The following is a 72,089-nucleotide window of genomic DNA, read 5'->3' as shown; positions in this document are numbered from 1 at the left end:
TCTGCGTGGTTTCCCATTTACTCATCAGACAAATGGGGACTGTACCTTAATTAAGGCCACGGCCGCTTCCTTTCCACTCCTAGCTCTTTCCTGCCCCATCGTCGCCATAAGACCTGACTGTGTCGGTGCGACGTAAAGCCAATTGTGAAAAAAAAAAAAAAGGGCGATACTAGTAATGCCATTACCGAGCTCGATAGCTGCAGTCGCTTAATTGCAGCCAGTATCCAGTATTCGGGTGATAGTGGGTTCGAACCCCACTGTCGGCAGGCCTGAAGATGGTTTTCCGTGGTTTCCCATTTTCACACCAGGCAAATGCTGGGGCTGTACCTTAATTAAGGCCACGGCCGCTTCCTTCCCACGCCTAGGCCTTTTCTGTCCCATCGTCGCCATAAGACCTGACTGTGTCGGTGCGACGTAAAACAACTTGTAAAAAAATAGTAATGCCATTCCTTACGAAGCCAGTCCCTGCTAGCATTGTTCATTGGGTCGGTTGGTGCATGCAGACTGATATGTAATAGCAACTTCTGGCTCAGTGAAGAAAGCAACGGGGAAACTACCTCACCCCTGATTTTCTTAGTACACACCTCTTCAATGATGCCTACGCCATCTATGACAGCTAATGGTGGAGCTGTTGATAATCCAACCAACCTTCGGGCTGAGGACTGAACATACTTTATTGTTTTTATTGTTGTTGTGTAACACAGTTTGTACTTGTTGCGTTATGTGAGAGATGAGTTCAGTATGTTAGCCAGAGATATCAGTCGCTGTTTATCTTAATTTCAGGAAGATAGATACAAATCTTAAATTATTGAGCACGCCTGCTGTAAGAATTGTTTCCGTCATCATTTCTATAGATTACTTGTTTCTTAAGGCGTGGTTTTCCAACATCCATGCAATGCACTTCATGCGAGTCGCAGTAGATAAAAACGTGTTATATCCAAGATTTTGTATCCCAGTGTACTTTCTTGGAACAATTATGGTTATACAACTTTAACCCCTCTACAGTCAATATTTGAACATGTTAAAGTGGTATCATGAAACTAGTTTTGCGTTACATTCACTTCATAGTGTATCCCTGCAAAGGGTGCGGAGCATACTTGTTCACAGAAGTCGAGGCTACCACCACTTCGTCTTGGGGGCTGAAGAAGGGTGTGGAGGAATAAGGCACTGGGACGGGAAGGAAGGAAGGAAGGAAGGAAGGAAGGAAGGAAGGAAGGAAGGAAGGAAGGAAGGAAAGAACTAGCGTATTTTCTGTAGAAAAAGAAATGGAGATACTCCACCTTGTAAGAGACTGTACTGAAGCTTGATTAATCACCAGAGTTGGGAAGTAATTGAGTAAAGGTAATCGAATTAGTTGTAACAATTGCATTCTTAGTAATTTTTTGCTTGTAATCCTTACTTTTAACAAAATTGTAACTTTACTCGTGTCTGCATCTGTGGTGTAATGGTTAGCACGATTAGCTGCCACCCCCGAAGGCCCGGGTTCGATTCCCGCCTCTACCACGAAATTTGAAAAGTGGTACGAGGGCTGGAACGGGGTCCACTCAGCCTGGGGAGTTCAACTGAGTAGATGAGGGTTCGTTTCCTACCTCAGCCAACCTCGAAGTGGTTTTCCGTGGTTTCCCACTTCTCCTCCAGGCAAATGCCGGGACGGGACCTAACTTACGGCCACGGCTGCTTCCTTGTCTCTTACATGTCTATCCCTTCCCATCCCTCCACAATGCCCCACAACATAGCATGTGAGGTGATAGAGGCGGTAGAGGTAGGATCCTTCACCGAGTCCGAGGGAGGGTAAACAGATTAAGAAAGAAAGAAAGAAAGAAAGAAAGAAGGAAGGAACTTTACTTGTAACTTACTTCTTCAAATAAAATTGTAATCGTTACATTCTAATAACCGTTACTTTTTTAAAAAAGTAACTTTATTTGTAATTTCTTCTCTTTCTTTCTTTCTTTCTTTCTTTCTTTCTTTCTTTCTTTCTTTCTTAATCCTGCCTCAAGGGCAGTGTGCTGGAGCGTGAGACTTTGGGTCGAGGAGGTGAACCTGTGGAAGAGGACCAGTACCTCGCCCAGGCGGTCTCACCTGCTATGCTGAACAGGGGCTTTGTGGGGGGATAGACAAGGAAGAGGGAAGGAAGCGGCCGTGGCCTTAAGTTAGGTACCATCCCGGCATTTGCCTGGAGGAGAAATGGGAAACCACGGAAAACCACTTCGAGGATGGCTGAGGAAGGAATCGAATCCCCATCCCCCTCTATTCAGTTGATCCCCCGAGGCTGAGTGGACCCCGTTCAAGCCCTCGTATTACTTTTCAAATTTCGTAGCAGAGCCGGGAATCGAACCCGAGCCTCCGGGGATGGCACCTAATCACACTAACCACTACACCACACAGGCGGACTACTTATAATTTACTTCTTGAAACAGCATTGTAATCGTTACATTCTAGTAATGGGATGGCGTATGGCTTTTAGTGCCGGGAGTGTCCGAGGACATGTTCGGCTCGTCAGGTGCAGGTCTTTTGATTTAACGCCCGTAGGCGATCTGCGCGTCGTGATGAGGATGAAATGATGATGAAGACGACACATACACCGAGCCCCCGTGCCAGCAAAATTAACCAAAGCTGGTTAAAATTCCCGACCCTGCTGGGAATCGAACCCGGGACCCCTGTGACAAAGGCCAGCACGCAAACCAATTAGCCATGGAGCCGGATAATTGATATACATCCCACGGAAGCAGAAATGTGATAAATAAATTATGATGGAGATAACTTTTTCAGTTTTAATACAGCAGAAACAGTAACTTCTCCAGTTCTGGATGAGGTACTTTTTTACCTCTCCAGTACTTTCAAAGACATTCCAATGATATTATCAAAATTAAACACAGGTATTTCTTCATGTGCCGCTATAGGTACGGCGTCTTTTCAGTAAATGCAAAGATGTGCTTTCCCCGTAAGACGTCGGTGATTATCGATGAAAATTTTAAGATCGAATTAATTTGTTTATAAAGTAAATGTAAAATCATTTTAAACGCTAAAAGTCATTAACTAAAATAAAAATGACTAGGGGACCCGTGCGAGAAATCTCGCATATTCGTAAAGTATGTGGTAGTGTAACCCCCTGGTGAACTAAGGGATACACAAATCAGTACAATATTAGGCAGTCCTACTTACCACTTAATGTAATCTTTTGATTTTTTAATTATTTATTTATGGTATCTACTTGAACGGAAGCAAATGCAAGTGCATTATTGTACTGATGAATGTTCCGGAAGTAAATTTTGGTTTTACTATCATTCTTTTCTTAACTGATAATTACAGCATATTATAGTGACATAAAACTGGCGTCCCAGCGGCCAAAATGCGAAGTGGACAGCAATAATGGCGCGTATTTTCCTACAGCAACAGTATTTGCAAATCGCACACTTCGTATAATTTTTTAAAACTAATTTTTTAAAGAAATCATTATCCATATTTTTGAAATGAGAGTGCAATTCGTCACTGCCAATGTCTAATTCTCTTTCTTTCGCACGCTCATTTGTCACAATCGATTACTTGTGAGCGCCGCAAAAGGGGTCTGTACTACTGGAATAATGTATATGATGACTCGTTGGCTGAACGGTCAGCATACTGGCCTTCGGTTCAGAGGGTTCCGGGTTCGATTCCCGGCCGGGTCGGGGATTTTAACCTTAATTGGTTAATTCCAATGACACGGGGCTGGTGTGTGTGTTGTCATCATCATTTCATCCTCATCACGACGCGCAGGTCGCCTTCGGGTGTCAAATAGAAAGACCTGCACCTGGCGAGCCGAACTCGTCCTGGGATATCCCGGCACTAAAAGCCATACGACATTTCATTTCAATGTATATGATAGGAAAAATCATCATTTCAAAAATTCGAAGGTATCACGCTATGCTAGAAAAACACACACAAAATGTAAAAAAAATAATAATCAGTAATTCCCTTAAGACTGTCATTCTGTAAAGTCATTGTAATTTTACTGGTTACTTTAAAAACTAATTTATAATCGTAATTGAGTAAAATATTTCTCAGGTAACTTGTACTCTTCCCGTCACCGTTAATAGCGGCCCCAGTTAGAAAGCCAAGAATAACGGCCGAGAGGATTCGTCGTGCTGACCACACGGCACCTCGTAATCTGCAGGCTTTTGGGTTGTGCAGTGGTCGCTTGGTAGACCACAGCCTCGCGCTCGTGGAAATTTCGCTGTACGCCTGAACCACTGTACGCATCGAGCACGGTGCCCACAAGGCAGCACTAGTCTGGCAATTTACGTAAGCAGGCTGTGTTCACTTGTCTATGCCGAGTACAATGCAGTGAATTACATTACGTTTGTAGAGTGCAAAATTTAATTAAAACTTAAAATTAAATAACTCACTGAATTGGGCAATTGCCTTTAGGAAATAAAGGAAAGAATACTGGTAGCAAAACATGCCTTCCGAAATAAGAAAAGCTCAATTGCTAAACAACCATCTCAGTTTGGAGACCAGAAAATCATTTCTCAAGAACTTTGTTTGAAGTGTGCTACTGTGTGGATGCGAAATCTGGACATTAGGGAAACAGGAAGAAACAAAAACTCGAGGCTGCAGTAATGTGATTTTGGAGAAGAATGGATAGAAAAACAAATGACTTTGTTTTAAAGAAGGTAAAAAGAGGATCGATGTTTATTAAATACGATAAAGAAGAGGAAAATAAAGTTCGTTGGACACGTACTGAGACATGACTCTCTTCTCCAGACCATCACTGAAGGTAAAGTACTGGGAAAGGGACGCGGGGGACGACCAAGGATGAAGGTAAAGTACTGGGAAAGAGACGCGGGGGACGACCAAGGATGAAGGTAAAGTACTGGGAAAGAGACGCGAGGGACGACCAAGGATGAAGGTAAAGTACTGGGAAAGAGACGCGGGGGACGACCAAGGATGAAGGTAAAATACTGGGAAAGGGACGCGGGGGACGACCAAGGATGAAGGTAAAGTACTGGGAAAGAGACGCGGGGGACGACCAAGGATGAAGGTAAAGTACTGGGAAAGAGACGCGGGGGACGACCAAGGATGAAGGTAAAGTACTGGGAAAGAGACGCGAGGGACGACCAAGGATGAAGGTAAAGTACTGGGAAAGAGACGCGGGGGACGACCAAGGATGAAGGTAAAATACTGGGAAAGGGACGCGGGGGACGACCAAGGATGAAGGTAAAGTACTGGGAAAGAGACGCGGGGGACGACCAAGGATGAAGGTAAAGTACTGGGAAAGAGACGCGAGGGACGACCAAGGATGAAGGTAAAGTACTGGGAAAGGGACGCGGGGGACGACCAAGGATGAAGGTAAAGTACTGGGAAAGAGACGCGGGGGACGACCAAGGATGAAGGTAAAGTACTGGGAAAGAGACGCGGGGGACGACCAAGGATGAAGGTAAAGTACTGGGAAAGAGACGCGGGGGACGACCAAGGATGAAGGTAAAGTACTGGGAAAGAGACGCGGGGGACGACCAAGGATGAAGGTAAAGTACTGGGAAAGAGACGCGGGGGACGACCAAGGATGAAGGTAAAGTACTGGGAAAGAGACGCGGGGGACGACCAAGGATGAAGGTAAAGTACTGGGAAAGGGACGCGGGGGACGACCAAGGATGAAGGTAAAGTACTGGGAAAGAGACGCGGGGGACGACCAAGGATGAAGGTAAAGTACTGGGAAAGAGACGCGAGGGACGACCAAGGATGAAGGTAAAGTACTGGGAAAGAGACGCGGGGGACGACCAAGGATGAAGGTAAAGTACTGGGAAAGAGACGCGGGGGACGACCAAGGATGAAGGTAAAGTACTGGGAAAGAGACGCGAGGGACGACCAAGGACGAAGGTAAAGTACTGGGAAAGAGACGCGGGGGACGACCAAGGACGAAGGTAAAATACTGGGAAAGGGACGCGGGGGACGACCAAGGATGAAGGTAAAGTACTGGGAAAGAGACGCGGGGGACGACCAAGGATGAAGGTAAAGTACTGGGAAAGAGACGCGAGGGACGACCAAGGATGAAGGTAAAGTACTGGGAAAGGGACGCGGGGGACGACCAAGGATGAAGGTAAAGTACTGGGAAAGAGACGCGGGGGACGACCAAGGATGAAGGTAAAGTACTGGGAAAGAGACGCGAGGGACGACCAAGGATGAAGGTAAAGTACTGGGAAAGAGACGCGAGGGACGACCAAGGATGTCATACATCAGAAAATCCGTCGGTGAACTGGCATGTGGTTCATATAGCAACATGAAGAGGCCAGCAGAAGATCGTCAGGTGTGGCTACAGCGACAAGGCATTGCCTTCATGATGATGATAATGACACGTGTAAAACGTAAGAGCCCGGGCAAGTTGGCTGTGCGGTTAGGGGCGAGCAGCTGTGAGCTTGCATCCGGGAGATAGTGGGTTCGAACCCCACTATCAGCAGCCCAGAAGATGGTTTTCCGTGGTTTCCCAATTTCACAGCAGGCAAATGCTGGGGCTGTACCTTAATTAAGGCCACGGCCGCTTCCTTCCAACTCCTAGGCCTTTCCTATCCCATCGTCGCCATAAAGGGGCGCATAGACGTGCAATATTATTGCGCAACATCGGGGTTTGTGCAATAAAATTGATAGTGTGCATTTAATATTGAAGGGTTGTGCAATATATTGTACGAAATCAAGAAAGTTTGAAATATATTGCGCAAATCGCAAAATACTGTGCTGTGTGTTGGCAATATTGTGCAATATCCCGTCCTCCCGCCAGTTGGTATCAACAAGCGTTGGAGAAAGTATCGTGATGGCAGGCAAAAAGGAGGAGAAAAAGTTTATTTTGGAGTTTATCAAAGTGTACCATGGCCTTCCGGCTCTGTGGGACGTTAAGAGCAAAGCGAGGAGTTCATCATACAATTTAGCTGCATCTGTGGATGCGTGGTAGAGTGTCGGCCTCCGGATCCCAAGATAGTGGGTTCAAACCCGGCAGAGGTAGTCGGATTTTTGAAGGGCGGAAAAAAATCCATTCGACACTCCATGTCGTACGATGTCGGCATGTAAAAGATCTCTGGTGATACATTTGGTATTTACCCGACAAAATGAATTAAAAATCTCAGCCATAGACGCCCAAGAGAGATCCGGTTTACTCTGTCTGCCATCTAGTGGGCCTAGAGTAAAAACGGAACGTCGAAATTGACGAGCAGACAGCCAGATGGCGTCAAATCGAAATGTCTGCAAACGGTAGCTGAGGCCATACGATTATTATTATTATTATTATTATTATTATCATACAATTCACCATTCATGCGCAGAAAGTTTCGAAAGTCATTTGGTTCCCATTTTCTCAGTTCATACAGTAAATTTTCATGAGTGTACTTTTCTCTGTCTAGAAATCACTGTTTGGCCCTTGTGCTTCTTTTCCGTTTCTGCTTCTTTTTGGCACTTACGCCCATGGCGATCAAAACGCAGCAAAGATCAGTGTCACTCAATATAATCACCAAATAAAATACCGGCATGGACTGACTAGATATTGCAACGCATATTGTACGTCTATGACCGCTTTGCAGAATATATTGAACAACTATCAATATTATCTCCACATGATTTTATTTATTGCACAAACTCGATTTTTGTGCAATAATATTGCACGTCTATGGGCCCCTTAAGACCTATCTGTGTCGGTGCGACGTAAAGCCACTAGCAAAAGTTTAATGGACCACTTAAATGCCAAGCAAAAAATTCCCGCTAGAACGAAGAGTTTTTATGTATGACACATATGTAAAGACCGAGTCATCTAGAGAGGTGTGTAGACAATTTCAAGACTCATTTCCTAACATTCCAGAAGATGAATACCATCAACTCTTCTACCCTGTCGGTCAACATTCTGATGGTGAATTATTTTTTCTAACCGACGGGACTCAAACCGGCTAATCACGGTGTCAGACAGTATAGACTTGATGCCTTAACGGTCATGCTGGTGGTGGTGATTATTGGTTTAAGAGAAAGTACGACTGGGTAACCATCCTCTATTAACACCAATAGAAGGGGAAATTGGAAAAGGTCCGACACTTCGAAAAATGAAGATATCGGTAAAAGAAAGGTAAGGAGCACAAACGGCATGAACATGAGACTAATACCGTCGGGGTACTAAAAGAACAAGAGTTGACCAAGGAAGGCCGGATGGAAAAGATGAAATCGAGGAGCCTGACACAAGTAAATGGAAGCAATGCCAGATTCAGCTAGATGATCCGTAGTCACCAACCTATATTCCCAATATGAAAGCCCCTGGGTCCCCTTTTAGTCGCCTCTTACAACAAGCAGGGAATACCGTGGATGTTATTCTACCACCCCCACCCACAGAGGGACTTAACGATCATGTGAAGTGATTACATGACTTATTATATGAAAACTATAAGGTAGTATTTTTACTTTCAAATGAGCGCGCTGTATTTGCATGAAGAATCCAATGGCTCAAGTCAACGAACAACGAGGCATAGCTTATTACAAGAACACGGGATGACGCGTGCTGACGCTGCACTCGAAAATGCAAAGATAAGAGCTCTGGCTGCGAGGCGCATTCTGTTCTGTTCTTATCTACACCTCAAAAATGTACTTTTCTCTGAAAGGTCGTATTAGGCCCTGGGAATATTTCTTAAAGCAAAGTTGTTTCCCACACACACATATTTGTCTCGCCTCCGCGAACTGAGTGACTAAAATACGAAGGAAGTTGTCTTACTGACGCAATGATGGTGTTCATGGTAATTCTGGAGGTCTTAGATTCTATTATTCTTTAATATAACATAAGTTTAATACAGTATACATTTCACCAATAAACCTCTCGAAAAGTCATAACGAAGGTTACCTTTAAACTTGATCTATAGAAGTTCACCCTTTTATTGGTAATGTGTAGATAAATCACCGCGTATTAACCCAGACCGGCGGTCGGCAACCTACGGATCAGTGTTGCCAACTCAAATTTGGCGGGTTTTTTAATAAAACAGCGGATAAATTTTCCATTTAGCGGACAGCGGATTTTTTGACGGATTTTCAAACTTCTTTTAGCGATTTTTAGCGGTGTCGATATCACCTTTCATCACCAGGAGGAAAACATAATATAGAAATTACTACGGCGTAATAGTCTTACTTATTCCCGTTGTGTATTGAACTTATGCTGCGTACTACGACTCGTTTTCTAGACCAGCTCTGGTCCACAGCCTCAGTTAGAATTTGTTACAATCGTTACTGTACTCTTGATGAGTAGCGTGTTTGATAAGGTGTTTCTTTTGACATCATGTTCTTTTTGGTACGCCAGTATGTCGAAAGAATAGGTTAAAAAGTAGTCAGATATTTCGTAAAGAGTGGTTAAATAATTAAACTTTAAAAGATTAGTTGGTTGAGCTTCCTAGTGATCTCAAATACGGACAGTGCGTCTTTTTTTTTTTTTTTTTTTTTTTTTTTTTGCTAGGGGCTTTACATCGCACCGACACAGATAGGTCTTATGGCGACGATGGGACAGGGAAGGGCTAGGAGTTGAAAGGAAGCGGCCGTGGCCTTAATTAAGGTACAGCCCCAGCATTTGCCTGGTGTGAAGATGGGAAACCACGGAAAACCATCTTCAGGGCTGCCGATAGTGGGATTCGAACCTACTATCTCCCGGATGCAAGCTCACAGCCGCGCGCCTCTACGCGCACGGCCAACTCGCCCGGTGACATTGCGTCTATTGGCAGTGCAATATAAATGCGAAACTGTTTGACATTATTTCTTTCCGCACTTATAAAAAAAACCAATGAAAACAGTAATGAAAGTGAAAATAACTGTCGAAATAGATTAGAAAATTTCCGTATGTGCTTTGATGCTGTGAACTGCCAGCATATACTTCGAAAAAGAATGGTACCATGTGGCTTCAACCCAGCACATCTGCTTCAGAGTATTTAGTGCTGGGAGAAGATGAACTCCTGTTCTGCAACTGGTGAGTGTTGAGTTAATCTCTTTAATTAAAACAGCTGGCATATGCTATTTTGTTTCAGTTCGAAATTCAGCGGAATTTAGCGGATTTTCAACTAAAATTTGGCGGAGAAGAAATTTATGGGTTGGCAACAGTGCTACAGATATATGTGAGCTACTTAATAAAACGGAATATTTACTGCGATATACAAAGCACTAATAAAGGATCTCTCCTGGCACAGGCCAGAGCAAAGTGTAGCTTCCACCGAAGTCTCAGTCTCATCCATGACTGTGACAATATGGAAGGTATTGGGGTATGGGTGTTCTTGAGTAATGACATTCAGAGCACGACCAGTACGTCTGATTGCTATTAAAGGTTCAGTCGTACTGCAATAGCACTTTCTGGCCCAGTGAGGAAAGCAATGACAAACTACCTCACTCCTCATCTTGCCTAGTGCGTCTCATTTTGGCACTACTATTGTTTTTTGCGGGTTTCCTATAACAACATAACTTCTACTGGTGCCATTTGAGTATCCAACCAGCCTCTGAGCTGATGACCTAACAGACAGACAATAACGGATCATTATTTACAAACTTAATTAATACATGAAACTTTTTTAAAAATTAGGACAAACAATATGCTTGTGTTTGAACAGTTTTCTTTTCACAATAAGAACATATTATCATAAGGTCGAACACATTTAAAATACACAGTTCTCTCGCAGTGCACTTTAGGAACCAAACCACAATCGTTTTAATATGAAGTTTGGCAGTCCATATCGTCACTCAGGTTCTTGACGTCTGGTTCATAGTTGGTAACACCAAGCCGGATGTTCATCTGTTAGCCTATTTCTATATTTATTGCCCGGCTCCATAGCTAAATGGTTAGCGTGCTGGCCTTTGGTGACAGGAGTCCCGGGTTCGATTGCAGGCAGGGTCGGGAATTTTAACCATAATTGGTTAATTTCGCTGGCACGGTGACTGGGTGTATGTGTCATCTTCATCATCATTCATCCTCATCACGACAAGCAGGTCGCCTACGGGCGTCATATCGAAAGACCTGCATTTGGCGAGCCAAAATGTCCTAGTTTGTATCTAAGCATTTCTAAAAAAAAAGTCGGGCATGGGGGAGGGAATTGTGTGATTCATAAGATTAAACACGAAAAAATGCCCCTATGAACTAGGGGCGTAAACAAGGGTTTTTTAAAATGCTATTTATTCGGGGTGTCGACCTAGAGAGATCTTTTGTCCCTACTTTGCAACATATATTATGAACTAGCGTGTATGTGCAAGTTGCGGAAGTGTAAAGTGTTGAATGTAAGGAAAGGAACATACAGGATGACACAAACACCTAGTCCCCAGACCAGGGATATTAATCATTTACAATTAAAAACCCCTGACCCGGCCGGGAATCGAACCCGGGGCCGCCGGATGCGTTGCCCCCTACACCGCGGGGCCGGACTAGCCAAGGGTTACTGGGGGTTAGAACCCCCAACCCCATGGAATTTTTACAAAATAAAACGAACAGAAACTGACAATAAGTAAGTGAAAGTCGACCCAATGTTTTGGCTCTTTTGAACATTCAAGGAGACATAATTGTAAAACCAACAGAACTCTTGGATCTATTTTTTTAAGAAGCCTCGAAAGTTGGATTCTAGATTGTAATCTGAGCATACGATTCGCTGTAAAACTGTTGACTTTGATCGTATTGTTCTTGTTCTGTATTTTAATGTAAGATTTCGTATAGTGTAGGCCTACTGCAATCTGAATATGAACATAATTCAGCACAATTCCCTTGTATCAGTATCCTTATAATAGCACTTACTCATGCGCGCACCACACGCACAAGCAACTTCATTATGTTCTGTCATAATTTTGTAAATATAACCTCCCTCCCCATCGCTCGATCCTGGCTATGCTACTGCTATGAACACATCCTACAGTGCGTTATTTCTCAGCTACGTGCGGTGGAGGACGCACAGGACCTACATTAGCCATTTAACATGAGATGCTCAAAGTCTCCTACATGAACACCCTCAACATGGAACAGCTCGAAGACACCTGGGTCCTGTCGAACAACTCCACAGGCGTTATTGACACGCTGTTCAAAGTCGTTCATATAATTTAACAGAGTAGCGTACACCACACTTTTCATTTGTCCCCAAACATAGGAGTTCAGTGGATTAAGGTCAGAAGACCGGGTAGGCCAATGCACTGGACTTCGACGCCCGATCCATCGTCGTGGGAAGGTGGTAATGGCGGTGATGATTATTGTTTTGCGAGGAAATACAATTGGACAACCACACTCTATTAACACTAATTAAAGGGAAAAAATGGAAGGGGTCCGACACTTCAGCCAAAGAAAGACAAGGGCTAAAAAGGGCGTAAAAATGAAAGACGCCCTAGGCCTCGTAAACCTAGTACTGTCAGGGTCGGAAAAGAACAAGAACTGATCAAGGGAGGTCCGATGTATTGTTCTTGTTGTTGTTTGATTTATCAGTCTATATACTGGTTTGAAGCAGCTCTCCATGCCTCCCTATTTGTGCTAACCTTTTCATTTCTACGTAGCTACTACATCCTACATCTGCTCTAATCTGCTGGTCATGTTCATACCTTTGATCTACCTCTACCATTCTTACCGCCTACACTTCTCTCAAAAACTAACTGAACAAGTCCTGGGTGTCTTAAGATGTTTCCCATCATTCTATCTCTTCTTCTCGCCAAATTTAGCCAAATCGATCTCCTCTCACCAATTCGACCCAGTATCTCTTCATTCGTGATTCGACCCATCCATCTCACCTTCATCATTGTGCGACTCGTTGGCTAAATGGTCAGCGTACTGCCCTTCGGTTCAGAGGATCCTGGGTTCGATTCCCGGACGGGTCGGGGATTTTAACTTTAATTCGTTAATTCCAATGGCTCGGGGGCTAGGTGTGTGTGGCGTATTCAACATAAGAAATCATCCTAGGTAGGGCCCTCATCTTCATCTTCACAGACATGCAGATCGCCTAATAGGCCGTCTACTAGAAAAAGACCTGCAGCAAGCCTCTCCGGAGGCCATACGCCATTATTATTATTACCTTCAGCATTCTTCTTTAACACCATATATTAAAAGCTTCTATTCTCTTTCTCTCTGAGCTAGTTATCGTCCATGTTTCACTTCCATACAATGCCACGCTCCAGACGAAAGTCTTCAGGAACATCTTTCTTATTCCTATACCAATGTTCGAAGTGAGCAAATTGCTTGTGCTAGTCAGCATTTTATGTCCTCCTTGCTTCTGCCATCGTTAGTTATTTTACTACCCAAGTAACAATATTTATGTACTTCCTTTAAGGCTTCATTTCCTAATCTAATATTACCTACATCACCTGCCTTCGTTCGGCTGCACTCCATCGGATATGATAGATGAAAGTGAGGATCCTGGAAAAAGTAAGTGGAAGCAATGCCAATACTCAGCTAAGGTCCCCGCGGATGCCAACCCACACTTCCAAGTTAAGAGTCCTTGGGGTAAGGGATACCTTGGATGTCATCTACCCCTCCCACCCACAGATGTCCAAAAATCGACATAGGACTACATAAAACTGAAGTGCCCTAGAGCCCTATTATGTATCAACTACTGCTAGGAGCACATATTTCGGTAGACAGCTTGTGTCTTAGGAAGATGAGATACGCTGGTCCATTCAGTTTTCGTAGCTCTCAAATCACATCTCAACACACCCGCACAGCCTACATGCAAACCAAATAAGCCAAAAGCAAACCTATCAAAAACCAAACAAAAGGAAATTCAAATCGACACCAACATTATCCATCCCACAATCTTACAACTCATCCAAACTGAAATTCCATCGCCCGAAACACAGCAATAAGCAACATCACCCACGCAACCACATATATCTCCTCCCCCACCTCCAAATCTGCAACCACCGAGAATCGAACCCGCACCAACCTTAAGAAACCTCGCCCACGACCTTCACAGATTTTCATGTGCTACACAGATAGGTCCTACGACGACGATAGAATAGGAAAAGCCTAGGAGAGGGAAGGAAGCGGCCGTGGCCTTAATTAAGGTACAGCCCCAGCATTTGCATGGTGTGAAAATATGGAAACCACGGAAAATCATCTTCAGGACTGCCGACAGTGGGGTTCGAACCCACTATCTCTCGGATGCAAGCTCACTGCTGCGCGCCCCTAACCGCACGGCCAACTCGCCCGGTAAGATGAAAGTTCAATGCTCGTTGAAGTTTCATAGTCTGTTCACGAGTCGCATCAACGAGGACAATGTCGCAGTAGTCAAGTATTGGTAGTATCAAAGTTTGGAGAAGTTTTATCTTTACGTCTTTTGGTAAAATGTCCTTGTATCGTTTCAGAGTGTTTCATTCGACCAGGTCAGGAACTGAATGAATGAATGAATGAATGAATGAATGAATGAATGAATGAATGAAGCCGCTCATCTAGCGGCGAGAATAGCAAATGTGCCGGCTGCGGAAGCCTGTCGCACCCCTTTGGAGCAGGGCCCCTCAGCGTGCATGCGCTGGTGCATTGCGCAGTGCACGGCGCATAAGACGACTTCGCTAGGTTGACCAGAGTGCAGACTCCCACTCCTCGAGTTTGAACAATAGCGCTGTCTCTCTCTTTCCCTACGCCTGTCTCGCTCGCTCCGCCTGTTTCCCCCCTTCCTCACTCGCCCTGCAGGGCTCAGCATCCGAGCCGAGTTGAGCCGAGCTTAGCCGCGTCGCCCCGAGGTAACGCTGGTCCGAACTAACCCGAGTCGGACCGATGCACGGTGCACAGAACCTCTGCACCTCGTTTTGCACGTGTGAGATTTTGGACGCTTGAGAGGCCCTGCTCTGGAGCAATGATTAACGACTGACAGATGAAATGAAATGATATTGGAAAGTGTTGCTGGAATGAAAGATGACAGGCAAAACCGGAGCACCCGGAGAAAAGCCTGTCTCTCCTCTGCTTTGTCCAGCACAAATCTCACATGGAGTGACCGGCCTGCCGCCTGAGCCACGGAGGCCACGGAGACTCTCTATATATCAGATACCTATTATCATCTTTACCCAGCGTTGATGGAGACTTCCTACAATAATAACACCTGTAGAGTAAAGTAAACATATCGAGATATATATAAATAACGATACAGTTATTCAATGGAAGAGTACAATAAAATCAGTTTTCTGTATTTGCCTTATCGGAACAGCCGTTTCAAAGTTATGTTGACGTTGCTTCGTATCAGACCTCTGCGGTAGCGGTGTGGCATGAGGATAGGTTTCGTTATCGGACAATGAACAGCTGTTTCTTGAACAATCCTTTCCTTGACAGGTGCACACCGTTAAAGTAAATACGTCAGTGCAAATAGAAAATGTTGAAGGTATTTATCGGAAGAAATTCCTGGGTTGAATGCTAAATATGCAGCTATTTGTGAATGTAATCTGGAGGAATATTCTTGGAAGTTCCGTTGTTGTGCTATGCAATACACCTTTAAGCTTGATAAGCGTATTACAGTGGCGAATCTATTGAAAATAATACATAGGGCATTAAACTTTTGAGTTCAAGGTTAAAAGCAGTCCGTTATCATTATCTTAAGGGCACGAAAATGTCCAAAAATCCTAGTTAATCCCTTCACAAAATTGTTAATAATAATTTCGTGTGGCTATTCCTAGCCGAGTGCAGCCCTTGTAAGGCAGACCCTTCGATGAGGGTGGGCGGCATCTGCCATGTGTAGGGAACTGCGTGTTTATGTGGTGGAGGATAGTGTTATGTGTGGTGTGTGAGTTTCAGGGATGTTGGGTACAGCACAAACACCCTGTCCCCAAGCCACTGAAATTAACCAATGAAGGTTAAAATCCCCTACCCGGCCGGGAATCGAACCCGGGACCCTCTGAACCGAAGGCCAGTACGCTGACCAACCAGCCAACGAGTCGGACACAGAATCGTTAAAGGACTTATTTACCTCTTTATTGGGTAAATATTATTGTAGGTCTTCTCCAAGACCTCTTCATTCCGATGCTAGCTGAAGGGGTATTAGATAATAATAATAATAATAATAATAATAATAATAATAATAATAATAATAATAATAATAATAATAATAATAATAATAATAATAATTGTAGTATTAGATAATAATAACAACTGTAACATGAGGTACAACTCTGCACATTCAAAATAAGTGCTTAATGAACTCCTCTACTGACCAAAATGTGAAATTGCTACCGCATAAAGTTGAGACTTTAATCAGATGTCACCACTGAAGTATTAAGTAACTGTGTTATTCCGAAGTTGCTTAAACTGACTGGTTTTATTTGCTTTGCTCCAATACGGCTGATGATGACCCCTAGATGGGTCGAAACTAGTACCCTGTAATTTATAATTTTGTGAATATATTTTAGTATTGAAAAGGTGGAAACGTTTACGTTGTTATTATTATTACTTATATATTACATCAAGAAGTTTGGACGTTTTTCTACAGATGTCACTACCAGAAAACTATAGTCATGCACTCTGGTGCAAGGTAAAGGAAGTGTTATTGAAAGAAATTTTGTGTTTATAGGTTTTCTCAACTTTCATTTGTTTTTTTATGTAATTCTAGGTTTGCAACATTTCTGTCTCATTCCGCCAGTTTCGAATCTGGCCAAAGTAAATTTTCAGTAATTAATTTCCAGCCTATCACAGGCTTCTTGTTCAGTTTTGAGTGTAACTTTTGGGTTCAACCAATAAAAATGAGAGGGTGTGTACGAATTAGCCCAGAATCCTCTCGAACGTTCCCTGAGGGTATATAAGTTGCGGCTTTTCAAGTTTCCTTGCCTATTGATCGTCGTCTTTCTGTGTGTGTGTTAAGGCAGGAGGCGGGGCGCCTCTTTCTTCGACCGGTAGAACATCTACCAGGTAATGGCCACGTAAATGCAATATTTCTTGCTGTTTCCACATACTTATCCCAGAGGAAGGTCCGAATTTCTAACTGTGTAACCGTTTTAATGTAAACTTCTTCCCTTTCATGTAAAATTTCATAAAGTTTTTAATTGTAAATCGGGGATAGAGAGTGAGTTACTCTCTCGAGCTCCCCTTCATCTTGGTTTGAGATGACTACGACTTCGTACCTGTTTTCTTCCTGTAATGTATTAAAGTTATTTCCATGCGAGCTACCTCAGTAGTTTGGGACTAGCCCCAGTTTCATCGGCCGAGAGCCCTCTAGGATTTTAATATTTCATTGTCTGGGAGCGCAGTGTACGCCTCCATTGAGTTTTGGTTCGGGCCATTTATTTAACCTGTTCTTTTCCGCAAAGGCCCGATAGGTTGGGTACTAGATACACCTGTGTAAAACTAGTTCCATTTGTAATTCGTGCCTTTTGAGGCCAGAGAGTATAATATTTTGATGTAATGTTGCCTTGGTTGGGCTGTAAGGAATCGAGAGCAGGTAAGCTCTTTTCAAAGTTTTGTTATAGTGTGAGGTGCCTATGGAAGGTTAGAAATTGTAAATTTTGGAGCAAGTGCTCTTCAGTTGGGGGATTTCTGCCCTTGACTAAATTATTCCTCATTTTGAATTGTAAATTTTGTAAACTTGATCTTCTAGCTCGGATCTTGTAAATCGAGGGCTTGAAGCCCAAAATTGTTAAATGCCCTATTCTGGGATTCTCTATTTTAATCCACAAATTTGTTATTGTTAACTCAGCGAAGAAAATTGTTAAGCTGGAAATTCTAAAAGAAATATAACATTTAGTTAAACTTTTAATTCAATTTTGATATTGTAGTTAGACCCATTCAAGCCCACACCTTCTTCCACCGTTCTGCGTTCCACAGATACCCCGGAATAATAATAATAATAATAATAATAATAATAATAATAATAATAATAATAATAATAATAATGAAGTTAAATGGCGTATGGCTTTTAGTGCCGGGAGTGTCCGAGGACAAGTTCGGCTTGCCAGGCGCAGGTATTTTGATCTGATTCCCGTAGGCGACCTGCGCGTCGTGATGAGGATGAACTAATGATGAAGACGACACATAAACCCAGCCCCAGTGCCAGCGAAATTAACCAATGATGGTTAAAATTCCCGACCCTATCGGGAATCGAACCCGGGACCCCTGTGACCAAAGGCCAGCACGCTAACCATTTAGCCATGGAGCCGAAAATAATAATAATAATAATAATAATAATAATAATAATAATAATAATAATAATAATAATAATAATAATAATAATAATAATAATAATAATAATAATAACTGTAAATCGGGGATAGAGAGTGAGTTACCCTCTCGAGCTCCCCTTCATCTTGGTTTGAGGTGACTACGACTTCGTAATATTTAGCTGAAACTCGTCAAGACATGACGGTCAATGGGGTAAATATTTATTGAAGGGTTTCCTTAAATGCGACATTCCTTGTATTTTATTTTTTTACAATTTTCTTTACATCGCACTGACACAGGTAGGTCTTACGGCGAAGATGGGATAGGAAATGGCTAGAAGTGGGACGGAAGTGACCGTGGCCTTAACTAAGGTACAGCCTGGTGTGACAATGGGAAACCACGGAAAACCATCTTCAGGGCTGCTAACAGTGGGGTTCAAACCCACCATCTCCCGAATGCAAGCTGATAGCTACGTGACCCAAACAACGCAGCCACCTGCTTGGTGCATTCCTTGTACAATTACCTTTTGGCACCGTTGTAACTTGAAAACCTCGCTCTCTTGACATTGCAACATTTAACTGGCCATGTCTGAAAACTGGCTGAGGTAAATACAGACCTTCACGTCCCTTGAGGTTAATTTATTGATCGTGATACAAAATGCCAAGCGAATTAGAAATGAATGCATCTTGAAAGAAAATGGAAGTGTTTTTTATTTTTTATTTTTTTATCGGATGTTGCTAAGTCTATTCGAGAGCTCTCTGTCCAGCTTTATCTCCACTTATAGTATAACCAAATCCCATTACCGATTTCTTGCAAAAAAATCAGCGAATTCCATTTTATTTATTTCTTTTTCTTTTTTGTTTTAATCGCATATTTCAATGTAAGCAACGTGTTTTGAAGAAGGGTCAAAGAGGAGAATATTTAATACAATTAGGCCTATAAATAAATAATTGTTTCACGATAAGCATTATGGCAAAACAGGCAAAACCTTCATGAAATCTTCCCTAAGAACAATAATGCTCCCACCACGAGGAATGGAATGTTGTTATTTATGATGTAGCCTATTTTAGAAGACGATGAGCCGTGCTAATCGAACATCGTCAGCTGCTTTGAATTTTAATTTTAACCAAGACACCGAACACTCATTCAAATTTCGAGGAAAGACGTCTGACCGTGCATTCGCGCCTACCCCCATCCACCTCCCATATCGTGCCACCTGCTCAGCGCTCTTATGGTTCCGGCGGCCTTGAAGTCCTGACTTTAGCGAACTAGAATGCTACATTTTCTTTAATATTTCAAAAATATACGGCAAGAAATGTTTATGCATTTATAAAAGCTCTGCAAATTACAGAATGCTTTACGATGTCAATCGATTCAACCGTTCTCTCAAAATCGCGGTTACAAAAATCAGCCTAGTGTTTTAAATGTATGAATATAACTACATGTAGCCTTTGAAAGTAGAGATAATGAAGGAAATTCAGGAAAGTAGGCAATCAATTTTTTCCTGCAACTTACATAGACTGCACGAGGCTAGCAATAGCCATACGAAATTAGGAATATTATAATTATCTGACATTGTGATAATGAAACAAGAGCGAGGGAATAAAGTCGCAGACCAGCAACTGATGGAAACATTCAAATCTTCCATAATGATTAACATTGCCTACTTTGCAGAAAGGGAACAACAATATAAGAGATACACTGTGTGGCCAAATGTCACGGGAAGGGATGTTCCATTAGAAAATGTGCAGTTTATGACTCCTGAGCGTTGCGGCTAGCTGCGGCGTAGCTGAGCAGTCTATCACAGACACCAGTGTCGTGAAGATGGCAACACGTTGCGAGTTAACCGACTTTGAACGTGGGATGATCATCGGCACACGGCGCATGGGTCATAGCATTGCGGAGATTACAAGCGAATTCGGATTTCCATGGTCAACAGTGTCGAGGATGATCTTCAATATCGCAGAGAGAATGTTACCACGCGCGTAAACCACCGCACGGGAAGACCACAAGTGTTTAACGAACGAACATTACGTCGCCTCCGCAGAACCATACTGGGCGCTCGACGGGCTACTGTAAGTCAGATCGTTGCCTACGAGATATATAAGGCCGGGACATAGCTACTAATTTGTCGCTGAAAAAGCGGCCCGACCGAGTTCACGGTTTGGCCGCTAGATGTCAGGTTTCCGTTCTGTTCTTGGCAGACTTTAACATTGTGATATGCGGAGTAATTGTGATGCTGTGTTGATTTTGTGCAATTTATTGTGAATATTGTTTCTGTCGGTGAGTGTCTGTGAGGTTGAGAAGAACGTGCACTGTTGTGTACCTCTCTGTATTTCGGATGACACTAAAAAAGCATGAAAATTGACGTTCCATAGTTTCCCTTCCGAGTGCGGTTTAAGGGAGAAATAGAAGCAAACTATTTCTAGGCAAGGTGATATAGTAGGATCTCTTTAGGTACCTAGCAATTCTCATAAAACAGATTTCAGTGTAAGGCGTAAGCACATCAATCAAACTTCCTTCTGTTTTCATTGTGTATCCTGTTCACAAACAGGAAAATGTCAAACGCAGGAAGCGTCCAGCTCCCAAAAATGATGTATTGCCATCAAAATTGTTTTTTGCTAGTGGCTTTGCGTCGCACCGACACAGATAGGTCTTATGGCGACGATGGGATAGGAAAAGCCCAGGAGTGGGAAGGAAGCGGCCGTGGCCGCACGGCCAACTCGCCCGGTCCTTCAACATTTAGTAAAAGTTCCGATTCAGATAACGATGAACATATCATATCTTAATACGTCAGCCACAAACGAAAAAGGAGTAAAAGTCTCCGTTCTATATCAAATAAAGTCTACGAGTATCTCTGTTAAATCTTAAAAAATAAAAAAAATAGAAAAACGGGTGAGAAAATTAAATACCAGATTACAGAAAAGCAATCTGCAAATTGAGAAGTAGGATACGGGTAATGAAATCAGAAAAAAGAGTTTTACGGTATCTGCACTTGACCACAAAAAAAAGAATTTAATTTTCTCCTGTCTTCATCCGTTTACCCTTCAGGGTAGGTTTTTCCGTCGGACTCAGCGAGAGATCCCACCTCTACCGCCTCAAGGGCAGTGTCCTGGAGCCAGACTTCGGGTCGGGGGATACAGCTGGGGAGGATGACCAGTACCTCGCCCAGGCAGCCTCACCTTCTATGCTGAACAGGGGCCTTGTAGAGGGATGGGAAGATTGGAAAGGACAGACAGGGAAGAGGGAAGGAAGCGGCCGTGGCCTTAAGTTAGGCACTATCCCGGTATTTGCCTGGAGGAGAAGTGGGAAACCATGGAAAAACACTTCCAGGATGGCTGAGCTGGGAATCGAACCCACCGCTACTCAGTTGACCTCCCGAGGCTGAGTGGACCCGTTCCAGCCCTCGTACCACTTTTCAAATTTCGTGGCAGGGCCGGGAATCGAACCCGGACCTCCGGGAGTGACAGCTAATCATACTAACCACTACACCACAGAAACGAACACAAATTTAATTTTACGGGAAGAAAAAATAGAAATACGGTGAAACGCCGCTAAATATTTGCGTAACGGGCATAACATCGCTCACCAAACAGCGGCTTCAATACGAATATTAAAATATCAGATGTGCGGAGGAAAAGATAGTCGATGTGCATAGCGCAATATTGGCCTTCACCTCTTACAACAGCAGAGCCTTGGTGAAAGGGCGATTAAACCCAAAATTATTTATGACCGCAATCTCGATCCCCTTGTCGGATACTCTGAGGCACAATTAAAGGAATCGGTAAGAAGTGACAAACTCGCTATCAGATTTCTCTGCTTCTTTCGTGAATTACTTATTTCGTTTAAGCATATTGTAAGAAATACGTTGTGGAAAATAAGTCAAACAATTCCTCTTGGTCTATCTTTGATCTCATATCTGTTTGCTGCCTTCTGAAATTACTAGTTTTAATGAATTTTTATAGTTTTTCGTATATGAACGTGTTGCAATGAGCGGTCGAGACAGAATAGTAAAGAGAACTCTAGCGGCGGTTGTCGGAAGTATCTCGAGGACAAGTTTAGTGTGCTGTATTTCCCGGCCTTGTGTATCTCGTAGGCAACGGTCAGATCACCGCCCAGTTGAATGTTGTGAGTCAGGAATCCATTTCTACCAGGACTGTAAGGAGGCAACTGCATCGCACAGGCTTAAACCAGTCAACGACGTGCATGGGCCCGCGAACATCGACAATGGACCATGGAACAATGGCGGCGTGTGGTATGGTCGATAAATCCCGGTTCCAGTTGTATCGAGCTGATGGACGCGTGAGAGTGTGGCGTATGGGCCATGAAACTATGGATCCTGCGTTTCAACAAGGTTGTGCTCAGGAGGAAGGTGGCTCAGTTCTGGCCTGGGCGGCGTCCTCATGGTCGCAATTAGGCCCCATTGTCTAGTTGCAGGGAGCGCTGACAGGTGCATATTATATGGATATTTTTTTCAGACCATCTGAATCCTTTTCTGGCCCTAGAGTACTCTGATGCCATGTTTCAAGAGGACAATGCTCCATGTTACTACTTTGTGTTTCCCCGCAGGTGGTTGGAGGAGTACTCCAGTAAAGTTACGACCGTGGATTGGCCCTCCAGATCTCGAGATGTTAATCCAATCGAGCATTTATGAGATGCTGTCGATGCTGGCATACGCACCAATTACACAAGACCAATTGTGGGTAGCAGTGCAAGATGCGTGGGTCCAGTTCCCTCCAAAACGATTCCGACACCTTGCAGAGTTGATGCCTCGTCCATATTGGTACCGTTTTGAAGGCTCGCGGAGGAGCAACTCGTTAATAACTTCACATTCAGAGTCTTCTCAGACTTCTGACCGCTCCGTGTATGCCCATTCTGCAATTTTCAAGAACTTCAGCAGGCAAAGTAACCATATTAGAATGACACGATGTGTATCCTTTCTGCGCAGTATGTAGACCTACCTTTCAGCAAATGATCAAGGGAAAGAAAACGTATTTTTGTTCGTGTGTTACGTATGCCGTTTCTGCACCTCGTAGTTATTAATTAATTTAGTACTTCAAAACAATATTATAATTTACTTTTTCAATTAATTCACATAACTGTGATTGTAGTACCTTGGCAACAGTCGAATAATTCTGCATTAGTCCATTAATGTATCGTGAATAGCACTGTAAACAATTATTCTTGAAAGTAGTAATAAATATTGCAGAATTACTCTTTCTTTCTTTCTTTCTTTCTTTCTTTCTTTCTTGCTTCCTTTCTTTCTTTCTTCCTTTCTTTCTTAATCTGTTTACCCTCCAGGGTTGGTTTTCCCTCCGACTTAGCGAGGGATCCCACCTCTACCACCTCAAGGGCAGTGTCCTGAAGCTTCAGACTCTGGGTCGGGGTATACAACTGGGGAGGATGACCAGTACCTCGCCCAGGCAACCTCACCTGTTATGCTGAACAGGCGCCTTGTAGGGGAATGGGAAGGGAAAGACAAGGAAGAGGGAAGGAAGCGGCCTTGGCCTTAAGTTAGGTACTATCCCGGCATTTGCCTGGAGGAGAAGTGGGAAACCCGGAAAGCCACTTCCAGGATGGCTGAGGTGGGAATCGAACCCACCTCTACTCAGTTGACTTCCCGAGGCTGACTGGACCCCGTTCCAGCCCTCGTACCACTTTTCAAATTTCGTGGCAGAGCCGGGAATCGAACTCAGGCCTTCGGGGGTGGCAGCTAATCACACTAACTATTACACCGCAGAAGCGGACATTATTATTATTTTAATAATGTCGTACAGTCACTCGAAAAAGAAATTCCTCGCGGGTGCATTTTTCTCAGAAACAAATAAACCTATAGATATAATGTTTGTTGTGGGTATCCACGTGGGAGGTGAACGATATTTTGAAAATAATCAAAATTAAGCCTGATAAAATACAAAATGAGAGGAACGTACAATAGCATGCGCTCATTTCCTTTTTTTTTTATGCGACCGTTCATAATACTGTATTTCCAATGTAATGTATTTCCCTACAGTACGAATTTATTCTGATTTCTTTATTTTCAGAATAGCATAGAAACAATTAATTGACACACCGCAACAGCAGTCAACCATTGGCAAAGGCACCCGAACGACTTTCAGAGAGAGAAAAAATAAGTCTGCACCAGATGGCAGCACGATGCAATGCAGGAAATTATACGTACCACACAACAAAACCAGAAAAGAAAATAATTCCTGGTAAGTATACATCACAGTCCGCCTCTGTGGTGTAGTGGTTAGTGTGATAATTGCCAACCCCGGAAGCCCAGATTCGATTCCCGGCTCTGCTACGAAACTTGACAAGTGGTATGTGCACGGCGTCCACTCAGTCTCGGGAGGTCGGTCAACTGAGTAGAGAGGGGTTCGATTCCCACTCAGTCATCCTCGAGGTGGTTTTCCGTTGTTTCCCACTTTTAATAATAATGTTATTGTTTTTACATCCCAAAAACTATTTTTGATGGTTTTCGGAGATGCCGAGGTGCCGGAATTTTGTCCCGCAGAAGTTCTTTTGCGTTCCAGTAAATCTACCGACACGAGGCTGACGTATTGGAACACGTTCAAATACCACCGGACTGAGCCAGGATCGAACCTGCCAAGTTGAGGTCAGAAGGCCAGCGCCTCAACCGTCTGTGCTACTCAGTCCGGCTTTCCCACTTCTCCTCCAGGCAAATGCCACGGCCGCTTTCTTCCCTCTTCCTTGTCTATCCCTTCCGATCTTGCCATTCCCGCCCCCCCCCCTCCCAAGGCTCTTGTTCAACATAGCAGGTGAGGCTGTCTGGGTGAGGTACTGGTCCTCCTGCCAAGTTGTATACCGCGACCCAAATTCTTATGCTCCAGGACACTGGCATTGAGGCGGTGGAGGTGGCATTCCTCGCTGAGTGCGATGGTAAAAGCAACTCTGGACGGTAAACGGATTAAGAAAGAAAGAAAGAAAGAAAGAAAATAAAAAATAGAAAATAAAAAATAAAAATTACCGTATCCACATTAAAGGGTAATGGAGCATATGGAGGGAAGATGGAAGCTGAATCACAAAGCAGAGGGAGACTGAATGTGTTAGGATGTATGGTATCAGAGAAGTTAAAAGAGTGGTGATGATTGTTGTTTTAAGAGAAAGTAGCAGTAAAAAAGAAAAAAAAGGAGGGGAAGCAAAGGATTGAGATATCCTTTCCAGACTGTGTCCACATGTTAGGACTCTCACTCTTTATTACCTGAGACCGAGCAGAGTAGCAGTGGCCTCGTGTTTACCATGGTTTTACAGGTATGCATTCGGAAGGCGGTGGGCTGGTCCCGTTGTTGACCGTCCTGAAAATGGTTTTCCGTAGTTTTCATTCTCCTCACCAATGCGAATGTCGGGACAGTTCCTTTTATAGGCTGCGGCCTCTTCCCCCCTTTGCTTCTCCGCACCTCAATTCACTGCAACACATCTCCTGGCCCGAGAGAGGACGTCACCCGCTAGAAGGCCCGCCGTACCCCATGAGGTTTACGGATTGAAAACTAGTAGCAATTATTCTCTGAACATAACTGTAATTTGAATTTCGCGACAGTTTTTATTTGGAATGTTCCTAAAAGATTGTTTCTAAAACCTCATTGACAATCTGTAACCCATTTGTGATCATTTAACTGGACAGAGCAGTGTCAGTGTCTAGTACAATTCGTGGTAGAAGATACAGCACATTCTGTATATAGTGTAATTGGTGGCGAGCCAGATGCGACCATGCCGCATGCGATCCGTGCCACTAGCGACCGCATAATCTCTGATCGTGCCGGATGCGACCGGTGTTGACAACCCAGTTTTCATTTTAATAAGCTATGTCGTCATCCAAGGTAAGGTAAACTAAATCAGAGCAAGAAAAGATTAGAAAATAGGCCAAACATTTATAGCACTCCTTACCGGGTTGGGGATACAATTGTTCTTTGTTCTGTTCGAATAGAAAACTACGTCGCACCGACACAGATATGTCTTATGGGGATAGGAAAGGCCTAGGAATTGGAAGGAAGCGGCCGTGGCCTTAATTAAGGTACAGCCCCAGCATTTGTCTGGTGTTAATATGGGAAACCACGGAAAACCATTTTCAGGGCTGCCAACAGTGGGATTCGAACCCACTATCTCCCGGATGCAAGCTCGCAGCCGCACGCCTCTAACCGCACGGCCAACTCGCCCGGTGCGTTCCTGTTGAAACAACTGTTAAATCATGGGAGAGGTTTTCATAAATTATAACGCAATTCATTAATTACAGATATGAAGTGTGTTTCGTTCTGCGGGGGTTCTGGTGAACGTGTGTTGTACAGGGGCATAACGTTAGGGTCTGCAGGGCCTGAAAGGCAGGCGGGCCCGAGCCTTTAAGGGTCCCTGCAGACTCATTGCACAAAATAATATATAAATTAAAAAAATAATATGTAAATCTGGTAGATTTTAATTTATGACTTGATAAATTGGTTACGTGCCAGATGCGACCGTGCCGGATGCGACCCGGCCATTATCGTGCCAATAGCGACCGAGCGGATAAGCACCGTGCCGCATGCGACCCATCAATCACTTACAATTGATCTGCATTAAGGGCTGTCACCAAGTGGCAGATTGCTTATAAGTAGCTAACTTGGTCTTTTCTAAAATAAAAGTCTGACACCGTTGTTAGTAGGTTCGAGTGCCACTGGTCGAAAGAAAAATATAATAATGTTCTGGCTTTACGTCCCAGTAACTACTTGTATGGTTTAAGGAGACGCCGAGGTGCCGGAATTTAGTCCCGCAGGTCTTATTTTACGTGCCAGTAAATCCACCGACACCTGGCGTATTTGAGCACGTTCAAATACCACCGGACTGAGCCATGATCGAACATGCCAAGTTGGAGTCGGAAGACCAGCATTTCAACCGTCTGAGCCGTCTGAGCCACTTAGCCTGGATGAAAAAAAATTCACCATCAGGATGTTGGCCGGCAGGGTAGGAAAATTGGTGGCAGACAGTTTCTAATCACTAGATTGCATGCCAAAAGCCGGGATTCAAATCCAAACTTTTTCTCAGTGTTCAAATGGAGTGAGAGGATTTAATGCTGTTGATGGTGATTCGGCCGTCAGATGGCGACGTAAAGCATTGAACAGACCCCTTGGTATTATTCGAGAGGAGTAGGTTACGTGCCGAAACCGGGTTTCATCTCTCCCTACTTCATTATCATAATCCCACATCCAGACGCGCAGGCCGCCCAAGGGAGTCAGGTAGAAAGACCCTCACCAGGCAAGCCGAACACGTCCTCGGACACTCCTGGTATTAATAGGACACGATAAATTAGTAGGCCTAAGTCGTAAATAATTTCAGAGAATTAGGATCTTTTTTATTGCTAGTGGCATTACATCACACCTACACAGACAGGTCTTAAGGCGACGATGGGATAGGAAAGGGCTAGGAATCTGAAAGAAGCGGCCCTGGTCTTAATTAAAGTACAGCCCCAGCATTTGCCTGGTGTGAAAATGGGAAACGACGGAAAACCATCTTCAGGGCTGCCGACAGTGGGATTCGAAGACACTATCTCCCGGATGCAAGCTCAGGGCCGCGCGCCTCTAACCGCATGGCCAACTCGCCCGGTAAAGACGTAAACGCATCACCATGTTTCGTATTGTAAAACGAGTTTCCCCCAGAAGTGTTATGTAAAGTAGGGGCAGTAGCTGCTTATAGGAGTTATTGAAGTGGCATTGCACTTCGTTTAGCTTACCTTATCTTGGGTGATGACACAACTTATCAAACGACAATTTGTTTGTCAACGCCGGTCGCATCCGGCACGGTTACAGATTATACGGTCGCTAGTGGCACGGGTCGCATGCGGCACGGTCGCATCTGGCACGCCACCGATAAATTAGGTGAGTCAAGCAAACACCAGCAATGCGCTTCGCGTAATCGCGAGGGGGCGTGATGCAATATATGAGTATATTATGCATTTCCTAAGTAATAGCATTTGAGTTCATGAGTTCATATTTTTTTTTTTGAAGGCTTATCAGAGACCGATCGTCCCACTCACACGCGTCTTGTAAGCTTGTCAAGGAATGTAGATTGGTAATTTAATTTCCTTGTTATGTTAATGATGAGTTTATGACATTTGGTTCTTCCGACGTGGGCGGCCTCAACTGTAAGCTCGCATGCAATTATAAGACCCATAAACGTTTCTTCTTCTTCTTCTTCTTCTTCTTCTTCTTCTTCTTCTTCTTCTTCTTCATAATCATAATAATAATCATCTTCTTCTTCTTCTTTCTACCCTCCAGGCTCGGTTTTTCCCTCGGACTCAGCGAGGGATCCCACCTCTACCGCCTCAAGGGCAGTGTCCTGGAGCTTCAGACTCTGGGTCGGGGGATACAACCGGGAAGGATGACCAGTACCTCGCCCAGGCGGGCTCACCTGCTATGCTGAACAGGGGCCTTGTCCGGATGGGAAGTTTGGAAGTGATAGACAATTAGGAAGTAAGGGGCCGTGGCCTCAAGTTAGGTACCATCCCGGCATTTGCCTGGAGGAGAAGTCGGAAACCACGGAAAACCACTTCCAGGAAACCGGGCCTCCGGGGGTGGCAGCTAATCACACTAACCACTACACCACAGAGGCGGACAGGAATGTAGATTGTTAATTTAATTTCCTTGTTATGTTAGTGATGAGTTGTTGACAACATTTGGAACTTCCGACCTGGACGGCATCAATTCTTAAGCTCGCATGCAATTACAAGACCCATAAATGTTTTTTCTTTGAAATCTTACAATAATTAATATTCCCTTTGTTTACATAAAATGGCCATGTATTGCATTACTTCTTCCTGCTGTGCTTTAATTTGTAATAGTTACTCATATGTTTGCGGTCGCTTAGTAAGCCATGGCCCTCCGGGACTGTTGCGCCAGAGAGTTTGGATTCATATGTTTTACATTTCATTTCAGGCGGCCCGTATTTCAATTTTTGCAGGCGGGTCTGTATAACATTCTTTATGCCCCTGGTGTTGTACTTGGCACGCATGATACTAAAAAATTCTGGCACAGAACATACTCCTGCAGCTCTGTTCGATGGCGCTCCCCAGAACAGAGAAAACCTTTCCTAGATGGTAGACTATATTAAAGAAATGCATCTTTTCAAAACTTTCTGCCATCATCTGCCCATACAGAAATCTCTTTCGATAGGTACAGTCGCTCAAAAAAAAAAAAAAATGAGAGCATGGTATTGTAAACATTCCTCGCAAGTACTTTTTTCAGAAACAATTGTTTGTTGTGTGTATTCACAGAGTTTATATCTACATGCGAGGTACATTATATTTTAATAATAATTAAATCAATCAATCAATCAATCAATCAATCAATCAATCATCAGCATTTAGGGCTGTCGCCCAGGTGCCATATTCCCTATCAACTGTAAATTATTTTCGTAACTTTTTCTTGAATGTTTTCAATGAACTTGGAAATTTATCGAAAATTTTCCCTGATTCCCTTAACTCCTTGTTTTATATATGAATATTTGCCCCAATTTGTCCTCTTCAGTTCCAACTTTGTCTTCATATTATGATAATCCGTGCCTGACTCTTACCCAGAGGTCCCGGGTTTGATTCCCGACCAGGTCAGGCATTTTTACCTGGATCTGAGGGCTGGTTCGAGGTCCACTCAGCCTACATGATTAGAATTGAAAAGCTATCTGACGGTGAGATAGCGGCCCCGGTCTCAAAAGCCAAGAATAACGGCTGAGAGTATTCGTCGTGCTGACCACACAACACCTCGCAATCTGCAGACCTTCGGGCTAAGCAGCGGTCGCTTTGTAGGCCAAGGCCCTTCAAGGGCTGTAGTGCCATGGGGTTTGGGTTGGGTTATTTTTAAAAGCTCCATCCAAGCTTATTCGTCTTCTAATGTCATTCCACTCCAACTCTCCACTGACAGCTCGGAAGATACCACTTAGTCGAGCATCTCGTCTCCTTACTCCCAAGTTGTCCCAGCCCAACATTTTCAACATTTTAAGAGTTAAAATATTAAATGCTGGGAGCATAGGCTACAACGTCATGCGGTAATTCTATTTTTGAGTGGCTGTGTATCTGTGAATCTGTTGGGATTTGGATGAATGACGTATGTTGATCAAGAAGAGGATAAACATAACACTGGTATGGTTTAAACAAACCAGCCACGGGTTATCTGATGCTTGCTAATACTGTAGTTAGACCTACGTGTATCACGTAGCGTTAACAGCGGCAATGAATGGCTCTTTATTCTGGTAGGCCAGGGGTCTGTGATATGATGCAACTCGAGCCTAGTTGGTGTCATTGGTTCCCACGCCCACCGCTGTGAGCGCTGCCTCTGACCTTGGCGTGCTGGGTCGGAGTTCAGTGAGGAGTTCCGCTGGCCTGTCTGCCTATCTGTCTACCTCGAAGTTTCCTCCAGCAAATTTGAGTGCCGCTATCCGAAGCGTAGGGGGTGCTATGTGTTCGTACAGTTTGATCTTGAGCATTCTCAATAAGATAAACGTAGGCTACTGATTTAACGTGCCACTAACTACTTTTACCGTTTTCAAGATACGATTTTGTCCCGCTGGAGTTCTTTAACGTGCTAGTAAATCTGCTGACATGAGGGTGATGTATTTGAGCAGCTTTTCATACCATCAGATGGAGCTGGTTCTAAGCTATTTCTTGAAATGCAGTGTTTTTTCGTCTGTCTCTTAGTGCAGGTCAGAGCAAAATCTAGCTTCCACCGAAGTCTCAGTCTTATTTAGGGCTGTGAAAGTATGGGCTGCGGTACGGGTGGTGATGAGTAATGACGTTCAGAGAACATAGTGCGTCTGAGTGTCAGTCATGCTGCAATAGCACTTTCTGTGCCGGTGGGGAAAGCAGTGGCAAACTATCCCTCAGTGCTCATGCCTAGTATGCCTCATTTTGGCACCCCCATCATTTTCACGGTTTATTTTGTTTTACTTTTTTTACAGTTGTCTTTACGTCGCACCGACACAGACAGGTCTTATGGCGACGATGGAATAGGAAATCATCTTCAGGGCTGCCGGCAGTAGTTCGAACCCACTATTTCCCGAATGCAAACTCGCAGCTGCGTATCTCTAACCGCAGGGCCAACTCGTCGGTCGCGGTTTCTCTATAAGTCTCTGAGCTGATAATCTAACAGACACAGCCGGAATGAAACCCGCCAACTTCGGCTCAATTTATTTTTTAACACTAAACCCCGAGAGCCATATCGAGAAAATTTTCTGTATTAAGGAACTAATCTATTCTAATGAACAAAAGTCGAGGTGTAGCGACGCATTAAAATAGTTACGAAAGTGAATTAATAATGTAGGCTATTTTCTGGCATCTAGAAAACTTAAAATTGGTAGCACAGAGTACTCCATACCTCCAATATCCTAAGTGAAAGTGGAAAGTCTTAAAACTTCTGAAACAGGAGGGAGAGGTGTGGAATAACCACACAAGCAACTCTCGCACACGAGTATAAATTATATTTTATGAATTAGACCCCATCTGCTATATGACTCAAGTCAGCCTCCTTCTCAAGGCAGATCTGTTTTCTGTTATGAAGCAAGTCGGCATCCTTCTCAAAGAGTAAATAAGTTGAATGTATTTATTGTATTAAATTATTTGCTGATCATTAGCCAAGAGCACTATGTGTGATATCATAAACATAAACAGGAATCGATTTAATTGCTTAGCTTATGACCATAGCGGTTCACCCTTCAAAGGAGAGGGACTTCCTACCAGATTGATATGTAATAATAAACAGGCCACGACGCCAGGTCAGAGGCCACACACAAAATTGTGAGGGTATATAAATATCAATGTCATGTTTTTACATGTAGGCACTTTCTCTTATCTGCCTATGTGGTTTTCTCCTGACCCTTAATACCACACCTTAACACCACCTTACTAACACAAACTCTGGCCGTGGTAGCGTGTTTGACATGGAAAACGGCAGATACTCCTTGTATCACTTCCCACTCTTCCCTGCTATCTCTTCTTAGAAATAATAGCATGTCGGAGCAATGTTCAGTGTACGAGCAGGTCTACTGTAGCTTGAATGCTGGGAGGATTTAACCTCGCTTTCTAATAAATTATCTGTACCTTTAATCTTAGTCTTATTATTCAGAAGTTATTAGAGTATCACAAGAGCTGCGAATACGTTAGGTATCACGTACTTGGAACTATCATCATTCTTCGACTTGTGATTTGACATCTTCTATTGGACTCGAGTTACGACTCAGGCCCGATCCCAAGATACCTTCATTCGAGACATAGTAAAAAATTTATTATCGTCGCACCTTCGGCTAAGCGACAGAGGTTTCGAATTTGGAACTCAGATCAAAACAGTTAAGCTGCGCAGAAGTAACGTATTTACAACCAGTAGTGAATCTTACTTTCCGAAGGTATAAAATGTGCTTATGAACATGTCCCTTGTATTGACACTGTAAATAAAGATTAGTTACATAAGAAATACTGTTATATGTAGTACTTACCTGAAAAACGCTACGAATTTAGTTCACCCGCTAATTAATATTAGGTTCGAACCCCACTGTCGGCAGCCCTGAAACTGGTTTTCCGTGGTTTCCCATTTTCACACCAGGCAAATGCTGGGGCTGTACCTTAATTAAGGCGACGGCCGCTTCCTTCCCACTCCTAGTTCTTCCCTGTCCCATCGTCGCCATAAGACCTATCTGTGTCGGTGCGACATAAAGCAACTAGCAATAATAATAATAATAATAATAATAATAATAATAATAATAATAATAATAATAATAATAATAATAATAATGTGCCGCCTCTGTGGTGTAGTGGTTAGCGTGATTAGCTGCCACCCCCGGAGGCCCGGGTTCGATTCCCGGCTCTGCCACGAAATTTGAAAAGTGGTACGAGGGCTGGAACGGGGTCCACTCAGCCTCGGGAGGTCAACTGAGTAGAGGTGGGTTCGATTCCCACCTCAGCCATCCTGGAAGTGGTTTTCCGTGGTTTCCCACTTCCCCTCCAGGCGAATGCCGGGATGGTACCTAACTTAAGGCCACGGCCGCTTCCTTCCCTCTTCCTTGCCTATCCCTTCCAATCTTCCCATCCCTCCACAAGGCCCCTGTTCAGCATAGCAGGTGAGGCCGCCTGGGCGAGTTACTGGTCATACTCCCCAGTTGTATCCCCCGACCAAGAGTCTGAAGCTCCAGGACACTGCCCTTGAGGCGGTAGAGGTGGGATCCCTCGCTAAGTCCGAGGGAAAAACCGAACCTGGAGGGTAAACAGATGATGATGATGATGATGATGATGATGATGATAATAATAATAATAATACGCAATACGTTCCATTTCATTGCGATTTGTACTTGCAGGCACATGCGCAGGTATTTCATGTACTCAAAGACGTTATTTCATTTCAATCTCGCACAATAGACAAGGTTCCTTTAGATATTTTTGAAAACCGACCGCTCGAATGAGTACACAAGTATTTTAAAATAACCGCCCAACGTGGGGCTCGAACCCACGACCCTGAGATTAAGAGTCTCATGCTCTACCGACTGAGCTAGCCGGGCCTGATATTTTTTATGACATCGAGCATTAATAGGTAGACTTCAAACAAATTGTTGTCTTAAGAAAATACAGAATTTATAATGTTGTATTGATTCTGAGAAACGACGTACATGAAAATCTGTTCAGGGGAGTGTTCGTGTTAAATAATGAGGTCCAGGTTATATCTTATCACAAACTTCGTAGTGGGAAGCATTAAACATGTATAGACTGTGAACCATTTTACAAGCCTCCCAACAGCGTGGTAACCAAATACATTAACTTCTTCGTTTCTTCTTCTTTCTTTCTTAATCCGTTTACACTCCCCCCGTGTCTTCTTTTGTTCCATAAATTAGCCAAGCGTTTTCTGTTTTCGCGCCCTCCTTGTTCTTCAACATCCTTCAATTTGGTTTTCTTCGTCTTACGACGGCGATGGGGCATTAGGGGACTGGGAAGGAATTCACCGTCACCTTGAGTTGACACTTCAATTTTTTATTATTATTATTATTATTTTTTTTTTTTTGCTAGTTGTTTTACGTCGCACCGACACAGATTGGTCTTATGGCAAAGATGGGACAGAAATAGGCTAGGGGTGGCCTTAATTAAGGTACAACCCCAGCATTTGCATGGTGTGAAAATGGGAAACCACAGAAAGCAATTTTCAGGGCTGCCGACAGGGGGTTCGAACCTACTATCTCCCGAATACTGGATACTGGCCACACTTAAGCGACTGCAGCTATCGAGCTCGGTACACTTTAAATCTTAGAAGGATCTGAAGTCGTTATTTTACCTTTGATCAGGCAATTATGAAGATATATTTCAAATTAGCGTTGTCCTAACTTAATTTGTATTCATAAACTAACATCCAGTAACGATTGGATTTACAGAATAACTAAAGAGCACCTTCTTAAAAAACTTCGCCCAACGTGGGGCTCGAACCCACGACCCTGAGATTAAGAGTCTCATGCTCTACCGACTGAGCTAGCCGGGCGACGAAGATACCGTTTTATAGCACGCAGTGAATAGCATCTGTCGCTATGTTGTCTTGCTCTCCTGTTAAGTTGGGCAGATGGATACGCCTGGTTATGTTTGTAACAATAACTCTCAAGGACGCACTAGTTGACTACTACATTGTTTATGACAATTTATCCTGAAAGTCAACAACGCGTCGATTTCGAATAGGCTTGAGTTCAAAAATGCTTCACAGGGACACATCTTCTTCACGGAAGCTAACACTTACGGTTTCCAGTAATAATTCTAATCGAAATCCTCAGAGTTCGCCTCTGTGGTGTAGTGTTTAGTGTGATTGGCTGCAACCCCCGGAGGCCCGGGTTAGATTCCCGGCTCTGCCACGAAATTCGAAAAGTGGTACGAAGGCTGGAACGGGGTCCACTCAGCCTCGGGAGGACAAATGAGTACAGGTGGTTTCCCACTTCTCCTCCAGGCGAATGCCGGGATGGTACATAACGGAAGACCACGGACGCTTCCTTCCCAATCCTAGGCCTTTTCTATCCCCATATCGCCATAAGACCCCTGTGTGTCGGTGCGACGAAAAGCAAATAGAATAATATACACATAATGTTGAAAATAGTACTACGTTATCTTGAAATATTGATTTATTCTTTTCTCTTTCCAGCGTTGGTTCTTCCCTCCGACATAGCTGCTTTCTATCTTTGTTACATTTTGTTATTTCTTAAACAGCCAGCGCCCCCGGGTGGGCTCGAACCACCAACCTTTCGGTTAACAGCCGAACGCGCTAGCCGATTGCGCCACGGAGGCTCTGTGTAGCAACGTACATTTGGCGTCCACTTCTTATCTCAATAAAATTCTGGTTCGGAAGTGCTCATCATTATTGTACTATTCTATGGTTCAATGTACTCATGATCTGTGGCTTCTTCATAGTATTTCATAATCTGCCGAGACTGTTACCGTATTGTGGAGAATAGCCAAACTAAATTCTACTTGGAAAGAAACCTCCAGTTTCGTTACTAGCATCGATTTACGGGAATTTCATACTGAAGAGCCATAAAAAGAAACTTGTCGACCCCTCTTTTTGTGACACCAAAACAAGGAAGTAAAATTAGTCATTTAATTCATTATTATGTCTACATGACACAAACATATAAGTACCACAAAACGTGACGAGGTGGCCGAGTGGTTAAGGCGTTGGACTGCTAATCCAATGTGCTCTGCACGCGTGGGTTCGAATCCCATCCTCGTCGGGAATTTTTACATGACAAATATAAGACAAAAGGTATTCCTATAACTAATTGTTGATAGAAATCAACGATGACGAGGTTGCTGTCACTATGTCTAGGACAAAATCAGCTAATGTACTGTTTAAAACTAGGGGCTAAGAGAATACTTTCATTTAGTCTTAATAAACCTGTTTTGCTCTACTGAAACGATGTTGGTATTGTTATTGCTCAACGTCGTTTCCACTTTCTCGATAGTGAAAATAGTGAATTGTTATAGTCATTACTCTAGAACCTATCGTGAAGCTGTGATACTTCTTTGTCTCTAAAATATCAAAGCAAAGTCATATCCGTACAAGCTATGAAGTGGTGGGAAATTAAGGCTTCCATTATCCGCAACCTAGAGTGGTTAGCTCTACGCCCTGCCGCCTTTGGCACCAAGAATTAACCTGGTACTCATTTTTGGTGTAGGCTCATTTGCACCTCCGGAAGTGGAAATCTCGTTTCTTATATAATATATAATGTTGGAATTCAAGAGGACAAATTGAGGCAAATATTCATTTATAGGACGAAGAGTGATTGGAATAATTTTTTATCAAGGGAAATGTTCTACAAATTTCTATGTTCTTTGGAAACGTTTAAGCAAAGGCTAGGTAAACAATGGATAGGGAATCTGCCACCTGGGCAACAGCCCTAAATGCAGTTCATTATTGATTGATGATAAAAATAACAACAACTCCATGTGGCTGTTAAGAGCCCGAAGCAGTCCTTTTAAGACAGACGCTCCGGATAGGAAACTGTGTGTTAATGTAGTGGAGGATAGTGTTGTGTGTGATATGTTGGAGACAGCATATATATAACTTTTCATAAACATCCCTGCCCTAGATATAACAGAAAAGTCTACATGTAGTTGATACACGTGCTTTGTACCTGATTTGCAGGTAACACAGAAAAGGCTGCAAAATAGAAACTAACTCCGATCAAAACCCTTATGTATAGTGCCAATAGTGAGATATCCTTCAAACTAATTTTCGATGACCAGTAGACACATATTTCCCGGATAAGCTAATCAAAGGCAAATGGTGATTATACTACACTTCATGAAAAAAGATATCACAACTGAATTTCGAGCATTTAACGGGAACTATGTCCTGGCAGGGCCTTATTACGACACCCTTTCTCTTAACGGTTTCCACTCAGCTTCGGAAGGTCAACTGAGTAGAGGTGGGTTCGATTCCTATCTTAGCCATCCTCGAAGTGGTTTCCCACTTCTCCTCCAGGCGAATGCCGGTATGGTACCTAACTGAAGGTCACGGCCGCCTCGTTCACTCTTCCTTGTCTGTCCCTTCCAATCTTCCCCATCCCCCCACAAGGCCCCTGTTCAGCATAGCAGTTGAGGCCGCCTGGGCGAGGTATTAGTCCTCCTCCCCAGTTGTATCTCCGACCCGATGTCTGACGCTCCAGGACACTGCCCTTGAGTCGGGGGGGGGGGGGGAGAGGAACCAACCCTGGAGGGTAAACAGATCAACAAAGAAAGATTACAATTGTGAATAACTAGGCTAGCATTTTTTACGTCCTTTGATGCCAGTTTTAGTTTTTAGGCCTTTTTACAACTTCCGAGCCCTAGTATAAGTTATTACATTGACGTGATTGAACATATGCTAGGTTCTTCTTCTTCTCAATCTGTTTACCCTCCAGGGTCGGTTTTTCCCGCGGACTCAGCGAGGGATCCCACCTCTACCGCATGAAGGGCAGTGACCTGGAGTTTTAGACTCTGGGTCGGGGATACAACTGGGGAGGATGACCAATACCTCGCCCAGGCTGCCCCTCACTTGCTATGCTGAACAGGAGCCTTGTCGGGGGGTGGGAAATTTTGAAGGGATAGACACGGAAGAGGGAAGGAAGCGGCCGTGGCCTTAAGTTAAGGCATTTGCCTGGAGGAGAAGTGGGAAACCACGGAAAACCACTTCCAGGATGGCTGAGGAGGGAATCGAACTCCCCTCTACTCAGTTGATCTCCCGAGGCTGAGTTAACCCCGTTCTCGCCCTCGTACCACTTTTCAAATTTCGTGGCAGAGCCACGAATCGAACCTGAACCTCCGGGGGTGGCACATTAACCACTACACCACAGAGGCGGACATATGCTAGGTTACCTAGGATAATAATGAACTCGGACATTAAAGATAAGAACTGAGAGACCAATCCTTTTCAATGTTTATATAGAACAGGCGGTAAAGAAAATCAAAGAGGAATTTGGGAAGGGAATCACAATCCAAGGAGAGGAAATCAAAACTATGAGATTTGCCGATGATATTGTTATTTTATCTGAGACTGCAGGAGATCTGGAGAAACTGCTGAATGGTATGGACAGAGTGTTGGGTAAGGAGTACAAGATGAAAAGAAATAAGTCCAAAACAAAAGTAAGAACAAAATCAGGTAATGCAGGAAATATCCGATTAGGAAATGAAGTCTTAAAAGGGGTAGATGAATACTGTTACTTGGGTAGTAAAATAACTAACGATGGCAGAAGTAAGGAAGACATAAAATGCAGACTAACACAAGCAAAGAAGGCCTTCCTTAAGAAAAGAAATCTGCTCACTTCGAACATTGATATAGGAATTAGAAAGATGTTTCTGAAGACTTTCGTCTGGAGCGTGGCATTGTATGGAAGTGAAACATGGACGATAACTAGCTCAGAGATAAAGAGGATAGAAGCGTTTGAAATGTGGTGTTACAGAAGAATGCTGAACGTGATATGGATAGATCGAATCACGAATGAAGAGATACTGAATCGAATTGGTGAGAGGAGATCGATGTTGCTAAATTTGACGAGATGAAGATATAGAATGATAGACACATCTTAAGACACCCAGCACTTGTGCAGTTGGTTTTGAGGGAAGTGTAGGCGGTAAGAACGGTAGGGGTAGACCAAGGTATGAGTATGACAGGCAGATTAGAGCAGATGTAGGATGCAGCAGATACGTAGAAATGAAAAGGTTAGCACAGGATAGGGTGGCATGGGGGGCTGCATCAAACCAGTCTATGGACTACGAGTGGGAAGGAAGCGCCTGTGGCCTTAATTAAGGTGCAGCCCCGACATTTGGGTTGTGTAAAAATGGGAAACAACGGAAAACCATATTCATGGCTGGTGAGAGTGGGGTTCGACCCACTAGCTCCCGAATGCAAGTTCACAACTGCGCCCCTAACCGCACGGCCAACTCATTCGGTTGACTGCTGATAAGTTTTAAGTTGTAGAAGTCATTATGTAAATAGTGTCTGCATTTATCTGTATCTTATTTCATTGTACACCAGTGTCCTTAAACTTTGAATAAGAACTTACCTACATGCATCTTCGTTATAGATTTGTATGCCTTTCAGCGCCCAGTCTGCTAGTCTCTGTGAATTAACAACCTCCACAGGCCTCTATTTGCAATGGCCTTCGTTAGTTTCTCGCCTTTTATGCAAATCATTAAAAACGGATTGCTGCTTCTTTTTCAAAGTCCTCGATTCTTATCACTGCAGACTGATTTTTATACTGATTGTAGATAATTCTTCGTTCTTAGTACTTGATCCTGATCACCTTCAGAATCTCAAATAGCTTGGTCCAATCAACATTATGAAATGCCGACTCCATAGCTAAATGGTCTTTGGTCACAAGTGTCCCGGGTTCGATTCCCGAAAGGGTCAGGCATTTTAACAATAATTGGTTAATTTCGCTGGCACAGGGACTGGCCGCATGTGTCGTCTTCATCATCATTTCATCCTCATCACGATGCGCAGGTCGCCTACGGGTGTCAATTCAAAAGACCTGCACCTGGCAAACCGAACTTGTCTTCGGTCACTCCCGGCACTAAAAGCAATACGCCATTTCATTTTTTTTTAATCAAATGCCTTTCCAAGAAAAAGCACTATCCCCATGTTTCTTTTCAGAGTAAGGATGCTGGCTACAAAACTCCATGCGTGCTTTCCTGTGCTCCCGTGACAAAAGAGTTTTCTGAAGGCTTTAATTAATCTTCATGGCTTTTTTCACGAATCCCTGATGAAACTGTATAACATTAGTATTGTGAATGTTCACTGAATTAACAGCATAGCGGAATTAGCATAGTTTATTACACATCCGAACACATACATGGCATGGGAGGCGCAATTTAAAGAAATTAAGTGATTTTCTTTTCCATGATTTCCGTTCCTTTATTCCTCATAATGATAAAGAAAACTCCAAGCCACTCTCACAATGACAAACAATGTTTCAAATTTTTTCATTTATGACCTAAGTAGACACATCATATTAAGGTCTGTAGACCTACATGAGATTTCATTTACCTAACATTCAAAAGTTATGAATATATTCCACCCCCTCCCCGCCCCTAAAAAAAATCTAAGGGCTATGTGACCAACAATTACAAATGCCCATAAATAATTAACGAATAAACACAGCAACTTCTGGCTTCCAATAAAAAGACTCGATTTTCAAAGCACTGTTACGTGAGTATGATGGGTAGGCCCTACTCAATGTTTAGTCTATTGACGGAATTACAGGGGAAATACACGCTACTTTGCAGCGGTGTTTCTAATTTCTTTCGCCTCTGTGGTGTAATGGTTAGTGTGATTAGCTGCCATCCCCGGAGGCCCGGGTTCGATTCCCGGATCTGCCACGAAATTTGAAAAGTGTTACGTGGGCTGGAACGGGGTCCACTCAGCCTCAGGAGGTCAACTGTGAAGAAGCGGGGAGGGCTCGATTCCTCAGCCATCCTCGAAGTGCTTTCCCGTGGTTTCACACTTCTCCAGGCAAATGCCGGGATGGTACCCAATTTAAGGCCCCGGCTACCTCCTTTCCTCTTCCTTGTCTATCCCTTCCAACAATTCCATCCCCGCAGAAGGCCACCTGGGCGAGGTGCTGTCCATTCTTTCCAGTTGTATCCCTCCGACCCAAAGTCTCACGCTTCAGGACATTGCCCTTGAAGAGGGAGAGGTGGGATCCCTCGCTGAGTCCGAGGGAAAAACCAACCCTGGAGGGTAAACGAAGTAAGAAAGAAAAGAAAGAAGTCCCTAATTTCACTGTAAGGACATGTGTGTATGTATGTATGTACGCAAGAATATTGTATTAAAAAATACAAAGCACGAACAATGAACATAACATCAGAGTATTGTAAGAAGAGAATGGCGCCTATCTCGGGATAGCCTGTACAGTACAGTATATATGCATGGCGAGCTGAGCTCGTCTTGCAGAAATATTATCAGTCTGGTGTCCAGTATTTTGCTGATCTTCACACTTACCAAGCACAGTGACATCATAGCTGACATTTTACATTTACCATATTTGGGTGTTGTATTCATTGTCGCCATGCTGGCTTTCGTCTCCGTGCACCTTATCAAATAGCAAAGTAACTGAATATTTAACGAGCCCAGTGGCGGTCTAATTCTTCAAGATCATAAAATCCATTTTATTTAGTGTCTGAAATGCCTTAACTGTCCAGGGAATTTACTTTGGCTATTTTCTTTCTTTCTTAATCTGCTTACCCTTCAGGGTTGGTTTTTCCCTCGGACTCAGCGAGGGATGCCACCTCTACCGCCTCAAGGGCAGTGTCCTGGAGCGTCAGACATCGGGTCGGCGGATACAACTGGGAAGGACGCCCAGTACCTCGCCTAGGCGGCCTCACCTGCTATGCTGAACAGAGGCCTTGTGGGGGGGGGGGAGATTTAAAGGGATAGACAAGGAATAGGGAAGGAAGCGTTCATGGCCTTAAATTAGGTGCCATCCCGGCATTTGCCTGGAGGAGAAGTGGGAAACCACGGAAAACCACTTCCAGGCTGGCTGAGGTGGAAATCGAACTCACCTCTACTCAGTTGACCTCCCGAGGCTGAGAGGACCCCTTTCTAGCCCTCGTACCACTCTTCAAATTTCGTGGCAGAGCCGGGAATCGAACCCGGGCCTCCGGGGGTAGCGGCTAATCACACTTACCGCTACACCACAGAGGCGGACTTGGCGTATTTTACTGACATAGAACTCATTTTATCGGAGGACCTATCTCATCAAAAGCGACGCATGGACAGCATTATGAACAACCGTAGAGAGCAGTGGTTTTCAAAGTGAGGCTCGCGTACCAATAGGGGTATGCTGGATCATCTCAAGGGATACGCAAATTTATCATAGACTCTGTTTGCAGTTAGAAGTTCAGAAAAATTTCGAACCTGCTCATTTGCAATAAAATCTTTTGATTGTGTTTTTGTCTGCCTCCACATATGGGGACATATGGGGACCTCCCCATCCCGTTTCTTCCATAGCGCTAAGAGGCATGCAATTTAAAAATCTTATTCACCGTAAGAACAGTAATTTTCTTGGATATCCGTATACAATGCAGAATACTGTAGCGAAGCACGGGTACATTTGCTAGTTGTGCTATGTATACTGTCACTGAAAAAATTGAAGCGAATGAGTGAATTTCGAAACGAAATGTAGACAAAAGCAAAGCAGCACAAGTAAGCATTTTTGAATAGGGAGAAGTGTGGGTAAGGTTTTTATACACTGCGTTACTCTTCGGAAACTTATGTGACAGCTAGAAACACAGAATATGGCTCCCCTTTTCGAAATAGTCGTTCTAAAATATGTGACAGTTTTACGTCCCATTGATTTGGTATGAAAAAGTGCTTACTTATGCTGCTTTGCTTGTGTCTACATTTCGTTTCGAAATCCACTCATTCACTTCAATTTTTTTTCACTGACAGTGTGCATAGCACAACTAGCAAATGTGCCCGTGCTTCGCTACAGTTTACAGTATTCTGCATTGTATACGGATATCGAAGAAAATTACTGTTCATACCGTGAATAAGATTTGTAAATTGCATGCCTCTTAGCGTTATGGAAGAAACGGGAGGGGGAGGTCCCCATATGTTGTTTCCAATGTAAAGGGCGAGTTGCGGATTTGTGATGATAACAGCAAGGCTTTTTGCCTACTGCCATTCACAATCGAGTTGGGAATTTTCATTATAATAGAAGGCCCCCATTGTCTAATGTGCGGGAACAATCGATTTGGGGAGTCTTCGTTACAATGCCAGGCCCCCTATCCTACTTCCAGACACAATCGGGTAGGGAAGTTTTGAAGAAAATTGCATACTCCCTTGCCTTCTGCCAGTCAGATCGGGAAGGGAGTTATGCATTACAATGGTAGGATCTCCTTACTAATACCAGTTACACAGGAGGTTGGAGAAGGAGCCCATTCCTACAGCCAGTCAAAGTCGATGTGGGGAGCATCGTTTAAAATACCATACACCCTCCTGCTGACAGACACTATCGATTTATAAAGTATTAATTATAATGGCAGACACATCCCTTCTAGATCGTTACAAATCGACATCAATGAATATATATAGATCTACATACGAAATATATGTATGTCTAAATATTGCACACCTTCATTTTTTACAGATTAACTGCTGCTAAATGGTACGTTATATCGACAAACGGATTGCACCATAAGACGCCTCTTTTAGCTGCCTAATGGTTGATCCTAAGACATTTTCTCTTAACATGAGTTAGAAACTTTGAATAGGGAGAAATGTGGGTAAGGTTTTCATACACTGCATTACTCTTCGGAAACTTATGTGACAGCTAGAAACATAAAATAGGGCTCATATAGGGCTACTGGAAGGACCAATGTTCGTGTCGAATTTGATGATTCCGTCTTAACTATAAATGTGTCAAAGTATGAAGTATACGCGTAAAAGCTGCAAAATTTACGTAATCGAGAATCACAGCCAAATCCAATGCATAAGGAATAGAGATACGACAAAAAGTCATGGGATTTTTTTTTTTTTTTTTTTTTTTGGTAGAACGCTCTAAGCTGAACTGAGATTGTGTCATTCGGTTTGTGATAGGACTTACCGTTTAGCCACGAAATACATTGAAACAAAGGTGTGCACCATCAAAAAAATATTTTTCGAGGGTAAAAGGTGAAAAATTTTAACATCTTGGAATTTTGTCGTCGGTTACAGGCTAAAACCTATATAAATTTGCCAAATTCTAAATTTCTAGCTCATCTGGCAGATTGTGCCGCTATCTTGATTTTGGGGAGAGGGGTAAAAATGAGGACTTTCAGGAAACGAAATCTAAAATATATGCAGATGGTCATTATTACACCTGAAAATGAAAAAAATGTAGGATAATTTCACCAAAATAGTCAATGTGCAGACACACGGTCCTTACGATTTTATTTATATAGACAAGTATCGTAATAAAAAAAAATACTTCTACCCCTATTTCACTTCAAAAGTGGATTCCCCGAAAAAATACGCTCTTCTTTCTTTTTAATGAAGATTTCAAATACCGGTACCAATTTTCACATCTGTAACATCTTCAATTTTTGAGATATCAGTATCCTAATAAAAATAATTCAATCTCATTTTTAGAAATTTAACCGCCCCTCCCCCCTTAATATGGCGTATGCGGAAACAAAAAAAAACGTGTTTATTTTTTTTTAATGAAGATTCCAAATACCAATTTTCACGTCTGTAACTTGTTAACTTTTGAGATATACTGTAGATATGCTCATTTTAAAAATTTACCCCCTTTCTCACTTCCCCTTAAGTGGATTTTCTGAAAACAAATTATGCGTGTTTATTTAGTTTTACAGGAGATTCCAAGTAACAGTTTTCACGTCTGAAGAATGTTACATTTTTTAGATATGCTCTTGATATACTCATTCTAAAAATTCACACTTTCACTCCTGTTCACCCCCCGTTAGGTGGATTTTCCGGAAACAAAAAAATACGTGCTTCTTTATTTTTAAAGGGGATTTCAAAAACAAATTTTCAAACTGTGAGCTTGCATACGGGAGATAGCGGTTCGAACCCCACTGTTGGCAGTCCTGAAGATGGCTTTCCGTGGTTTCCCATTTTTACACCAGCCAAATGCTGGGGCTGTACCTAAATTAATGCCACGGTCGCTTCCTTCCCACTCCTAGGCCTTTCCTATTCCATTTTCACCTTAAGGCCTATCTGTGTCGGTGCGACGAAAAGGAAAAAAATGTGAAAATTAAAAAAAACTCTGCGGAAAGGGATTGCAAAATTCGCTGGACACACTTTGCGCCATAATAATCTTCTGACTAATTTAAGGTAAGGTAAGGGTGTATTCTGCCCGAAGACAGGTCCGAACCTCCGCAGAGGTGTGCCTGAGCCGGAGTTTTACGTGCGGTAGGGTGGCCAGTCCCTTTCCGTTCCTCCATTCCCTTAACCCCCACCAACAGCGCGTGGCAACCCATCCACTTCTTGACCACGCCCAATGTTGCTTAACTTCGGTGTGTCAACACGGCTACGGCCGTTGGCTGACTAATTTAAATGAAGAGAAAATCGTGAGAAAGAGAGAACGTGGGAGACCGAGGATAAAGTACCTCCATGCCCTGATGCAAAATTTTCAGTAGGCCTATAAGCAACTACCTATCAAGAAATGAAACGTGAATCTGAGGAGAAGAATGTATGATTTCATCGACAAAGCATGCCTTTAGGAATCGGCTGACCTCCTAAATTATTATTTTACTCATGAATGTCAGTAGTCAGTTTTTTTTTCATTCCGGAACTTGTCTTTTTCGAAAACAAAAAATGAATTGAATATTATTCTGAATACTTATTCCTATCACAATTAATATAAAGAGATGGCTTAAAATCAAACTTGTTTGTCTGTTTCTGTTAGGTTTCTATACTTATGATGTATAGACTACAAGCACACAACTGAAGTTTCTGTAAATTGCCGTTCCAAAATTTTCATTTTTGTCCGAATAACCATTTCGTCTGGTCAGTTTGGAGTTAAAGAAAAGGACAGAAGCAGCCATCATGTTGATCTTTCTCATCCTTCCACAGTTTTGGCTTCTGGAATACCATAGAGAAGGGGATTGGTTTTCTCACTCTTCAGCAAAGGAACTGTTCTTGTCAAAGAATCTAACGGTATCTGCATTGAACCAAGTGCCGTTAATGTTAACGTAGTAACAAGCAAGTTGTAAACAGCTAACCATCATAGTTAATCTGTGGTTAGAGTATGTTTAAATTTAACTGCATTTGTTGTTTTAATTCAATTCGAAAAGCAATTTGAAAAGTTTGTGCTGTCGAGGCTAGTGAGCTCCTACCGGTAGCTGTTTAGCAGAAACAAGGGATGCACGCAAATTAGATAAGTGAAATTAATAAAACAAGTAATTATTTTGTAGTGGGGCGCAATAAATTAAGCATGACGCTGCTTTTGAAGTACCTCCTGAAAGTGAATCAAGTAAACGTGAAGAAAACATTGTAAATTCAAGCAGTTTTACTGCAATTCAAGGTTGGAAACAGTTTTGGCCTTGATGGGCCCAATAATTGGACATTAACTCAGAAAAGTGACTTATTTCAGAGAAAGGAGTGGGTTTACGCAAATAGCCAAATGCTAGGTTGTAAGATGCACCAAGATATTACAAGTTCAGAACCAGAAAAACAGATGGGTGTAAACATTTCTACAGAGTGGGCCATTGGTAAAAATCAGTAGCATTGGAAATCTCGTACAAAAAACAATTAATGTCTTTCAGGAAAAAGATTTACGACCATAAGGAAAGTGCAGCCCACAGTGCAGCGTTGAACATTAAACAAGCTGAACACGAAGTTTTGGTGAAAGCGTGTTTGAAAACTCTGTCTCTGCTAAGTTGTTTGGAACCGCTTATATATTGGCAAGAAATGACCAATCTTTCAACAACTTTGAACATGAAATAAACCTTCGGGAACTTAATGGAATGAGGAAAACTGTAGTCAATCAAACTCTCAGTTGTAAACCAAACATTTCAATATTTATCGACGAATCAACAACTATTTGTATCAAAAGAGCTCTAATAGTTTATTTTCGTATGTTATTACCTGCGGTGTACCGTTTCTTTAATTTGATCGAACTTAAAGATGTAACTGCCAAAGGAATTTTCTATTCATTAATGAATCAACCTGAAAGACTTGAAATGTCAGAAGACTACGTAAACGATAACCTTTTGTCTGTCACTTGTGAGTGAGCTGCAGTGAAGTTTGATGCATCTACTTGTGTTGGAAAATTACTGCAAGACAGATGCCCTAATATTTTTGTGTGGCATTGTGCGAATCATCTTTTGGAATTACACGTTAATGATACAGTAAGTAGTACGGCTGAAGAGAACAGATTTAAGTGTTTTATGGACAAAGGATATGTACCGTACCATGCTTCTCCAAAATTTGCAAGGTAACTGCAGGAGTGCACAGCAACATTAGATTTTCAGCTCCTGAAAATAGGAAGGGTCTTTAGTGCACTATGGATAGCATCTAGCTTCCGTTGAGTCCATGCAGAGTGGTAAGATTGCCCAGCACTAGTTTGTTATTTCCAGCAAGCAAAGAAGGATACTGTAAAAAACAAAATAAAGCGGTGTCTTTATGACGTTCTGCTGAAGACAATTACATTTTGTCGTTTTATTTTGGACTAGTACATAAGTTTCCGCTTCTTCATGATTTTCATCAGATATTATAGCATTTCTTTACAAACCATACTGAGTGCAATTGGGAACATGCATCATTTTCAAAAATATTTTTTTTGAAAAGTACACCAATGAAATAGTACGTAAACGTATTACATTGTGGTATGTTGCCTTGTTTTCTACCATTAAAAAAATACTTAATAGTGCCTTTCCGCAAGGCGAGTGAAACGGCCTCTGACGTAAGCGGCGCGCTGTGACGTCACGATCCATTACCGCATGGAGCTCTACCAGCCGTTGTGCATCAGCCGTTACTAAAAGCCGATTGATTATTATTCATGATCGCGAATAACTTCAAAATGACAGAAGAAAGGTTCAAAACAGCACAATCAGACAATCTATCATGTGTAAATGTCATCATTCTTGAAAAATAGTGACTTTTGTGGCCGCAGAAATTCGCGGATAACAAGCAAGTTTGTAAGTGGCGTCTTTTATATACGTGCAATGTACTGTAACCCATAGTATTAGGATAACAACGAACCTGGATAGATATCACATCACTTTCAACATTTCCTTCTAGACTGATTCCCCTATTAAAGAATAACATTACATTTTCGGGCTTTCAGCATTAGTAAAATAAGAAATCGGATCTCAGCACTAACATAAACATATAAGTAGCATTATAGTACTAGTCCGCTTCTGTGGTGTAGTGGCTAATGTGTGCCACTCCCGGAGGCCCGGTTTCGATTCCCGGCTCTGCCATGAAAGTTGAAAACAAATAGTACGAGGGCTGGAACGGGGTCTACTCAGCGTCGGGAGGTCAACTGAGTAGAAGGGTCTCGAATCCCACCTTAGCCATCCTCGAAGTGGTTTTTCGTATTTTCCTACTTCTCCTCCAGGCACCTAAGGCCACGGCCGTTTCCTTCCCTCTTCCTTGTCTATCCCTTCCGATCCTCCCATCCTCCAACAAGGCCCCTGTTGAGCATAACAGGTGAGGCCGCCTGGGCGAGGTAATGGCCCTCCTCACCAGTTTCATCACCATACTCAAAGTCTCACGTTTCAGGACACTGCCCTTGAAGTGGTAGAGGTGTAATCCCTCGCTGAGTCCGAGAAAAAACCAACCCTGAAGGATAAACTGATTCAGAAAGAAAGAAAGAAGGAAAGAAAGATCATAGTACTATAGGGCTATAATCTATCATTCCCAAAAAATATATATTTATGGTTGGGACAACTGGCCTACCCACTTCCGGGGCCCATGAAAGATAATTAAATATCTTTGTGGAGGGAAAAAGTTAAACATGATAAAGATAAATATGACTTCATCTAGTTTTCACAAGTCGGGCTGAGTGGTTCAGACTGTTGAGGTGCTGGCCTTCTGACCCCAACTTGGCAAGTTCGATCCTGGTTCAGTCCGGTGATAGTTGAAGGTGCTCAAATACGTCAGCCTCGTGTCGGTAGCTTTACTAGCACGTAAAATAACTCCTGCAGGACTAAATTCCTGCACATCGGCGTCTCCGAAAATCATAGTAGTAGTTAGCGGGGCGTGAAGCCAGTAACATTAATTACATTTGGCTTTTAACAAGCTGAGCATATCAGGAATGAAAAGTGTCCTGGTGACATTTTAGTCGCTCAATACAGGAATGTCTTTGGGTGCTGTGACTTTTTTTTTTTTTGCTTTACGTCACACCGTCACATATAGGTCTTATGGCGACGATGGGACAGGAAAGGCCTAGGAATGGGAACAAAGCGGCCGTGGCCTTAGGTACAGCCTCAGCATTTGCATGGTGTGAAAATGGGAAACCATGGAAAACCATCTTCAGGGCTGCCGGCAGTGGGGTTCAAAACCCACTATCTCCCGGATGCGAGCTCACAGCTGCGCGCTCCTAACCGCACGGCCAACTCGCGCGGTATTTTTACCCTTCGGTTTATTGACTTGGCTTGTATAACCTAAAACTTAGGCTAAGTTGGATAATATTTTAAACACCTACATCACTATTTTCACCTGTGTGGAATTATGTTATTTATTTCATTAATATGATGATAATTATTATAATTGAGCATTGTTAACCTATAAGACCCCAACAGACAAGCATTGGTTTTGTGTAGAGTTATACATTTGTTAAATTCACGTTCTTTCCTTTCATGATGTACACGCCTATTCTTTGTTACATTATAGAGTATTTAGATAAGCCTAAATTTCTTTACCAATTAAGCTCTTCAATAAAGACATACATAACTGTCCCATGCCAAGATATATTGGTAGAATTAGAGCTGTCAAAATGGTTCATAACCCCTCTGATTTATTATCTTGACATGGATCACCCAAAACATAGGTTAGGTTTGGAGAATACTTTAATAATCAGCATTATTTAATGCACTGTTTATTACTTTCATATTCCAAGATGTAATTGAAGCATTTAAATAAAGCATCATACATTAAAATGTAAAGTTTTACCACTAGAACATCTGACATGGAAAAGTGATTTGAAAATTCAAACAAATTCATCTTACGTTAAAATCTTCAAAAAAATAAACTGTAGACTTTTCCGATATATCACCAGCATTTCTCCAGCTCGCCAAAATCCATTTCTCCCTAGTTTTAGCGTCTTTGGAACGTTTATAAACAATTTGTTTGGTATGGTATGCGAAGTGCTATTGCACATCGGAACTCTTCACCATTTATAAGTTTTCTGCCTCACTGTCTGCGCAGGATTCATTTTAAGTCTAAAATATACCACTCAGATTATTATCCAATGTGTAGACCTCGAATTTAACCATACTAGACACTAACGTAAAGTAGAAATACGCGAAGTGTATCTTGCTTCTCACAGCACACTATGTGTTATTTCGTCTGCTAATTCAGTCAACCTGTACGATGACGTCAGGCCAATGAGATCGCGTACTTGCGTGACGTGACATTTTCATAGATTTTTATCATGTTTGGAGTTATTATTTGTACATTCTGATCACATTTTTGAATTCTGCATGCAATTTTGAATGAGATTAGCATATTTATAATTGAAACCCCGGATCATGCATGTTCCCTATTGTAGCTTGGAGTTGTACTTTGACGTCTGGTGACTTATTCAGTGTGACAGAGAAGGCTATATTATTAGACGAAATGAAAACTTGTAGTAGTGGTAGCAGTAGTTGCAATGTTTGCGGGAACGAAGCTATCGGGGAGAATATGGTATGAAAATGATATAATCATTTTAAAAGGTGTGACTTTGATCTGAAAAACAAACCACGTTCAGGATGTTTCATATTCGGTTAAGTCTCAAAACTCACAGGCTAAAATTAGTAGAAAATAGTACAGTAAAATTTACTCAAAGCGGAATCGCAAGGGACCGAAATATTTTCCGAATTAAACAGTTTTAATGTGATTAGCTGCCACCCTCGGAGGCCCGGGTTCGATTCCCAACTCTGCCACGAAATTTGAAAAGTGATACGAGGGGTGGAACGGGGTCCACTCAGCCTCGGGAGGTCAACTGAGTAGAGGTGGGTTCGATTCCCACCTCAGCCATCCTCGAAGTGGTTTACCGTGATTTCCCACTTATCCTCCAGGCAAATGCCGGGATGGTACCTAACGTAAGGCCACAGCCGCTTCCATCCCTTTTCCTTGTCTATCCCTTCCAATCATCCCATCGCCCCGCAAGGCCCCTGTTCAGCATAGCAGGTGAGGCCGCCTGGGCGAGGTACTGGTCATTCTCCCCAGTTGTATCCCCGACCCAGAGTCTGAAGCTCCAGGACACTGCCCTTGAGGCGGTAGAGGTGGGATCCCTTGCTGAGTCCGAGGGAAAAGCCAAACCTGGAGGGTAAGCAGATTAAGAAAGGAAAATTAAGCAGTTTTCCGCATTACACAATACATCGGAATTTTTTGCCTTAAAACAGTAAACAGTAATTTTAAATATTACTTAGAACTTACCTGTGTCTGTCTACGCATTACGCTTGGGCAATCAGGTTGACATACAAAGTACTGTAGCACACTGATTTGTTCATTATTATTACTGAGCTTTATTATTAGTTGCAGAATGATATACAGTATTTCATTTTGGCAGTCTCACAACACTATATTATACTTATAGACATGATACTGTATAGTATTTTAGGCTTATGCCGTGTCAAGAAAATAAGGTGAAATTCTTTATGTTTCGCAGAGAACTGTGCTCTGCGTCATCAGAAGAAAATACCGACTGTCCACGAGAAAGTCTTCTTAAACAATGACGTTTTGAAATTTAAATTTAAATTTAAAAATTTAAAAAATTTGAAAAATTGAAAAATTGAAAAATTTGAAAAATTTAAATTTAAATTTCCATTTCAAAACGTCATTGTTTAAGAAGCCTTTCTCGTGGACAGTCTAGATTTTCTTCTGATGACGCAGAGCGCAGTTCTCTGCGAAACATAAAGAATTTCACTTTATTTTCTTGACACGACTTAAGCCCAAAAGACTATACAGTATCATGTCTATAAGTACGGGCCGTGAAAGCATCAATGGCAACTGTATAATACTGTTTCAGAATACTCGATATACGCTCCTTGAACTTATTTCCAGCACAAAACTCTATACAGTATTTCACTTTCTTCCATAGATCAAACAAAGAAACTTGTTTCCTCTTCTTTCTATTCGTGTCTTTCTGAATGCAGTCCTGAGTTCAATACGTTAGTTCAAGAAGTTTGGAATAGTTAGATGTAGGTAATGACAAATTGCTGTACGTCATAACAGAACTGTGGGACTGTTCGATGGTTCGAATCTTGTTTTGATCTCCATCTTCTTGTTCGTCTCCTTCCTCCGTCTCCTCTTTCTAGGCCTTTCTCACTGCTAGAAGGTCTGTAGCTGTCGTAAGTTGTTCATCACTTCCTATGAAGTTCTCTGCCTCGCAGGGAACTTTTCTTGCTTGACACAAGTTGGATATTGCTGATGCATTTTCAAGCACTTCATTCGTTCCACCATCCGTATTACCACTCCCTCCAAACACGTGGGTATTTTGTCCAAACAATGACATTGATCATACCAGCACCAGAAATGCACAAATATTTTACGTAGAATTTCATCAGTTCCTATTATTTTCCGCATTGAACAAGTAGATTTTAAAGAATTCTTTCATTATTCGTTTCCATTTCCGCGTTGAGGAAATACCGCATTATACGAAGAAAGAACATTTTAACGCAGTAAGCTTCGCCGGGACCGAGAAAATATTCCATAGTTCCATATTCAGTTCCGCTTTGAACACGTTTTACTGTATCGAAACTCACTACTACAAACTAGTAGCTAAATTAATATTCTAATCAGTCTCAAAATTCACGACTCCGAACAGCAGGTGCCCGCGATGACCGCAGGGGGGATGAGGTGCGCGGTGACTCACGCTGCCCTTCAACTGCCATTCAAGAGGACAAACTGGGGCAAATATTCATTTATAGGAAGGGGAGTTAGGGATTGGAATAACTTACCAAGGGAAATGTTCAATAAATTTCCAATTTCTTTGAAATCATTTAGGAAAAGGCTAGGAAAGCAACAGATAGGGAATCTGCCACCTGGGCGACTGCCCTAAATGCAGATCAGTATTGATTGATTGATTGATTGATTGATTGATTGATTGATTGATTGATTGATTGAACTCATGTTTGTCCACCCACGTTTAGAACAGGATTTCCTATGCATTGTTGAATTATCACTCTACCACAGAACAAATTCTCCAAATATAACACTAATCTTTACTCAGTTATTCTGTTTGGTGTCATCGAGCAGTGCACAACATGGAATTCATTACTTCGCGGAAAAGGTAAGCTAAATTTAATGTACAACAGTTATGCCGATAGGCAGTTCCGGCTGGCGATAACAATGAACTTTTCCGAACAATTCCAATTACATTTTCAAATATCTACAGTCATTAGGCCTATCTGATAGGGTGAGCATTTATTTATCCATTCAAAGAAGAACTGGCCCGGCCCAGCCTATACAGTATCATGTCTGTAAGTATAATATAGTGTTGTGAGACTGCCAAAATGAAATACTGTGTATCATTCTGTAAGTAATAATAAAGCTCAGTAATTATAATACAGGCCTTTGCTGGCAGGACCTAGTGTTTACAGTGCACTATGTCTTCTGGTATGGGCTATAGCAATTTTGTTACTTTCATTGATCTGTCTCTGTCTTATCTTTGGATTTGACGATATGAAAGTGACTGAGGTATGAGCGATGCTAGTAATGCCATTCCTTGTGCAGCCAGTCCCTGCTATGAATGGTGTTAAAACGTTGCTCATAGGGTCGGTTGGTGCATGCATTTCAGTGGGCTTGGCAGACTGATATGTAATAGCAACTTCTGGCTCAGTGAGGAAAGCAACGGGAAACCACCTCGCTCCTCAATTTCCTAGTACGCCTCTTCAGTGATGCCTAGGCCATCTATGACAGCTGATGGCAGAGCTGTTGAGGATCCAACCAGCCTTAGGGCTGAAGACTGAACATACATAATAATAATCCTCTTCTTGGAATTCGTGAATGTTGGTACTTGTCAGTTTTGAGACTCGTGAGTTCAGGTCGTATTCTGGGAGTTGCTTCCGAGAAATATAATTGTTACTGCCGGCGATTATTGTCAACCACTGAGACTCCTTGTAGCCGTAATGCAAATGTTGCTATTGCACGACAATGCACATCCGAATGCTACTAACGTGACAAATGCAGTTATCCAGTAGCTTGGTTGGAAAGTTTTTTCACACCTCCCTTACTCCCCCCCCCCCCTCCCCCCCGGCCACGATTTTCACCTCTTCCGTTCTTTATCGAACAATAAGCAAGGTCACCCTTTTCATGATGAAAATGCTCTTGATCATAGCTTGTCCATTTCGTTCACGCCAAACCAGTAGATTTATTCAGGCGGGGATTAGTGCCACTAGTGTGTAGTTTGTATCACCATTGCATTCCACTATCCAAAACGTGCAACAATTAAATGTGCAATAATACTAGCACAACTTGTCACAGCTAAAATGTTACAGACTTAATGCATCAGCATCAAATTGTGCTCTCCCACATTTTCAAACCATACAATATACAGTAATCTACTCTGTAGTTTCAGGTTCATCTAAAGTAGGGAGAGAGAATGTCCTTCAGTTGGAATGTCGTCCTGTGAGCTACTGGCGCGCTGCAGTATATCACTTGACCCTTGGCTAAATAACTGTGAAGAATGTGAGGAAGCTTCTCACGACCAGAGCTCAGCCACTGTTCACATAGCTGGGTGCCTCCTAGAATCAATATTGGTTGTTACTGAAGGTAAAATGGAATGCGGGTTTGTATTTAGAAAGATAACCGCTCCTACCTTGCCAAGTGTTGAGAATTACAGGCTTGTAGCCAAGAGACTATTACAGTATTTGTTCTGATCTTACATGGATTTGCTTCTTGATCGTGGCTGAAAAACACGTTGACTACGGGTACAGCCAGAAAAGAAAATCTGAGTCGGGAGGAATAACAAGCTGTAGGATAGTGCATGATTACAAAATGATCAACAAGTTTTGTCTTCTCGTAAGCTGTTAGTCCTGTGGTGTCGATTTCGTCAACACCAAAACAGTAAATGTCTTCAGGCGTGGAACAGAAAAATTGCTCCAGCGTTGGCAGAAAGTGATTGAGGACACTATAATATTGATGACGATGATTAGTGCCGCTAGTTGGCCTGGAGGCCTTGAATTTAACACCCGGCTCATCCTAGGATTACAATAATTGGGGACATGAATTCTAAAACATGCTAACTCCAAAAAATTCGAAATTGAGTTATGTACAACTTCGGGCTAGACACGTGATAAAACATGATACTTTACCACAAAAACAATCTAACTCCTGCTCAATGCTACGTTAAATGTAACCTTGAAACTTCATCTGAATTCTAAACCATACCATGTCCAAGGAGTTAAGCGTGATTTGGAATTCAGATTATCGACTGGAGTTAAAATGGCTATTTTGTAGATAGAAACGTAGGCAGATTAAACAGGAACTTCAAGGACAAGGAGAAATTCAGTACTTCGAAGTACAAAATAATGAAGTACAGCAGAAGACATAAGAATTAAGTCCAGGCAGGTGTCTTCAACCATGTCTGGAATAAGTCTCACTTCCTTTATGATTGAGAAACCGAACAATAAACGTATATATATTTACAAGACAGCGACATGTATGATGATCCTCTGCTCATTATATCAGCGAAATTGATTATATTAAAAAAACTCACGAAGTGCATTTCAGAAGAGGACAAAGTTCTACGAATCCCTAACATCAAAATCAACTAATGTTGGTGGTGATAATGAATCGGAGTATGGAAATGACTATGAGTAGGAAAAACACTTCTCAGTATATATGGTAGGTTGCATTGTTGTACGACTAATTAGCTGAACGGTCAGCGTTAAGGCCTTCGGTTCAGAGGGTCCCGCGTTCGATACATGATCGGGTCGGGCATTTTAATCGCGCCTGATTACTTCTGGTTCGGGGACTAAGTATTTGTCCCAACACTTTCCTCTTCATGTTCATACAACACACTACACTACCAACCACCACAGGAACACGCAATAGCGATTTCATCCCTCCATATACTGAACCCATCATTCACAGTGATCAAAAAGGATCACTAAACTTACTAGCCACCATAGCCGCACGATACGTTGTTGTGAAAGGAGCATCCATTTTTGTATCATTACTTGTCATTACTATGTCTTCTTCACGTTTCGTACCCACGAGACGAGAGTGCTGAAGTTGAATTGCAATCTCCTTGGGCAGGAAAGGAATCCAGATTTATAAGATCCTAGGAGAGAATTCCAGATGGATTCGAGCAAACTCGTGGCTAATTTCTAAAATACGATAATTATCGAGATGTAAATTAGGCTAAAACTTGGATTGGTACAGTGGCACGCCCAGTAAATTGGATAAAATTGTCATGTAATCAAATCTCTTCTGGCCAAAGATAGAAAGATTGTGCTCGACCGTGGGAAGATTCGAAGCTATAGGCACCGTGCAGATACATCGAAATGCTACTACTAGCGCTACATAGTGGCCCGTTTTGAAACAAGAGGTGAGGTGTAGTGCGAGAGTCTCAGTACAACATGTGTGACATTCGAACAAGTTGCGGGTTTAAAGCGATTCAATTCGGGGATCTAAGTGAATCATCATGCAATAAAGGAAGAACCCTTGTTGTCAGTGGCCACGTGAACGGCGTTGAAGAGTTAATTTCGAATGGTTTCGGATACATCACAGGAAAAGTCATCCGACAAACGTCTGTCAGTTTGCCGCCTTATATCGTGAAACTTGAGGTAGGCAAGGTGTAGTTAGGTAACAATTTATAAAGTTTATTTAGTAAGGATTACTTAATGCATGTTTGCTAAGTTGTACGCATTTTTATTTTGTGTTCAGGTTGACCAGAATCGTAATGTCTCTACCAGCGAATGTTCCTGTCCTGCCGGCGCCAGAGGAACTTGCAAACACGTGGCTGCGGTAGTGTATTATATAAATAATGAAAGTGTTGTCTCCAAAACAGACCGTCCACAACAATGGGGAAAACCGAGCCCGAAAACAATGTCAACAGAAAAATATAGAAAAGGCAAACGCGTAGAAGAACTGTTCGGTAAAAATACTTTGAGGACCTCTCTTCCCCCCTTCGAATTAACTGAGAATATTTTAAAACACATCCCTTGCAGTCTTCGTACAATGCTTCGAGCAGAAGCAAGTACTGAAATCGAACAATCGTGCAGGGCCGTAGTCATCTCATTGATAGACAGGGTAGTGAATGATGTGGAGAGAGAAGAATGTGAGGAAATTGTGACACAGCTATTACATTTACAAGTCTCTAACGACGTGCGCTTGCCAGACAAATACACCTTTCGCACTGTGAGTGACGAAATGTTTTTTACCAGCAAAGTGCAGGTTGATACAGATCATATAATTAAAATCTCCCTGGATACTCTATCTCAATCAGGAAGCCCTCGATGGTTTCAAGAAAGAAAGATAAGAATATCTGCTAGCACGAAAGCACATCGGATCAAAACTAGGCGACATAACTTTGATACTTTAGCTCTCGCATTTGTAACTGAATCTCCAATTGGGGGAGCTGCTTTGAACAATCTTTCTTACGGAAGTGAAATGGAAAGTGAAGCAATAGAATGCTATGGAAGTTCATTTGGTGTTCGTGTTATTCGATGTGGGTTAATAATCCACAAGAAACAACCTTGGATTTGTGGGTCTCCAGATGGCATAGTTCTCAGAGGAAATGTTAGCTGACAGAGTGTTAGAAATTAAGTGTCCATCTTCGTGTAAAGATAAACCAATAGTAGATGAGTCAGGAAATGTGCGAGTACGTTATCTTTACTTTGACGAGCAAAATAACATACAGTTAAAGACAAGTCATATGTATTACACACAAATACAAATACTGATGTACATAACTGGCTTGGAAAAATGTGATCCATATGTATATAGCAAAGCACAACAGTTGAGAATACCTATTTATCAAGACAATAAGTATGTCGAGGAATATCTCACCAAAATGACAAAGTTCTATTTCAATAATTACTTGCCAAACATTAGCGGTATCCCTAATAATAATAATGATAAAAATAATTAAGTATTTATTTGCCAATTCTTGTTTTTTGAACGTTGAACAGATCAAAATGTAAACAGAGAATATATAAAACAAACTGATGGTAGAACAATTCTTAAACTATTCTTTAATTATTGGAGGTTGCAAATTCGTTAACACGCAACACATATGCACGATGTCATCCACGTGTGGAAAAAGTTCTGTCGGCAATTACTGTAATATATTGTATATTTTAATTCTTTGAATACACCTTTCTACGTGAATTCTAACACTCGCAATATTGTAAGTACTCTCAACTTCCTCAACTGTTAATCTCCCGTCATGTAAGAACGGTGGTGTCACGATTACGACTCCGCGGCCAGATAAGTTAGTTCTGATGCCAGGAAATCCTTTATCCATGACCTCATCGCCAGGTTGAAGGAAAGTTAATAAACCACTGTCGGTTGCTATGAATGAGTCGCTAGCTCTTCCACCGTAACATTTAGAATTAAAGGCGATCATACCACTAGGCGTGATTGCAATTAAAACTTTTGCAGTGTAGCAATCCTTGTATTGAGAATAGAAATACACTCTCTGATCTACCTGGGGAGGCTGTTCAACCCTAAATTCCGTGCAGTCAATAATGACTCGACAATTACCGTAATTTCTCTTGAATGCTGAAGGCATTGTTTCTTGAACACTTTCCTTACTAGGCCAGAATATGAAATGTTTCGTACGCAGTGTAAGTTGCATAAGCACGGTGGTAAAAATACGTGAAATTGTTGTCCTGTGAACACCGAACAGCACTCTCAAAGCAGAATAGGACAGTCCGGTTTTCATTTTCACTAGGAAAATCAGTAATCTGGTTTCTTTACATAATTTCGAAACGTTACAGTTTGGTAATAACGCAAGCAGCAAGGCAAAGACGTTGAAGTTCACACCTGTTAAATCACGCATCTGTGTATTGTTCCTTATGGAATTGTAGCCTTGGAAACCTGAACCCTTGATGTCTGCATGATCGTCTTCCGTTCCACACATTTGATCATGTTTCGTAATGTCCCCTCCCAGACCGAAATTAAGTGGAATACATGTTTGTGTATTTACGTCGTTTTCATGTATTGAACAAGAAAACATGAAGTCTGAACAATGAAAATCAGATGCCTCTGTTCCCACGGATGCATCCTTGGTTATGTTACTTGGGCATACTGTACTCGAAAATTTTCCGTCTGATTCTTCCTTTTTCAATCGCTTGAGTTGTCTATGAAAGCGCTGTAAGCCGGGCCCCGGCGACACATTCCTCTTCTTGTATTCATCCGGAAATATTGTCGGAACATAGGCTGGACTTAGTGGATGTCCAGATCTTCTGTTTCCGATGAAATGTGCACTACATATTCTTGAGTAAGTCGTAGGTTGCCAAAGTGATCCATCAGTGCTAAAAATTAAAATAAATACTTATCTTCGTGTGAATATTAAATTTGCACGCGTTTGGCGAGGAAAACGGTATGAATCAACGGCGTATCTCGGCACTCTAATCTCAACACAGTCCTTTGCCTGTTAAATGCGTCGTATGGTGTAAATATTGAAGTATGAATAAGAAGTGAATTGATAATAAATTATATGTTGTACATGTACAGTGTCTTATGTAAATATTGTATAAAGGAGAGAATATCCAAGAAGAAACATGTGAAATAACATTGAAGAGTCACATATATTTGTTAAGTATCAAAAATTTTCAGTGTGTAGAATGTTAGAAATAAAATTAAATAATGTTGTTAATTAAGAACCTCAGAGAAGAAATGTGTGAAGTGTACAAGGTGAGTATCAACATGGTGTGTTAAGCCATAATTGAGTGTTCGGCGAACGGCAATGTCTGATGACATGCTGTTGTTCAACAAAAATCCAGGTGGGTGACATGATTTGTATTCTTTCATGTGTATTCTGCATCGTTATGTTCTGTGTAAATAAGGGCCGAAGTTTCAGGCCGATAGTTTGTTGTTTTCTTTGCTTTTATGTAAATATAGATTAAATGCTGTGTGGCACAGAGATGTTATGAGAAGTTTGCGCATATTTTATGTTAAAATCTCCAAATTTAAGACGATTATGTTAAATCGGATTAAAGGAGGTATCGGGTAAATATAAGTTTTATGCCAGTTTGTCCTTAAAGAATTAGTGCGTCAAGGTTCCATGTCACAGAATAATGTAAAATATAGTTGAGTGTTGGAAAATTTTGTTTTTGTGGGTATCGGATAGAGATATCATAATGTCTAAATTAAATCAAGATCGACGTGATTTTTCTGTCATCTAAATTTTGATATTTGCTAGAAGTTTGTTGCAGTAGTTACGTAATTTCAAGATGATGACGAATTCGTAAAATAAGCGACGAAATTAAAATGAAAAATAAAATAAAATAAAATAAAATAAAATAAAATAAAATAAAATAAAATAAAATAAAATAAAATCAAGATAGGGCATATCTATTCTATATAAATAAAATTGTTTCTGTTTGTCTGTTTGTCTGTCTGTTTGTCTGTTCCACCATCACGTCGAAACGGCTGGATAGATCTCAACCAAACTTCATATTTAGAGTATACTGACCCCGGGGAAGGTTTAGATATGCATATCATTTTAAAATCTTTGAAAAGACGGGGGTTTTATAGGAAAAACGGTTTTCCTCCATTTTCTCTTATACTATTATAGGCAAAATATCGAATTTGTCGTATAAGGACGAGACAAAGCTCAATTTAATCCTCTTGACGCAAAGAACAAAACTCGGTAAGCCCTACGGGCCCGAAAACCATGTTTTAAGGCCCTAAAACCAACCGTTACGGAGATATTGGCACCACACTACCCCTGCTCTAGGAATCGGATAAAGAAATGAACTGCCGTAACCATGGCAACGTCAGCTCCAGGATTCTAGAGCAGTGAGATTATGCATGTACATTTGGGCATAGCTGTCAACCAAAATAGGTACAAATAAGACTTAATATCTGGGAAAAAAATATACTGTTGTGTAAGGCACTCATAGGACTCCTTTGGGCGGGGATGGAAAGGGGGTGAAGAACGAGTGTAAAAATCTATATAAATAAAATTGTTTCTGTTTGTCTGTCTGTTTGTCTGTTCCACCATCACGTCGAAACGGCTGGATAGATCTCAACCAAACTTCATATTTAGGGTATACTCATCCCGGAGAAGGTTTTGATATGCATATCATTTTAAAATCCTTGAATAGACAGGGGGTTTATAGGAAAACCAGAATGGTTTTTCCACCATCACGTCGAAACGGCTGGATAGATCTCAACCAAACTTCATATTTAGAGGATACTCATCGCGGGGAAGTTTTCCATATGCATATCATTTTAAAATATTTGAATATATGGGGGGTTTATAGGAAAATCAGAATGGTTTTTCCACCATCACGTCGAAACGGCTGGATGGATCTCAACCAAACATTGTATTTAGAGTATACTAATCCCGGGGAAGGTTTAGATATGAATATCATTTTAAAATCCTTGAATAGACGGGGGGTTTATAGGAAAACCAGAGTGGTTTTCCCACCATCACGTCGAAACGGCTGGATAGATCTCAGCCAAACTTCATATTTAGAGTATACTCATCCCAGGAAAGGTTCCGATATGCATATAATTTTAAAATCTTTGAATAGACGGGGTGTTTATAGGAAAACCACAGTGGTTTTCCTCTATTTTCTCTTATACTATTGATTTTCTGTAAACTTCGTTTACCGTACGTGAAACGTCTCTTCATTATAAACAACTTTCGTTATGTTCATAATTTACCTTACTCTTCACATGACGGAGAAATTTACAATTTTCTGCTGGTATCATGCTCTGCATTTAGTGACCGACAGACCGACAACGAACCTACAGGTTACCATGGCAACGTCTCTGACTGCATGCCAGTAGGGAAGTAACGTATTGCCATTTTCCTCATCATGCTTTTAAATTCGTGGTTGTTCCTTGGGTAGATGGCAAGAGAGGCATCAATCGGCTCATCTGCGGGATATTGGCGGAATATCGTTGGAGGTTATAACCGCCCTCGAATAGATTAAGTAATAACACCATTAGTCATCTTCATATTTGTTTACCTAAGAATCACTGAACCTAAATTTCTCCTCTGTTAGCGCTTTATTATATCCATAACTCACGGCATTTATTTATTTGTCGTTATCCGGCTGTCCTCAGTTATAATCCATTTTCTATTAGTTTCAACATTCTTAACTGTATTATTTTCTTCCTTAATTACGCCGTATGTACGTGAATGCTAGAAACTACTGGATGCATTTCCACCAAGATTCGTATTTAGAATACACCTGTCCTTGATAGGTTTCAGGGCAAATATTGTTTCTAAATCCCTGAACTAACTGGGGGTTTATACGAAACCGAAACAGTGATTTTGCACTTCCAAAAAATATACACAACAAAAGTTTATGGAAGTCTACCTACCTTGGTAGAAATTAATGTCTAAACCTTTTTTTCTCATGTGCATCATTTCGATACGAGGATCAATAAGGGAGATATCATTAAAGGACCGTTTTTCTGTACAAGTCCCATCGGACTTAACTCACGAGCGGGTGCGTGTAAAGCGTATTCCTTACAACTTGAAAACTACTGAAGACATTCGAAACAAAATTTATATTTAGCATCCACCTGTCCAAAGGTAGGTTTTAAACGTAAATAACATTTCATGTTCCGGAATGGACTGGCGGTTTATAAGGAACCGAAATGGTGATTTTACTCTTCCACAATATATACAGAACAAGACCAACCTGACTGGAAATCGACCAAACCTGATGGAATTCCACCTCTAAACCTTTTTTTTCATGTGCATTTTTTCGTCAGGAGGATTAATAAGGGAGATATCATGAATGGTCACTTTTGCAGGTTAAGTCCAGCGGACATAGCCCAAAAGGTGTTTTACATGGAGCAGATTCCTTATCTATATAAATCAAATCGTAACGACTGTGTACCTCTACACTGACTATTTTGGCGAAATTTTCGTACAGCTTTCCGTTTAAGGGGTAATAATAACAATCTCCATAATTTTTGATTTCCTGAAAGTCCTAATTTTTACCCGCCTCGCCCAAAATCCACATTGTGGCATAATCTGCCAGAAGAATAAGAAGATAATTGAAATTTGACAAAATTATACGTTTTAGCCTGTAACGAATGAAAAATCCTATATCATTAAATTTTTCATTTTTTATCCCCGAAGAATATCGAAATATGCAGGCAATTTTAATGATGGTGCAGACCTTCGGAAATTCCTATCACGTAACGGATTGCACAATCTCCGTTCAATTTGGAATGATCTACAACCTTGGTCTTATGACTTTATGCCGTATCTGTATCCCTTTTACGTTTGATTTTTCTCTATTAATCGATGTTAAGTCAATTTGGAATTTTCACATGCATTATTCATACTTTCAATTACTTATATGAAATACAGAATCATCAAACTCTTCACGAAAATTGGCCCACTCAGTAGCCATATGTGAGCCAAATGCTACGTATGTAGCTGTCACATTATTATCCGAAAAGTAATGTAATGTGAGATGATCTTACAAAACCTTTACCCTGTTCCACGTTTCTAAATCTGACCCAAGAATAGATGACATATCATTGGACCAGCCATTTAGGCCACTAAATCCGGCGTGTCTTATGGTATAATCCTTTGTCGATATGACGTACGTTTAGTAGCAGTTAATCTGTAAATGAAGGTCTTCAATATTGTAAACACGCATATACTTTCGTATGTCGATCTATATATATTCACTGATGTCGATTTAGCGATCGAGAAAGGGTCGGTCTGCTATTGTAATCAGTACTCCCCACACCGACTTTGACTGGCAGTAGGAAAGGGTTCCTTCTCCAACTCCTGTGTAACTGTCATTAGTAAGGAAGGCCTACAATTGTAATGAATAGTTCCCTTCTCGATTTGACTTGCAGAAGGTAAGTGAGCATGCAGTTTTGTTTAAAACTCCCCTACCCGATTGTGTTTGGCAGTAGGCAAGGGTGCCCGCCATTATAAAGAAATGTACTCATCTAAAATGTGACTGGCATTAGGCATAGTGGCCTGCTATTTTGATGGAAACTCACCAACTTGGTGTGACTGGCAGTACGCTGGCTGGCAGTAGGAAAAGGGGCCTGTCATTATAATGATAACTGCACAACTCAATTTCGAGTGATAGTAGGGTAATTGCCTGCCATTATAATAAAAACTGTAATCTGTCTGGAGGTAGGAAAGGGGGGCTGCCATTTTAACGAAAACTCCCCAAATCGATTCTGTCCGCATAGTAGGCAATGGGGCCTGCAATTATAATGTAAACTTCCCAACCTGATTGTGAATGCCAGTAGGCAAGTGAGCCTGCCGTTATATCACAAATCCGTAACAAACACTTTACATTGGAAACGTACGGGGACCTCCCCATGCTCTTTCTCGGATAACGCTAAGAGACATGCAATTTTAAAACTCTTATTTACTGCATGTACACTATTTACTTCGATATTCGAATACAATGTAGAATACCGTACCATGGCAACGTCAGCTCCAGGATTCTACAGCAGCGAAATTATCTATATAAATAAAATTGTAGGGGGTCCGCTGTCTGTAATTTCTTTTGTTTTGCCAATTTTTCAGATATTTATCCGTTTTAGGTCAACTCAAGACCGAATCGGTGGTTTTTACGTTTCGTGTCTGTTTGTTTGTTTGTCTGTTTGTCTGTTTGTCTGTTTGTCTGTCTGTTTGTCTGTTCAACCAAACTTCATATTTACAGTATACTTATCCCGGGGAAGGTTTCGATATGCATATCATTTTAAAATCTTTCAATACACGGGGTGTTTATACGAAAGCCATCACGTCGAAACGGCTAAATAGATCTCAACCAAACTTCATATTTAGAGTATGCTCATCCCGGGGAAGGTTTCTATGTGCATATCATTTTAAAATATTACAATAGATGGGGGGTTTATAGGAAAACCAGAATGGTTTTCCTCCTTTTTCTCTTATACTATTGATTTTCTGTAAACTTCGTTTACCGTACGTGAAACGTCTCTTCATTATAAACAACTTTCGTTATGTTCATAATTTACCTTACTCTTCACATGACGGAGAAATTTACAATTTTCTGCTGGTACCATGCTCTGCATTGAGTGACCGACAGACCGACAACGTCCCCCTGTGGGTGGGGGCGGTAGAATAACAAGAGAGGTGTCAATCGGCCATTCTGCGGGATAATGGCGGAATATCGTTGGAGGTTAGGCCTATAACCGTTCTCGAACAGCTTCAGTAATAACACCATTAGTCATCTTATATGTTTACCTAAGAATCCCTGCGCCTAATTTGCTCCTCTGTTACGGCTTTCTTATATCCATAACTCACACCAGCATAATTTATTGAGGGGCATAAGTAAGAGCAATACATTCACTTGGTATTTACATATTTGTCGTCATCCGGCTCTCCTCAGTTATTATAATCTATTTTCCATTAATGTCAGATTTCTTAACTATTATTTTCTTCCTTAATTACTCCGTATGTATGTTGATTGATTGATTGATTGATTGATTGATCGATTGATTGATTGATTGAATCCCAGCAGAAAGGCGTAATTGTTCAATACAATCCTCCACATTCGGTTGGCCTCAGGAACGGCATACGATCTTAAAATTGGGCTAACTCCCGAGATCTCTCAAACATAAGAACACAAGTCGGATGAGAGAAGAGAGTGGTGATGGTGCTGATTTTTGTTTCAAGAGGAACTACAACGGGGCAACCATCCTATATTAACAGTAATCAGTGACAAAAATGGAGGAATCCGACTCTTCCGAAATTAAGTTATCCGCGAAGGGCGTGGAAATGAGGCCTCGAATGTTCTTATGCCGTCGGAGTCTGCAAAGAACAAGAATAGACCACGGAAGTTCGGATAATATAGCTAAAGTGAGGAGCGTGGCATAAGTAAGTGCACCTAAAAGGGTCCGTGGTCGCGAGCCCACCCTGCCAAGTTAAGGACCCCTGGGGCGATTTCAGTCACCTGTTACGACAGGCAGGGAATAACCCGGATGTATTCCTCCCCCCCCCCTCCCACCTTCACCACGCAACAGGCGGTTCACAGAAACGAACTACGATGCACACGCTACGCAAAATACAGTAGGTCACTATATACACCAACAGCAATATAAGGAAAGAAATTACGTACAGATGTTACATGGAAATCTTTCCTTTATAAGAGAGACAGCTATAAACAAAGAAATAAGATACACGTGCGGTTGTGTGCTACACAGTCACGGTGCTCCTGTGGGGAAAACCAACATCTACTGTCGTTCTCTATATGCGATTTTCTATTTTACGCAATAAAAATATCACACGAGAACACTTTTACGTATTCTAAAAGCAACTTTATTATCGCTACGAACTTATCCTGTCAGATAGAAGAAAACATTCAGTGCCTCTCTCGGAATACAAAAAAAGAAAACAATCGCTCTCTAAAACAATCTACATAGAATTTATACATGTTTTACATCAGAGATCTAATGGTGCTGTTCCTTGACGCCATATTGGAAATCTGTGTGCCGTACGTCCGCACGTTATACGTCCATGGACACGAAACATAAATATAATAACATAATAATTTCGGCTCATCATAAACCTTCAAAATACCAGTATTGAAGGTTTTATCCTAATTAGGATACCTGTCCTACGACACTACTGCGCAACCAATCTGGGCCACCCGTGAGTCACAGGCAACAGCTACTTCGGTCAGCTTCAGCAGTCTATATCATCCATGTCGATAAGCGTAACCGAAATCAATATTGCTCTGAGCAAAAGGAACTTGACTGCTTAATGGTATTCACACTGGTGGCGCTTAGTTCTTCTCTGTATTACATTGTTACTTTCTAACTGAGATTGTTAACATATCTATGTGAGTGTTCATGTCAGTTATTGCGTTTAAAAATATCTGAAATATTGTTTCCTGTTTCAGAAGTGTTGCGACGGTACGTTAATTTATTTCCACTTTAGAAATTTTCGGATACTCTAATTTCATTGGGAACCACTGCATCTGAAATTCTTTTCTGGGCGGGGTTTGTGGTTGTTATTTGGAAGCATTTTGCGGCCTTTCCCTTTCTTTTGCCGATATCTTCATTCTTCGAAGTATCGGATCTCTTTCAATTTCGTTCTGATTAGTGATAAGGCAGGATTGTTGAGGAGTTGTCCTTCCTTTTGAAACAATCACCAATACGGCCATTTCAATTCTGTTGCTGATTGCGATTTTTAACCCCTTTGTGGACTTTATCTTCCTTTTCCGATATCTTCATTCTTCGAAGTATCGCATCTCTTCATATTTCGTTCTGATTAGTGTTAACAGAAGATTGTTGCGCATTTGTACTACCTCTCGAAACAATAATCACAACTACCTCTATTTTGTTGACTATTACCCCTTAGTACTTCCTGCCTTCCCAGTTTCTGCTCTGGGAGGGGTTTCTGTTTTTGATATTTTCGAGCTCATTGCGGCCCTTCCCTTTATTTTGCCGATAACTTCATTCTTCGAAGTATCGGATCTCTTTCAGTTTTCTTCTGATTAGTGTTAATAGAGGATAGTTGCCCCGTTGTACGTCCTGTTAAAACAATAATCACCAACACCACCGTCACCAACAGAAAATAATCACCACCACATGCACTTTGCTGCCCATTACAGAGTTACTGATTGGGTTTCGACACTTTTGTGACTGTTCCTTTGACCATGCCTGCTAGGAAGCGAATTAACATTGGACGGTCCATATCAAAAGCTAAAAAAGTTAAGATATTGAGGGCTTCCGAGACTGCTTCAGACCGCGAGGCCAGACTCAATGCAGACAGACTGAGGAAGAGCACTCACCGTGATTCGGAGAGTGCTTCTGAGCGCGAGGCCAGGCTTAGCTCACAGAGAGCACGCCAGTCCACATCTAGGGCGTCTGAGACTGCTTCAGACCGCGAGGCCAGACTCAGTGCAGACAGACTGAGGAAGAGCACTCACCGTGATTCGGAGAGTGCTTCTGAGCGCGAGGCCAGACTCAATGCAGACAGACTGAGGAAGATCACTCACCGTGATTCGGAGACTGCTTCTGAGCGCGAGGCCAGGCTTAGCTCACAGAGAACACGCCAGTCCACATCTAGGGCGTCTGAGAGTGCTTCAGACCGCGAGGCCAGACTCAGTGCAGACAGACTGAGGAAGAGCACTCACCGTGATTCGGAGAGTGCTTCTGAGCGCGAGGCCAGGCTTAGCTCACAGAGAACACGCCAGTCCACATCTAGGGCGTCTGAGAGTGCTTCAGACCGCGAGGCCAGACTCAGTGCAGACAGACTGAGGAAGAGCACTCACCGTGATTCGGAGAGTGCTTCTGAGCGCGAGGCCAGGCTTAGCTCACAGAGAACACGCCAATCCACATCTAGGGCGTCTGAGACTGCTTCAGACCGCGAAGCCAGACTCAATGCAGACAGACTGAGGAAGAGCACTGACCGTGATTCGGAGACTGCTTCTGAGCGCGAGGCCAGGCTTCGCTCACAGAGAGCACGCCAGTCCACATCTAGGGCTTCTGAGACTGCTTCAGACCGCGAGGCAATACTCAGATCGCAAAGATTTAGACAGATGCGTTTAAGAGAAACAGAATCAGAGGATCAGCGGATGGCTCGAATGGAGCATGACAGAGAGCACCATTCCCTCACACGCGAAAACCTAGCTGCGGAGGAATATTCTCAGGCGTTAACACAACGACGAAGTACCTACGCATCGTTAAACGAAATGCAAAATGTCCAGCAGGAAGAGAAAAGACAACGTGCAGCAGAAAGACGTTCATCAGAGACCACTGATGAATATCTCAGACGGTTAGATGAAGATAGAGTGAGACATGCCAATGTTAGAGAATTACATTCAACGTCAATTGAATCTAGGTGTCCTAATATGATTCCATGGCATGAAAAGCAGCGAAGTGCATTTGCTTATAACCCTCTTATCGACTACCATCCAAGAGCCCATATAGGGTCTTTGAGTAAAGTGTGCCCTTTCTGTAGGGCTCTCAAATGGAAGCAAGAGCCAGAGGGAATGTGCTGCTCTTCCGGAAAAATTAAATTAAATCATCTAACTCCTCTACCGGAACTTCTTATTTCTCTGTTAAATGGGACGCATACTGACTCTCGCCATTTTCTTCAATTTGTGCGAGCCTACAACAGCGCATTCCAAATGACAAGCTTCGGAGCTACTAAAGTAGTGGAAGGAAATTTTATGCCAACATTCAAAATTCAAGGACAAGTATACCACTTAATAGGTTCACTTCTCCCTGCAAACAATGAAAATTCTAAATATCTTCAAATATATTTCATTGCAGACCACAAAGCACAGGTAGATCAAAGAACAGCAATAATACCAAATTTAAAAACCCATTTAGTTAATGATTTGCAGGGCATGTTACATGATGTGAACCCATATGTCAAGGAACTGAAGACAACTCTAGAGACAATGCCGGACGGTGACACCCACAAGATTGTGATCCACGCCGACCGAGTTCCTGCTGGTGAGCACAGAGGCTGTTATAATCAGCCGACAACAAACGAGATAGCTGTCATATTGGTTGGACACGAATGTGATAAGCGAGACATCGTGCTTCGGACAAGAGACCAGGGCCTGAGACGAATATCTGAAACCCACCGATCATACGACGCTCTTCAATATCCCCTGATGTTCCCTCGTGGAGATGATGGCTACCACTTCCTACTGTACCACGTAGACCCACGAACCGGAGAACTAAAGACCCCTCTCAAGAAAACATCTTCTCTTCAGTTTTATTCTTATCGTATAATGATAAGACAAGGCGAGGTAAACTACTTACATTGTTACCGTCAACTGTCCAATCAGTTCTGGGTAGACATGTATGCTAAAATAGAGACTGAAAGGTTAGTCTATATCAGAACACACCAAAGGGAATTAAGGGCTGAGAGCTACATTCACCTTAAAGACGCCCTGAGGAAGGACGAGGGTAACATGGTAGATTTGGGACGGTTAGTCATTTTACCGTCCACTTTCACTGGAGGACCCCGATATATGCACGAGCGATCTCAAGATGCACTCTGTTATGTGCGAAAATACTCATGTCCAGATCTTTTTATTACAGCTACAACTAATCCAAAATGGGAAGAAATTGGTAATGCCGTATATAATGGTCAGTCAGCGAATGATCGTCACGACATTATTACACGTGTATTTCACATGAAATTAAAATCTCTCATGGACTTACTAACCAGAGAACAAATATTTGGGCCAACTCTTTGTTTTATGTACTCTGTTGAATGGCAAAAGCGTGGCTTGCCTCACGCCCACATATTATTATGGCTTGAGGACAAGATACGACCCGTCGATATTGATAAGGTTATTAGTGCTGAATTTCCAGATCCTGATAAAGATCCACAGCTTTTTAACATAGTTAAATGTCACATGGTCCATGGACCATGCGGATCTTTCAACGTAGGCTCACCATGTATGAAAGGTGGACGATGCTCAAAACGATACCCACGAGCATTCGTCAATGAAACTGTCACAGGGAACGATGGGTACCCATCCTACAAGCGCAGGATTCCTTCTATGGGTGGCTTCACTGCACGCCTTATGATAAATGGACAGGATATGGAAGTGGATAATAGATGGATAGTGCCATACTGTCCTGTTTTGTCTAGGGTATTCAAAACACACATCAATGTTGAATACTGTAGCAGTGTTAAGTCCATCAAATACATCTGTAAGTACATCAACAAAGGAAGCGATCAGGCAGTCTTAGGTTTGCAAGACAAAAATGATGAAGTGTGCCAGTATCAGAGCGGAAGGTACATATCCAGCTCAGAAGCAGTTTGGCGAATTCTTTCATTTCCTATCCATGAAAGGTATCCTCCAGTAATGCATTTAGATGTTCATCTACAAAATTTTCAAAGAATTGTCTTTACTGCAGAAACGGCTCATGACATAGTAGAAAATCCACGTAACACCACCTTAATGGCATTCTTTAACTTATGTCAGACAGATGATTTTGCTAAGACACTGTTGTATGAAGACGTTCCCTCTTACTATACGTATAACAAACAGCAAGGTACATTTGTAAGAAGAAAGAAAGGAGTACCTGTGGTAGCATTTTCGGGCGTTAGAAAGCAGCACGTAATTAGCCGAGTGTATGCAGTCCATCCTAATAATTCCGAGTGCTTCTATTTACGCATGCTTCTGTTCACTGTCAGGGGACCAACATCCTTCACTGACCTTCGCACCGTCAATGGCATACTTCACCCTACATATCGGAGTGCATGCAAAGCCCATGGATTACTCCTGGATGACTCTCAATGGGAAGAGACACTGAAGGAGGCGATAGTTTCACAAAGCCCAGCAAAACTTCGCCGGCTTTTTGGCATATTGTTAGTCTTTTGCAGTCTCTCTGATCCGTTGGATCTGTGGAACAAATATAAGGAGAGCCTAGCAGAAGATTTCTTACGACAACTTTCCCCCTGTAACGACGGTACTGCTCATGAAATGATCGCCCATGTGGAAGACAGATGTCTTCAAGACCTCGAAGAATACGTTCTATCGATTGGCGGTCAGCCTTTGAACATTTACGGCCTTCCTTCCCCTCAGATCTTACAAACGTTAAATGCTGACTATCTCAGGGAAACAAATTACAATAAAGAAGCGTTAAGGTCTTTTGTTCTATTAAATGAACCAAAACTTACAGATGAACAGACTGTAGTATATCGGGAAATATTAAACTGTGTTAGAAATAAGGAAAGTAGAATGTTTTTCTTAGACGCTCCGGGCGGAACTGGAAAAACATTCCTGATTAACTTACTGTTGTCTAAGATCAGACAGGATAGTAAGATTGCTGTAGCAGTAGCCTCTTCGGGGATCGCAGCCACTCTTTTACCCGGTGGCAAAACTGCTCACTCGATGTTTAAAGTGCCTATAGATCTTGACTGCACAGAGTCACCAATATGTAACATCACAAAACAAAGTAACATATCCAAGGTTCTGCAAGACTGCAGTCTTATAATTTGGGATGAATGCACTATGGCTCACAGAAAGGCGATTGAAGCAGTTGACCGAACGCTGCGGGACATCCGAAACAGTGATAACTTCTTTGGAGGTGTCCCTATCCTCTTTTCTGGTGATTTTCGTCAAACGTTACCGGTTGTTCCAAGAGGGAGCAGAGCAGATGAAGTGAACGCTTCATTAAGGAGATCATCACTTTGGCCAAATATCAAAAAACTGTCTCTGACACAGAATATGAGGGTACATCTAGGTGGTGATGAAAACATACATACATTCACTGAAATATTGTTGTCGATT

General features: G+C 42.1%; 4 non-coding genes across 4 annotated transcripts; 1 reads left to right on the top strand and 3 right to left on the bottom strand.

Moving 5' to 3' along the window:
• Positions 1-33,504: 33,504 nt before the first annotated feature.
• TRNAK-CUU (transfer RNA lysine (anticodon CUU)) lies at positions 33,505-33,577 on the bottom strand. The gene has a single exon. It is a non-coding gene; the product is annotated as a tRNA-Lys (tRNA).
• An 892-nt stretch (positions 33,578-34,469) lies between these two features.
• TRNAK-CUU (transfer RNA lysine (anticodon CUU)) lies at positions 34,470-34,542 on the bottom strand. Its single transcript has one exon. It is a non-coding gene; the product is annotated as a tRNA-Lys (tRNA).
• Positions 34,543-35,256: 714 nt separating this feature from the next.
• TRNAN-GUU (transfer RNA asparagine (anticodon GUU)) lies at positions 35,257-35,330 on the bottom strand. The gene has a single exon. It is a non-coding gene; the product is annotated as a tRNA-Asn (tRNA).
• A 361-nt stretch (positions 35,331-35,691) lies between these two features.
• TRNAS-GCU (transfer RNA serine (anticodon GCU)) lies at positions 35,692-35,773 on the top strand. The gene has a single exon. It is a non-coding gene; the product is annotated as a tRNA-Ser (tRNA).
• The last annotated feature ends 36,316 nt before the right edge of the window (positions 35,774-72,089 follow it).

Source organism: Anabrus simplex, chromosome 3 (assembly GCF_040414725.1).
Source record: "Anabrus simplex isolate iqAnaSimp1 chromosome 3, ASM4041472v1, whole genome shotgun sequence".
Classification (NCBI taxonomy): Eukaryota; Metazoa; Arthropoda; class Insecta; order Orthoptera; family Tettigoniidae; genus Anabrus; species Anabrus simplex.
Note: the sequence above shows the minus strand (reverse complement) of the source record. Positions and strands in the feature narration are given on the sequence as shown.